General features: G+C 39.7%; 2 protein-coding genes across 2 annotated transcripts; both read right to left on the reverse strand.

The window, feature by feature from the left end:
- Positions 1-6,282: 6,282 nt before the first annotated feature.
- LOC134612048 (dehydrogenase/reductase SDR family member 4-like) lies at positions 6,283-35,800 on the reverse strand. The gene is made up of 6 exons (XM_063456428.1): positions 35,695-35,800; positions 35,335-35,357; positions 21,006-21,118; positions 17,633-17,810; positions 7,883-7,984; positions 6,283-6,357 (listed from the first exon to the last, which is right to left on the reverse strand). Exons 1-6 carry the CDS (start codon positions 35,798-35,800, stop codon positions 6,283-6,285), a joined length of 597 nt encoding a protein of 198 aa, XP_063312498.1.
- Positions 35,801-46,882: 11,082 nt separating this feature from the next.
- Positions 46,883-47,867, reverse strand: LOC134612049 (olfactory receptor 5V1-like). Its single transcript, XM_063456429.1, has one exon. The coding sequence runs from the start codon at positions 47,810-47,812 to the stop codon at positions 46,883-46,885; it is 930 nt and encodes a 309-aa protein (XP_063312499.1). The 5' UTR covers positions 47,813-47,867.
- Positions 47,868-72,089: the final 24,222 nt, after the last annotated feature.

Consider the following 72,089-nt stretch of genomic DNA (forward strand, 5'->3'; position numbering starts at 1 on the left):
TTTATGTTTATTTCTGTATTTAGTTATTTATTATATATTTTTTATAATTATTTTCCTTTTATATATTTAAGGTTTTTAGATTTAGTCATATGTTTCTTGTTTATATATGTATATATACTGTATTTTTATATTTATTATTTATATATTTTACAGTTTGTTTTTTAGTGGCTTTGGGCTTCTGCCCGTTTTTTTCCTCATTGCTCCCCCTGTTTTTGGGGATGTTTCCTTTAGGGGGGTTTCCTGGGGATCCTTTTGGTTTTGCCCCTCTTCCCTTCCCCCCCCCCCACTCCCTAGCGCCCTCCTATCAGCCCCCGCGGGCTACGGGCGCTCTGCCCGGGGAGGCAGGAGACTAGCCGTTTGGCTGCCTTTTCTGTCTCCCCGAGCTCCAGTGTGAGCATGCCGGCGCCCGGGGTTACTCGCGGTCAGATGCGAGTACCCGGCGGCCGGGTCAGCTCACACACGTGGCCGCCTCGCCGCGGCCGGCTTCTTTGGAGCCACGTGCAGCCGACCGGCGAGAGGGGGGTGCACCTACTCACATCCCCCCCTCCAGCCGGACCGCAGTGTTCTCCTCTCTGGCATTCTGGCTCTGTAACATTATGCATACAGAGCCAGTCTGCCAGTGAGCTCAAGGATAAGCAGAATTAGTTTTTCTGCTAACCAGTTGGTTTTTGTTTCTATTACAAATAGGGGATACCTGCTTATTGCCGAGTAACAAGTGTTATTTGGTGAATAGGCTTATAGTCAGTAGATAAGTGCCTATCCATCTCTGGAGTCAGAGAGGAGACTCCTCTAGCATGCTATGCTCTGTACATGGCATATCTACAAAGCTAAGCAGACCTGGCTATGGCTCAAACTGGTATGGGAGACCAGTCTATGCTGACACTGATTCAATTCCATCAGATTCTGTGACTTGTAGAATTGGACTATTATTTTTGCCCTATTCCTGATGTTATACCATGGGTAATATAACCTTCTGGCAGCATGCTGATGATGCATACTATGGATGTAGAAATCTGACTGGTCTGCATGCCCATGCGCATACCCTATTCCCAGTTACGTATTGCTCACTACGTCACGTTTCTATGGACGCAGTTTTCACTGGAACATTTTCAGTTTATACCTATTACAATTGTGATACCGCTATTGCCTGCTGGGCATTTAGGGACTACTAGTCCCAGTTATATGTTATTAACACAGTATTATGCTGTCTAAAGGGTTGGAGTCTGGGGGCCCTATGTCACAGGATGCTCTGAGGATCTACGATTTGTTGGGAACTCTACCCAACTCAGAGGTCCCCATTACTCATTCAATACCCATTGTAAAGCGCTGCGGAATTGGATTGCGCTATATAAATAACATATTAATAATAATGTCATAATAATAATACACAACCCAGGATTGGCCTGCTATGTCTGTGCCCCATTGATTGGCCTGCTATGTCTGTGCCCATTAGAACGGCCTGCTATGTCTGTGCCCATTAGAACGGCCTGCTGTGTCTGTGCCCATAAGAACGGCCTGCTATGTCTGTGCCCATAAGAACGGCCTGCTATGTCTGTGCCCATAAGAACGGCCTGCTATGTCTGTGCCCATAAGAATGGCCTGCTGTGTCTGTGCCCATAAGAACGGCCTGCTGTGTCTGTGCCCATAAGAACGGCCTGCTATGTCTGTGCCCATAAGAACGGCCTGCTATGTCTGTGCCCATAAGAACGGCCTGCTATGTCTGTGCCCATAAGAACGGCCTGCTATGTCTGTGCCCATAAGAACGGCCTGCTATGTCTGTGCCCATAAGAACGGCCTGCTATGTCTGTGCCCATAAGAAGGGCCTGCTATGTCTGTGCTCATAAGAACGGCCTGCTATGTCTGTGCCCACAAGAACGGCCTGCTATGTCTGTGCCCATTTAAAGGCCTGCTGTGTCTGTGCCCATTTAAACGGCTTGCTATGTCGGTGCCTATCTGCATGGCCTGCTATGTCGGTGCCTATCTGCATGGCCTGCTATGTCGGTGCCTATCTGCATGGCCTGGTATGTCGGTGCCTATCTGCATGGCCTGCTATGTCGGTGCCTATCCGTATGGCCTGCTATGTCGGTGCCTATCCGTATGGCCTGCTATGTCGGTGCCTACCCGTATGGCCTGCTATGTCGGTGCCTATCCGTATGGCCTGCTATGTCGGTGCCTATCTGTATGGCCTGCTATGTCGGTGCTTATCTGTATGGCCTGCTATGTCGGTGCCTATCTGTATGGCCTGCTATGTCCGTGCCAATTTGCTTGGCCAACTATCCCGTGTCCATTCGTTTGGCCTGCTGGGCCTGTGCCCTTCTGACGGGCCTACTCTATTGGTGCCGAACCCCTTTTAGGCCGCAGACCTGGGGGAATGTCACTGAGGAAATGCCAGTGCCCACCAGTGACAGGGATATTGGCAGGTGTCCAGACAAGCACCTTCGCCATACTACCCAAGAGGACACCTGTGTACGGCCATCTGAATATGGTGGGTAGGGTGAAGGCCCTAAACCTCATGCCTGAAGGACAGGGTTTCTTATCAGGACCCGGTCATACATCTCCAAGGAGGACTTCGCACAGGCAAGGATCGATGCTCAGACACCTACAGGAGAACGCAGTGTTTTCCTTGTCTTTTACATCTACCTCCGTATCTGCTTCCCGGTATCCTTAGAGGTATCGGTAGTTTTTTCCTGCGTTAGGTTAGCTCCTGGCTCTGTTCAGTGGGGCTTACCTGTCTTACCTTCCGGCCTGCTATTTGCCTTCTATCTGAGATAGAATTTACGTATTTTTCTCTTATCTACGTTATTTTTTCGTTTTTCGGGACTTCTTTTTCCTTTCGCTCGGGTCGTCGAGAGGCCTGACTTGACCTCTTCCGACCTCCCGGGCGCTTGTGGATTGCGGAGAACGTCTCCAGCTTTCCTCAGGCTACCAACGGTCATCCTGGACCCCGCGCGCGCGCACGGGATCCGGGCGGTCAGTTGGTAGTTTTCTTTCTCATTGTTGTTTTTCCCTAGATTGCCATCAGCCTTATGCTGATATTAGTATTTTGGTGTACCCTACAATTGGTCACCCTGAGTCTCTTGGGACTCTAGTTTGGACCACAGGAGGGTGCGGCCCTCCGTCATCTCGATCCAGGGATACTTTATTTTCAGGTACAGAGAGCGAACCACTCTCAGATACAGGACCGGACACTGATTTGTTATTAGAGGGCGCAGCCCTCCCTCAACCTCGGCCAGATATTGTGCTGGATACAGAGGACATGTTTGGAGGACACATTCTCATAGTGAGAACCGGTCACGGATGTAGACTGGACCGTTTGGTTATTAATGGGCGCGGCCCGCTCAGGCTATCAGCCGGACGCTATCACGTTAATCGATCACATATGTAGAGAGCGCGGCTCTCTCATACACTCGACACTCTACAGTGCCGACCATTTGCTCATTACACAAGACATCGATGACTACATAGAGGGGCGTCCCTCCTGCATTCAATTAGATCTGACGTAGGTGCTACTGATTTCGTTATGGAGGACGGCCTGGTCATGCAAGATATACATATTTAGACTGGATCCCTCTATTTTATCTCCGGTAATGGATCGACTAGATCCGGACCTCTGTACCACACGCGAGAAATACCCACAGAGGTATACAGGGGGAGACTCCCACTTATTTACACACACTCCTGGAGATGGTATGGCTAATGGATGAGCCTCAGGTAGTACGAGAGTACAGGGTTTGGTATATTCTGTACCACATAAGACTGAGAAGTGCTTTCAGTTTTGGATACCCAGACCATTACGAACAAACTGCGCAGACAGTTTCTCTCATATCAAGATGACAGATACGGACACCTTCATGGAGCAGACGGGCACTGCCTTGCTCGGGTAACAAGACTAGAGAAGGCCTACTACCCGGTCTGAAGGTAAACCGTATGCATGGTTCGCATGGCATGACCGGAAACCCCGGTTGTCTTGAGTTCCCCGGTCATTACGATCTTGGGATAAGATGGCAGTACTGCCCCATCTCCTCGGAGCACATACCTGGTGAACAGGGTTCGCAGATGGTGGGCCTTCCATCTATACTCTATATATTCCTCACGGGAGCCGTCTTGTTTTGGATTCGCACTAACCCACTTTTTCAACTACCGTCAAGGAGACCTACGAGTCTCTATGGAGGTACCTGGTGTGCCCCAACTCCTACACAGACACCAAAGTCGGGTCACGTCCTACCGCTGGAGTACGGCTCAGGATGGTAGCAGACTCAGACAGAGCTGCCGACATTCTCTAACAGGACGACACATGTTTCGGACGGCTGAAGCTGGACCCTTCTTCTTTTTTCACTATATCTGCTCTCTGGAGTCGCCTGTCATGAGCGAAGGGACTTTACGCCTTGCCTGCGCAGTGGAGAACGCGGGAATCCAAGCAAAGAAGAGAGGTACCCCTCTATAGGGAGACCTTGACTTCAATTTCAAACTCACATTCCTTGTCCTAGGGTCTACTCCATCCCTTTGAATATCTCTGGGATTCTCTATTCCCAGAATAGTCGACCACCGTTCATCCACACAAGTTCTGTTCGGAACCCTGAATGGACATCCTTTGGGAGTCTTTTCTCTACCGCAGCCGAGGATTACACAGTCCATTTGGAATATTGGAATCACTTAGGATACGGCTGGTTTGACCACACCCTTGCCTGCATACTAACTTATTCTCGGATGAAACATCTCACCGGGTAGGTCAGGAGGGAACGAAAGATCCTACTCGGTTCTATTGTGATATTGGTGGTGGACTTAGGCACATTCCTTGAGATTGGAGATCTACCTCCAAGGCCACATTGCCGGATGACCCTGGCACGATCGGAGGAGCCACCTTACAGATCAAGAGTTGAGACGTGGTGGCAGTTTTGCTTCTTGCGACCCTAAGTCCGCAAATGACCTTCGACTTTTTACAACTACAGGAAAATGGCTGATAGGTCAGATTGCCAGCCCTTGGACCGACTGCTAGGAAACAGGTCGCAACACCACTTACAATGGATCTATCGGCGTAGGGTGTTTTTTTCCGCGTTTGAGATACTTCGTCGGCTGGCATCTTCATTGATCCGTCTTCTGTCGTTTATCGCAGTTGTTAAGTCCAATTGGGATTGCTCTGATATCTCCTGGAATAGGTACCAGCGACACAAACAGCGTTGGATTGGTGAATTGAGCGTTGAAACAGCAAATACGAAGCCTCCTGTCATGTTATAAAATTGTAGATTATGCTAGCTTTAGTGTACCTATAATCTTAATTTTATTAATGACAGGAGGCGAGTATTTCCCACCCATTCTTATCCCTCCCTTGTTCAATGTTAATAGTTTAGATTATCAGGTACGTATGCAACTCTGCTTGTTGTCTCTGCTACCTGTCACTTGTTTCTTATGTCTGTTTTTCATATGTAGGGTTGGGATATCTCATATTAAGGTAAATTTGGTTGTTACACTGGGTGCCTACATGTTTGGTTCGGAGTACATTTCATTGGCTAACCAACCCTTTCGATTCTGTTTTTCTCTCGTTTCAGTTTACAGTCCATCAACACTATCTGGTTTGACAGCTCTTCTCGGATGGCGGACATTGTCATATTCATTGTATCTAGGACTTCGTTTCTTCCCCATTATTTTTTCTGTTTTTTGTTCTGTTTTATCGCAGCTTGAAAGAGGAAATGATGCATGGGGAGGGGAGTTTTATAGTACCTAACTTTTTTCTGATTGGTTGTTTTTCTGTGCTGCTGTGGAGTTCTAGTAAAGAGAGACTTAAGCAAATACTCGCCTCCTGTCATTAATAAAATTAAGATTATAGGTACACTAAAGCTAGCATAATCTACAATTATATTGCATTTTGTCACTTGTTTCACTTGCTAGAGCCTTCCATTTAACTCCATTCATTTTAATCTCATTTCTTCTTGTAGGAAGGGACAGTGACTAATTTATTTGAAAGTTGCTATAGTTCCCATTTACAATTTGGTAATAACAGTGCTAGCTTACATAGTTTACCCTTGTGACAGATCATCATCTTCTGATTTCTTATGTAGAGGAACATCAGCCAAGGTGGTGAATACATTTTGGTGATTTATAGGTATGTCACATTGTAATAAAAGTTGTCTTGAAAAGGTTCAGAAAAGAACTAAAGCATTGATTAACCAATGAGGTATACAATATATTTTTTATAAAGAAATGTATTTGTATAATTTTGTATTTTTATATAAAATCTATATATGAAACAGTGAAAACTTTCCAATGTTAAATATATTGAACTCCTCACCCTTCTTTTGGCATGTGAGGTACCAGTAGCTTTATCATAAGGAAGGTTGCAATCACATTAACGTGGAACACCTATTAATAACAAAAAGAGATAGGGTTATTTTTTTTCAATTCATTTGGAAAGTCTGACATATATAATATCAATATATAAAAACTTCTAAGGAATACATCAGGTAGTAGCAATTACAGACAGATGGATAAGAAACCTCCTTGCAGAGACTAACTCAACAATATGATGTAATATATTTCTCCAGTTAGGGTACCAGAGCATCACTCTCCAATATTCCAATATTGTTTAATGGGTTAGGCAGCGGCTGAGTAACAGGCAACAGAGGGTTGTAGTCAATGGAGTATATACGAAGCATGGACTTGTTACCAGTGGTGTACCTCAGAGATCTGTATTTGGACCCATTCTCTTTACCATTTTTATTGGTGATATTGCAGGTCTTGATGGTAAGGTATGTCTTTTTGCTGATGATACTAAGATATGTAACAGGGTTCGTGTTGCAGGAGGGATAAGCCAAATGGCAAAGGATTTAGGTAAACTAGAAAAATGGTCAGAGCTGTGGCAACTGACATTTAATGTGGAGAAGTGCAAAATAATGCATTTTGGATGTAAAAACCCAAAGAATATTTGATTGTGTCCTTACTTCAAAGAAGTACAGAACACTGGTGAAACCTCACTTGGAGTATTGTACGCAGTACTGGAGATCATATCTGCAGAAGTATATTGATACTTTGGAGAGAGTAGTTCAGAGAAGGGCTACTAAACTGGATCATGGATTACAGGATAAAACTTACAAGGAAATGTTAAAGGATCTTAACATGTATAGCTTGGAAGAATGAGGAGACATGGGGGATATGATAGAAACACTTAAATACATAAAGACATAAAGGGAATCAACACAGTAAAGGAGGAGACTAGATTTAAAAGAAGAAAAACTACCACAACAAGAGGACATATTCTTAAATTAGAGGGGTAAAGGTTTAAAAATAATATTAGGAAGTATTACTTTACTAAGAGGGCAGTGAGGGCATCACATTCTATGTTTCAATCTGTTACAAGGTAGCATATTAAAAAATAAATAAATATCCAGTTGTTGCAACTCACAAGCTATGTACCACTAACACATTCAGGCACCAGGAGAATCAGCCCTTTCAAAATCAGTAAACATTACTGATTTAAAAAAAAATCAGTGAAACATTAAAGCAGGAAATGGATGAACAGCCACGTTCCCAATAACAGCCTTTAGTGTAGTTAAAGGGACACTATGGACACGGAGACCACTTCAGCACATTGAAGTGGTTTTGTGATGGGATTCCAGCAGGTAACAACCTGTCCTGATGAAAGCTCCACGTTGGAGCTGAAACGTTGATATTTTATATGGAATAAATAAAAGCTAAATTGTATTACTTCAACCAAGTCCCAGGAGTGCGATTGTTTCTACACCCATATCTACCTTTGCCACAACCAGCACCGGGCACTACAAAAGTCTTCTTGGAGTGCAAGCTACTACGATATATATATATATATATATATATATATATATATATTTCTCATAGAACTTATTTGCTTATTAATTTTTTTTACACAAACCTTTTCCCACATCTCCTCCGTGGTTTCCATAAGTGGACCAACAAAAGGGTTGACGGCTGCATTGCAGATAAGGATGTCAACTTTTCCTTGATGTTCCAGAGCCTTTAACATAAACATTCATATGCATTTGCAAAATCATTATTTCAGGTTTTAATTATTGACAGGACTATTTATACATTGTTTTCCCCGTTGCATACAATTAAAGATCAACAGCCAAACTCATTGAGCATCTAAAGTTGTTTTATGAAATACATACATTCATATTGTTGCTATGGATGCTCCGATGTTCTAGCTCCTCTGCATTTCCTTACCGTTATTATATTCTTACTATTGTTGTTATTATTATTATTATTATTATTATTATTATAGATTGCTATAAATGAGAGATCTATTACTCTTTTTCCTATGACAGTTGACTTCAAAGTTAGTTCAAATGTAATCATTTTGTTTTTGAACAGAACACATCAGAATATAAAACTGTGTACACATTAGTCACTTCAACAAATACCCAGTATATAAACAAATTTACACAAATTAAGTATATAGCTAAGCTTTGTTAATTTATTTTCATGATTATAATAGGGAAGGGAACATTAATAAGTAGTTGTAGGAGAAAGCACGTGTGCAAAGACTTGGCCAAGGGCAATAAAAAAAAAAAGTCAAATTCATCAGAGTTTATTCTAATATTTCAACAATATAAACAGACAGACTTTGAAAAATATAATGCCATTGGAACTGCCAATACATGTTTCACAGAAATCTAGGCACACCTAGTTATTTCTTCAGAAAGGCAGTCTTCAATTTAGGAACAAAATACAGTGGAAATGTTTCAGTTCTTACATAAGCTTTTGTCAAGCAAATAAACAAAGTGAAAAGCCACAAAAATTTATACAAGTGAACAAATCGATAATAATTAGTTCGATTTTGTGCAAGTTCTGATCAATACAAAATCAAAAAATTGTAATTGTTGAAACACATTGAGGTTTATTCGCTAGGAACTGAATAGTAGTGAGTTGAAAGTTGAATTACAGAATTTAGGCAACCGATCGTTTGTAAAACATGTGCTGTTATCACAGTTTGACTTTTTTTAGACTCGATTTGTCAATTTGGGTTTTTGGTTTTCCGGAATTCAATGTTTAGTTTATTAACTTTATTCCCAGTGGTTACAGTATAAGTTATTCTGATTCATTAGAAAGAACTGCAATAGGATAAACAGATTAAGTTGTATACCTATAGTCCTTTAAACTGCAAAGGTGTATAGTGTCATCAGTATAATGGGTAATAACGTCTACAGTATCTATGTGCATTGCAATTATTAGTTTTTTTTCCAATATATGTATATTCATCAAAACAAACTACTATTCTACTTTTTGTGGTAAGATAGAATTACAATGTTATGCTTGCAGGGTTGCAAAACTCCATAGCATTGGGGTAAGCCTCAAAACAGATTAGTGCCATTACAGAAAAAAACAAAAACCCAAAAACTCTTGTAACTGCTCTCCACCCCCTCTTGCCCCCCCCCCCCAGTGAAGCCAATTTTCCATTCTGTAATTTAATTTATGTCTTGCACATATTGAGCCAACAAGATTGAATTGTTGCAGTATGAAGGAGACAGCATATGTTGGTTGTTTAAATACAGCTATACTAGTGACTTCTTCCTAGAAACCTAGAAACTGCGGAACTCCAGTGAAGGAGATGAAGTTATTTCCAGAATCATTAGCCTACGAGAAAAATAATTCAGGGATTCAGTTGTGTTTGAAGATGTTTTATGTGAGTGGTCAGTTTGCCGCTCAAAGAACCCATAGTGAAATGTTTTCCAGGCCTTTGTTGTAGCAAAAATATTACAAAAAATATTTTATGTCAGACCTCATTTAATTTTAGTTGTGCTTATGCATTAAACCGTTGATAATCTTGAGCTATAAAGGGGATAATCCCAGCTCCACTTCAAATGAATGAAATGGGTACCATACAAAATAAATACAATCTATAAAAATAAGAACAGACAAAAATCAAATGGTGTAGTATGTTAAAACACCACAAATGAATGTCCTAGTTAAAGTTGCACTTACAGAATAGAAGTACAATGCAGACATGTATAGGTCTTTAGGGTTCAGAGGAATTCAGATATTCTTCATTTTCAAACCTTAATTCAGAGGGAGAGACACAGGAAACATAGTACACCCAATAAAATGAATGACAACATTTTATTAAAATTGCACTCACAAGATATATGGTAAAATCCAGTGTATCAAACACTCAGGTATTCCAGTATCGATGTTGTTTATCCTGGGGACAAGTATATGAAGAAGCCAAAATTAAGCAAAATGGTAAAAATACACAAAAATAACAAAATAAACAAACAAAAGTCCAATAAAAGCCAGTAAAGGTGCTGTATTGGTCTCTCCACCCTCCGAGTTTCGTCGTGAACAGGACTTCATCAGGGCAAAAATCAAGCTGTGTAGTGAAGTCTCCTCTGTCTGCTTTTAAATGTGAGGGTAGAATCTCCCGCCGTCGGAACGCCAATCGCGATGAGTCTTCGGGATACAAATCACCTGTGTTCATCTTCCGGAATCCAAGCCTCTTTCCGGGTTGCGTTTCAAAGTAGCTATATCCAGTATCACGTGGAATGCACCTTGCCAAAGGGAGATGCAATGGATTTTTAACCTGAATACCATGCAGCCTAATGGTCTCAATGATGATTTTGAGTTATGTAATTTTTTAACTTAAATTATTTTTTATTAGTATGTTTCATACATTTTAAATATTTATTCTATGGCCATACCAGTCTGAAAATGCCTGATCTTGTCAGATCTCAGAAGCCATCCAGGCTCAAGCCTGGTTAGTACTTGTATGGGAGACCAACTAGGAACCTACTATATATTTATATATTTTTTCTATATATATTTTAATATTGACATCATCATTGAACATAAGCTGCTGATACAATAGAGATCTATTCAATAATAATCAGCATTTCTCCCAAAAGAGCACACTCCTATTCACCACCTGTCTTTATGCATGTACTGTCACTTTAAATGAAAAACACTAGATGTTTTTAATTACTAACACAGTACAGCTGTTCATGAAAAAGGACGCCAGCGGATTGGAGGGAGGGAAGTTTGAAGGACCACACAGGAGGAAGTACAAAGTATTTAAACAAGCAACAGCAGCAACTCTATTACCGATTGAAAAAGCTGTCTGGGTACAGTGAAACATGTTTTGGCTGGAGGATTGAAGATTCCACATTTTAAAATTTCTCACAATTTTGTTCATACTTTATTTGTAAGTTTTTACTACTTTATTTAATAAATTTTGTTTTATAATTGGAATCCATCTTCCATTGTTGCTGCTTAAAGAAGGGTAGTTGCCCCCTTAACCCCATAACCCCTTAAGGACACATGACATGTGTGACATGTCATGATTCCTTTTTATTCCAGAAGTTTGGTCCTTAAGGGGTTAAAGGCACAGACACCTACACACCAGGAGCCAGGTATAGAGCTCCACATTAGGTGAGAAGCCATTTTTTTCTGCACTATTTGACATTGTACATTGGGATTGACCGCACTAGGGGTTCTCCTCTTCCCCTTGTTTTCTCTCTCTCATGTATGCATAAGGATCTCCAGACGCCTAGAGGACCGATTGGGTACTGTGTCACCATAAGCACACGCAGGCCATTGAGATCTGAGCCTATCCTATAGGGCTCTGCTACATGTGAGTGAGACCATATAGAATATTCCCTCACTGCACTTATTGAAAACGTTATCTGCACTATTTCTTGCATTTACATTTGTTTCAGATATATCGCTATGAGTCACGTTTTCCATACATATGTGTGTTAACCCATATGGGTGAGTCAACAAATTTGTAAGCGCTCCACATGCACACCAGTGGTGGTTTTTATTATTAATTTCCAATACTGAGTGAGCACTTCATCTTTTTTTAGCTCCCAGTACCTTTTGGATTGAAAATCCAATAACCCTCCCTTTTCCAAACCCTTGCATAAAAAGTTTCAAACTTAAAATCAGGACAATTGTTGCAGTTAATCGGTACAGAGTGGGTGGTTAGTTTTTTCTTTATATTGTTACAATGTTCCATGAAACTAATTTCAATGGTCTACTAGTTCTTCCCACATACTGAATACCACATGTTAAAAGATAAACTACATTAGTAGTGTTGCAGCTAATACGTTCCTTAATTCTAAATAATTATCCTGTTTTATAGCTATTAAAATATTGGGTTTTCTTAGCTAAAGATCTATATCCTTTATCCTTTATTATGTTGCATTTGAGAGCGTATGGTAGCCCATGAATGAGAAACTTGCAAACTAAATTCTCTGTACTTTCTGTCTGGGCTGTAAGGCAGGTCCTTCATATTGTAATTAATACAATTACTTAATTAGGTAAAAATATTACCTAAGTATATATAGATAATTTATATATAGGTGCCTTAACCCAGGGCCCTATTTAGCCTTGTACTGCAGAGAGCCCCAGATGGATTTTTTCCCCCCAAGTAAGTGGGTTAGTCTAATAAGAGCAGACATTATATGTATGTATATGTATTGTATGATCATATAATGTAATTAAACCCACATTATTTTTGTCTAGATTAGGTGTGTGTGTATATATATATATATATATATATATATATATATATATATATATATACACACACACACACACACCTAATCTAGACCAAAATAATATATATATATATATATACACACACATATCTATATCTATATCTATATTATACACTGAACAAAATTATAAACGCAACACTTTTGTTTTTGCCCCCATTTTTCATGAGTTGAATGTATGCAAAAGGCCTAATTTCTCTCAAATATTGTTCACAAATCTGTCTAAATCTGTGTTCGTGAGCATTTCTCCTTTGCAGAGATAATCCATCCACTTCACATATCAAGATGCTGATTAGACAGCATGGTTATTGCACAGGTGTGCCTTAGGCTGGATATAAAAAAAGGCCACTCTAAAATGTGCAGTTATATCACACAGCACAATGCCACAGATATTGCAAGTTTTGAGGGAGTGTGCAATTGGCATGCTGTCTGCAGGAATGCCCATCAGAGCTGTTGCCCATGAATTGAATGTTCATTTCTCTACCATAAGCCATCTCCAAAGCCGTTTCAGAGAATTTGGCAGTACATCCAACCAGCCTTGCAACCGCAGACCGCGTGTAACCACATCGGGCTAGGACCTCCACATCCAGCCTCTTCACCTCCAAGATCGTCTGAGACCAGCCACCCGGAGGATGCGGCAACAATCTGTTTACATAACAAAAGAATTTCTTCACAAATTGTCAGAAACCATCTCAAGGAAGCTCATCTGGGTCTCGACTTGACTGCAGTTCGTTGTCGTAACCGACTTGAGTGGGCAAATGCCCACATTTGATGGCGTCTGGCACTTTGGAGAGGTATTCTCTTCACGGATGAATCACGTTTTTTACTGTACAGTGCAGATGGCAGACAGCATGTATGAGGTCATGTGGGTGTGCGGTTTGCTGATGTCAACATTGTGGATTGATTGGCCCAAGGTGGCGGTGGGGTATTGGTATGGACAGGCGTATGTTATTGACACTGAACATAGGTGTATTTTATTGATGGTATTTTGAATGCACAGAGATACCGTGATGAGATCCTGAGGCCTATTGTTGTGCCATTCATCCGCGACGATCACCTCATGTTACAGCATGATAATGCACGGCCCCATGTTGCAAGGATCTGTACACAATTCCTAGAGGCTGAAAACATCCCAGTTTTTGTTTGGTCAACATACTCACCAGGCTTGACACCCCTTAAGCATGTTTGGGATGCTCTGAATCAGCATATACCATAGTGTGTTCCAGGTCCTTCCAATATCCAGCAACTTCGCACAGCCATTGAAGCACACTATGTGAAGGAGATGTGTTGCACTGCATGAGGCAAATGGTGGTCACACCAGATACTGACTGGTTTTCAGACCCCACTGGACCAACACAATAAAGTAAAACTGCACATTTTAGAGTGGCCTTTTATTCTATTCATTTGAGTCATACAAATGCTAGGTTACTGCTGGTTATTTGGGCTTCTTTCCAGCCTAAATGTTTGTTCGCATATGGTTCAGTCCTTGGTCCCCTACTGTTCTCCATCTATACTGCTTCCCTTGGTAAACTCATTAGCTCCTTTTCCAATATCATTTCTATGTGGATGACATGCAAATCTACCTGTCCTCTCCTGATCTCTCCCCGTCCCTCTTGACTAGTGTCTCTGACTGCCTCTCTGCTATTTCTATCTGGATGGGTGCCCACTTCCTTAACCCCTTAAGGACACATGACATGTCATGATTCCCTTTTAGTCCAGAAGTTTGGTCCTTAAAGGGTTAAACTAAACTTGACCAAAACTGAAATTCTGGTCTTTCCTCCCTCAAGTGTTGCTACTCCTGTGTCGGTCTCCCTCCAAGCCAACGGTGCCATCATCAGCTCCACCATGCAGGCTTGCTGCCTAGGTGTTCTTTTGACTCAGTCCTCTCCTTCACACCTCATGTTCAGTCGATTGCCAAATCCTGCCGCTTCCATCTCAAAAACATTGCGTGCATTCGATCCTACATAACGCTAGATGCAACTAAGGTGCTGGTCCATTCCACTGTCCTTTCTCTCCTTGACTACTGTAATCCGCTTCTCAGTGGTCTTACGTGCTCTCAACTTGTAACGTTGGTCAATAATGAAAGCGTCAGCGAGGCTCATCTTCCTGTCCGCCTGCACCTTCCACGCCTCACCCTTCTGTCAGTCCCTACAATTAAAATTCTGGTTCTTGCTTTAAAATATCTACATAATGCTGCTCCCACATATCTATACACCCTAATACAAGTATGTCCCATCTAGGCACTTACGCTCTGCTGAAGACTTGCATCTATCTTCTGTCTGTACTCCCACCTCTGATGCTCGCCTTCAAGACTTCTCGAGCGTGCCACCATTCCTGTGGAACTCACTTCCCTCCTCCATTAGATGCTCACCCAGTTTCCACTCCTTCAAAAAATCATTAAAAATACACTTCTTCATAAAAGCGTATCAATTAAACTGTTAATAGCTCCTGACTGATTCCTCTCTTGCAACTGTCATTAGTCTAATTCTATCCTTACCTTTTGTGTAACTTTACCCCACTCCCTCTAGCATGTAAGCTCATTGATCAGGGCCCTCAACCCCTCGGTTCCTGTGTGTCCAACTCGTCTGGTTACAACTACATGTTTGTTCATCCACCCACTGTAAAGTGCTGCAGAATTTGTTGGCATTATATAAAAAATAAAATATGTTTAGGTAACATTCAGGAGCATGCACATGTGCGTATCTTGTTTGGCTACAGTACTCACAAACATGTTAAATGAAGTTGTTCGTACACTTAGATTTTGAAGATGTTTTAGTTATGTAACGTTCGGTTCATACACTAGTCTTGCTCCACATGTTTATATTAAGTTTCCTTTTCATGTAAGTTCTCAAATTAGTTTTGTTTGACTGGATTTATCAAGCTTATTGTTTGATCGTTTACATGTCACCTCTTTACACGTATCGTATGACACAACACTGTTTTTTAGGTTGCTTAGACTACAGAATTATTGCTCTTTCGTCCGTCTGTGGTCCAGGTCTCAACTTGTCTAGAGACTCATAGGCGAGGTTTCTCTTTCATGGGATAAGCTTATGATTATAAATAAAGGCCATTGGCTCGCTTGTCATCTCTCGTGGTTAAATTACTCTTTATACGGTCCTATAGACACTTTATATTCATGATTCTTTCTCAGTTCTCCTGTGATCCACTTCCAAGTAAGTGGGTCTATATGTAACAGGCTAGTACTGGGTATATTGATTAGTCTCTGGATTCTGAATTATCATGTGTTGTATTTCAGCATTTGAGCAGCAATTACTGCACTCCTGATACTCTATTGTTCATTTTGGTTTGTGGTTATATAGTTATCTGGGTCCACGGTCTGGCTCTCACAATCAAATAAAAACCTAATACGTTCACTTTTCTATGTTATTAGGTGCCAGGCCCCTGCTAGTTAAACGACTGCTTATACTTTAGTACCGGTTCATAGGCCAAGTCATAGACTAGTAGGTATCTCAATTGTTATTTTACTCTAGTAAAAGTACGCTTTTTGTTACTACGACTACTATTACTCTCATAGGTTCGCTACCTGTGACCTACTCCATATCTAGAGCAAAAAACGGGGTGCAAGAGAATACTGAGAACAGGCAGCAGCTGAAATAGCCTGCCCTTCGGTGGGTCCCCGCTCAGTTCTCAAGCTGGTTTTAGCTCATCTTGTGCCATTACAAAGAGAACATCTCTGAAACATATCAGACTATTCCCACCCATACGGGCAGTCCACGTCCGAAATGACAGCAAGTTTCCTCTGCACGAGAGACACAGAAACCCCAAACAATAGTTTCAGCCTTGTTAGGCATAGAGGATATCTCTATAGGCATCGTGAGCAAGGGGTCCACGTCTGGATTGCCCTTTAAACTTATGGAGAGCAAAATACATTGTTCATTGTTCCCCTGATCATCCTCTACTAGCTTTACACGGCAATACTCTAACGACAAGTAAATTCATGCTTTATGTCAGTATATTACTGGTAAGATTAGGTCTTAATCCAGCTAATTACTCAGGTCACTCCTTCTACATTTGTGCCACTACCAGTGCCTCCAGCTAAAATATACCGGTACCTATTAAAACCTTAGGACAGTGGAAGTCCTCTGTTTACTCCAGATACATACCTTAACCTGTTCTGGAAATGCTCCAAGCCTTCCGTAATATGAATATGTAATATATTACAATATGCTTATTTTGTATATTGAATAAATCCTGTATAGTATACTCATTTTTACCTTCTTTTATTACAGGCCTACTGCATCGTCGGTTCCGGCACACCACAACCAACTTTTCTTTATAAATTACTGTATGTCTAATATAGGGACCTAATGTACCTACTTATAATATGCTCTCATTACAGCTTTTAAGCCCCAAACACAAATGTAAGGCTGGGCCTGTAGTTGTGGAAGGGCTTGGTTCCATTCTTAAGGGACACCAGACCTCTCCCCATACTGTTTATGGTCTTTCAATTTGCCCCTCCCACCGCTCCCTTTTCTCATATCATTATCTAGGGTGGGCCTTCTTTTATTACATGCCTACCACATAGTCTGTTCTGGCACAGCACAACCTACTTTTTCATATTAGAGTATGTCTGGACCTCAAATATCTACTTCTAATATGCTCTCATTATGGCTTTTAGGCCCAAACACAAATAAATAAATATATATATATATATATATATATATATATATATCAAAATACAGTTAGAATGAAATTACACACGATGCTTCACTCGGGGGTGTGGTCACAACACCTTTAATATCCTTCCAAATGAGAGAGTTTAATCATATATTATTGATTTATTCACTTATGTTATTTAGTGGTGAATACCACTATGTGTGCCTGGATTTCTGTGAAACTTACCTGTGGAATTTAGTGAATTTGCCCTTCCTCACTGGAGCACCCGGTTGGAATTTCTACCTTGTTATAGTGTGCATTAACCACTTTATGTTAATAATGTATGTTTGTATGGCTGATATGCATTCATTTTTTGGGATTAAGCTTTGTCCAAACATGTTTTGATCTTGTTATGTTATCAGACTATTATGACATAATTTCATCCAAAGAAACACAGCATATATTATATTATATTAGTCTCCTTCATCTTTTGTCACCTTTGTCAGTAGTCTTTTTCTGTCTTCTCTATTACCCACATGGCAAACTATTCCAGTAACACTCAGGCCCTCCTCTTGAAGTTGCTTTACAGCTACGTCCACATTCTTCTGAAGGCGACTAGATAATAGCACGTGTGCCCCATCCTCTGCAAAGCGGCGTGCTATAGCTAGCCCAATTCTAAAAAAACAAACAAAAAAAAAAAAAATATATATATATATATATATATATATATATATATATATACTGTGATAATGAAACTAAGAAGTATATGGAACACCCCTTCAATTTTCCTTTAACTATTTCATACATGTCTGAAAACAAAAAAGAAAATATATTCACAGCTGCTTCAAAATGTAAAATAATTTTCCTAATTTTTGCAAACAATAAAAATTTAACATTTTGACGTATTCATAAATACAATATTTCAAAAGAACCAGAGAATATAATTGATCATAAATACATAAATATATGCAATTATAAGATAATCTATAAATAATAAAATATGAATTAATAGCATTTATTCAACATGTAGAGAAAAAGTATACAGAATAGATCCATAAATGTAGTAAGAATAAAAAAAGGCAAAAATAATAAAATTTTAAAAGTAAAATATTGTATTAAAATATGTGAAAAATAAAATGTTGTTAGCATGACAATTCTCTCAGCTTAATTTATATGTAGGCAAAATACATAAAGGAAGTGGAGCAGCGCTGAACAACTAAACAAAAAAATGGGAGGCAGTACTCCTGAAAAGTAGAAAATTCCCTTTTTACCCCTAAGAACAACTGATAAAAGCAGATCAGAAGACCAGCATGCACCATATATTACAATACAAATTAAGTACAGGGGAAGAAATAACCATCTAAAAAATTCAACATAAAGGTCTAAAAATGACAACTCACATATATTAGAGCTATAACCAGCTCTGGATAAATAGCTTGCAGTGGTATTCAATCCCCACTTGCAGGATATCCCTTTGTGTTGGTACATTGAAACATAGAAACATAGAATGGGATGGCAGATAAGAACTGTTTGACCAATTTTACAAATGCTTTCATTAGTCACTGGCCTTATCTTAAGTCTAGGATAGCCTTATGTTTCTCACACGCATGCTTAAACTACCTCACTGTGTTGAACTCTACCACTTCAGCTGCAAGGCTATTCCATGGGTCGACTACCCTCTCTGTAAAGTAATACTTCCTGATATTATTTTTAAACCTTTAACCCTCTAATTTAAGACTATGTCCTCCTGTTGTGGTAGTTTTTAAATATAGTCTCCTCCATTACTGTGTTGATTAACTTTATGTAACTAACGGTTTCTATCATTTCCCCCTTGTCTCGTCTTTACTCCAAGCAAAGTTTTTTTTTGTTTTTTTTAAGGTTTATGTTTCCATCTTTAATTAAATATGAAGATCTAAAAAGTTTATTTTAATACATTTCCCATAATGCTGTGCATTATTTACTAAATGACACAAAAGCTGCTCCCCCAAATCCTTTTTCTCTTTATATTAATACTATGCACCTATAGACAATATTTAAAGTTAGTCTTGGGAGTGTTTTTAAAGTGTTTTGTGTTGCTAACTAGAGTCATTTTGGCACCAAATTTTCATAATTCATTCAATTCATTTTCATTTTCTTCTGTATTTTGTGCCTGACCAGCACCGGGCATTGATATTCTAATCCAGGAGTGCAAGCATCACACATTCTGTAGATATAGATATAGATATATATCTATATCTCCATATCCATCCAATGTGCTTGTTATAGGTAAATTCAATCTACCTCCACTCGCTGTGAGCAACATAGTAACTGTAATTCACATTCCTAATGCCCACTTACATAGAAAGTGATGGCAAATAGGACCCATTCGGCCCATCTAGTCTACCCAATTCTGACATACTTTAGTTAGTCCTTGGCCCTATCTTAAGTCTAGGATAGCCTTATGCCTATCCCACGCATGCCTAAACTCCCTCACTGTGTTAACCTCTACCACTTCAGCTGGAAGGCTATTCCATGCATCCACTACCCTTTCTGTATAGTAATACTTCCTGAAATTATTTTTAAACTTTTGCCCCTCTAATTTAAGAATATGTCCTCTTGTTGTGGTAGTTTTTCATCTTTTAAATATAGTCTCCTCCTTTACTGTGTTGATTCCCTTTATGTCTTTATGTATTTAAATGTTTCTATCATATCCTCCATGTCTCATCTTTCTTCTAATAGAGATCTACTTCCACTTCAGAGCAGTATGTCTTTTTTACCTCTTGTCTCTTAATATTTTGTGTTTCAACTGCTTGGTATAAATTATTCCCCTTATATAATTGTAAAGCACTGTGGAGTATGGTAGCACTCTATAAATAATAATAATAATAATAATAATATTAATAATAATTAATAATAATAATAATTTGGTACTGCATAGCAAAAATAATGCAGACTTAGAATGTAGATTCTGCATGTTACAACAAAAAGAAAAACAATGTTAATGCCACAAGATGATGGCACTCATGTGACTCTCAGTGATACTACACACTACTTGTGAAATAATAGAATGTTCTAAAAGTGCCTTCATTACCCTCATCATTACTGTTTAAAAATTGAAAAGATGTTATGTAATTCCATGTTGCATCTTAATAGGCAGTTTTTTTACAATTAGCTTTTATATTATATACTATTATACTATTATGTACTCCAGTGGTTCCCAAACTTTTTAGGATCAAGGCACCCATAATATTTTAATACATTTCCAAGGCACCCCAAACCAAAACAAATTTCCAGGTTGAATATATGTACAGTGCTGGGGCATATACTGTGCCACTGTTCAGCAGAAATGTTTCCATGTTTGGGGAAGACCCAGAACCAAAGCTTAGGAGGGGCACTGGTAGATTATTTAAAGAAACAATCCAGGCACAATAACTACTACAACACTCTGTAGTGGTTATGGTACCAGGAGTGCCGTGGTGCCCTCCCAGGATAAGTATTCAAACTGTTTAAGAACTGCTGGGATAGGGGCTGTTGTTGAGATAGGTGAAGTAGTGTGTGTGTGTGTGTGGGGGTTAGTGTTTGTGTATTGAGGGGTACAATCTGTGCATGAAGGGTGCAGTGTGTGTAAGGGGGGAGGAGTGTGGGGGCAGGGAAACATATGGCAGTACGGTATGAAAAAAAGCCAAAGGGTCAGGGATACCAGAAATATGGAAAGTCAAGCCAAGCCAAGATCAAAAACCAAATAACAGTAAACAGGAATCCGCTGTGTGACTGTCTGGGGTGCCGTGGCACACAGTTTGGGAACCGTTGATGTAGTCAAACGTTTGATTGTCATTATATATTCACGTAATTAAAAAAAAATCCCCAATTAGAAATATATGTTAGACTTACCCATATGTAGATCCAGTCACAACAACAACTTTTCCACTGTGGATTTTCTTACGATCTAGTACATTTGCAGAGGATGTTAACTTAATAGCAAGCTCTCTTCTATTGAGTGTTTTCTTGAAAAACATTTTTAATGTGGGACAAAATTCTTGAAAATATCGATTTTAATGCTGTAATTAATAAAAAAAAAGTGAAATATTGCAAAAATAGAACATAAATATTGTGTACAAATATATATATATATTTTTAATTAAAACCTTGACACATATGGAAGTTTATACTTTAAAGAATACAAATTTTAAGTGTGCTTTTATATAAACAACAAAACTGTGCAAAGACATTTATACTTAATTGGAAAATATAAAACCTTTTCAGGATGTGAACATATTAAATTAAAAACCATTATATTGTAATTCAAAATGGATAATATTTCACTTATTAATGATATTATTTGTGTGCATATTCGGAGAAAGTAAAATTACCAGGAGATAGGTAAAATAGACTTGAAAGATCATGTATGTGTGCGCGCAACAGCATATTGCTATAGACAGAAGACTTTGCTGGTGATGATCGTCTGGTGTGCTTATAATGGCATTGCTTTTAATGTGCTCCAGATTTATATATACTTGTTTTGCAATATTTACAAGTATAGAAATATAAACTTAGTACCTTTTCAAAATATACTAATTTAAAAATGAATTACTCATATAAAAATAAGTGGTTGGCTAATGTGTTTCCAGTGTAAATATATATATTTAATGGAAGTTAACTTTTTTTTTTTTCATACAATTTAAACAAATGTAGAAATGTAAATCACCAGAAAGATAGCATTATGCACCAATATATAACTAACAAATGTCAGCAAGCAAAGTATGATTTGCTTAAATGGCTGCTTGCGATTAGACATAAAATACTTATTCGTAGACATTAAAACACTTTATTTTGTTATTCCTTTCTCAATCATGCCTTTGACTGACTGTTAAAAGAAATACATATAGAAAATTTAGATTAAGGAAAACAAAATGCATGTAAATTATTTGGGAGAAAAAGTGTTTTAAAACTTTAAGAATTTATTTGCTAAATAGTGAATTGCGTTGACTTGCAAACAGACTTGTAGGCACAAATAACCAAACTGGTTATATTATCCAACTCAGCCAAGTTGAATATTTGCTTCTAAGTCTTTAATTTAGTCAAAATATTTCAAGTTGGTCATCAACAAACTATTTAAATACACCTCCTAGTTGTATCTCAACATACTTTTGCACTAAAGTTTAAGCCAATACATTTTATCGTAATATGGAGTGTACTAACGTGGTCATTATTTTAAATCAATTAACATAGTTCTTCTCAAAACTATTGCATTATAATGTTGTTGTAATGTAAAACATGAAAAATAAAAAAAATAATTTAGTAGATTGTAGACAAAGATAACTGTTGATTAAATGTGAAATAATTAAGAAGTATCTTACTTACCTTAGACTTAATTCACAGATAAAGAATGCTATTAGTAGTTCTAAACATTCAGCAACAATAATACCTTAGTATATATTCAAAGTATCTGTCACAATTTATAACCACCCTATCAATACTGACATAAGCAAACTAGTGCTGACAAGTTGTACACAGTAAAGAATATGCCAAATAAAAGGATCACTATTAATTGTGCCTAAAGGTCTCATTACCTGTCTGTATTCTACATAAGGAAATCATTAAAGGACCACTCTAGTGCCAGGAAAACATACTCGTTTTCCTGGCACTAGAGTGCCCTGAGGGTGCCCCCACCCTCAGGGACCCCCTCCCGCCCGGCTCTGGAAAGGGGAAAGGGGTAAAAACTTACCTTTTTCCAGCGCTGGGCGGAGAGATCTCCTCCTGCTCTCCTCCTCCGATCCTCCTCTTCTCCTCCCCGTCGGCTGAATGCGCACGCGCGGCAAGAGCTGCGCGCGCATTCAGCCGGTCACATAGGAAAGCATTCATAATGCTTTCCTATGGACGCTTGCGTGCTCTCACTGTGATTTTCACAGTGAGAATCACGCAAGCGCCTCTAGCGGCTGTCAATGAGACAGCCACTAGAGGACATAGGGGGAAGGCTTAACCCATTAATAAACATAGCAGTTTCTCTGAAACTGCTATGTTTATGAAAAAATGGGTTAACCCTAGAAGGACCTGGCACCCAGACCACCTCATTAAGCTGAAGTGGTCTGGGTGCCTAGAGTGGTCCTTTAATACTATAATTTTAAAATTGCACAAAATACCTAATGTTACTATTTACCTGTGTTAATCTACCTAATAAGTAATTATTAATTATGACTCATACTTTTCTGAATATATCAAGACTGCAGTGACAGTAAATACAGAAATGAACAAATACGGTATGAAAAAAGCCAAAGGGTCAGGGATACCAGAAATACGGAAAGTGTTCTCAGATAACCAACACAGGATGGAAACCACGACAGGGCACTGAACAGCTGCAGGTTAGGGTTTAAATAACCCTGTAAAACCTGCTATTTGCTAAATTGGGTCCCATGACTCCAGACGGAAATGCACAGTGAAACTGTAATGCCGCACCATGTTCACGTCACTAGTGACGTTTTTGCAGGTGGCGCAATTATAGAGTGCTGCCTTACAGCAGACGGCATCCTTCCTAATGCTGGACCTGGCATCTGTCATACGAGCTGCGTGGAGGGAGACCATATAGAAACATAAAAAGGACTAAGCTTGGAAGAGTCATGTATAGCGTTGTTCCAGGCAAATTCTGCCCAGTGCAAGAGTTCAAACCAATTATCCTGGACATCGTCAATGAAGCATCTTCGAAAATTGCACCGTTGGTTTATGGATAAGATGAAGAAAGGACAGTTCGCTACCCAATTCTTTACAAAAAGATTTACAGAATCGAGAAATGAACTGTGAATCCCTTTCAGAAACTGTTTTATGGAACCCAATGTAACCTTACGATTTCCTTATTGAAAATCCGAGCAAGGTCTTGTGAGGAAGGTAATTTTTTCAGTGGGACGAAATGGGCCAATTTAGAAAAAAAAAAATCCATCTATGACCATACGAATAGTGTTATATCCCTTGGATACCGGCAACTCCACTATGAAGTACATGGCCATATGAGACCACAGAATAAGAGGCACAGGCAGTGTTTTTTACAACCCACATTTCAATTTGTGTGGAACCTTTGACACCACGCAAGTCTGGCAAGTATTGACATAAGCGATAACCTCTTCCTTCAGAGAGGGCCACCAGAACTGTCTGGTTACCGTTAAAATAGTTTTGGGTGTACCTGAATACCCAGCTGTAATGTTATTAAAGTGGAAATCAAATTGGTTATTTCCAATTTGATTATGGTGCATGCATGCTTTCCAAAGTAAATCACACCAGACACATGTTTCCCGGTTGATGAAATACTCTGGAATGTTTATTCAGGGATGACGACATGTCCCTTATTAAGCACAATTACATCATAAGCATTGTCAGAGATAACATGAAATAATACATTAATAATTGGTTAAGTGTTAAGTGTTTTATTCAAAGCACATCCTACTGGGTGTGCCATCTTATGTCATTATTGTCATCATGAAGTTCGCCCCCGGATTCCAGCGCCATCTTGAAAATGAGAGTGTTTAGTCGATGGGTGGGGTACTCCTGAGTGACATCTAGTGGTCATTTTAGTAATTTAGTAATTTATTGAATAATAGACATGTGCAATTCGTTTCGGTCCGAATATGTGGGTCATCCTGATAGCCTGGGGCTAAACAATTAACCCCCTTTTTGAGGATCCCTCTGGGACTGGATGTCATAATTTACTTTTCGTGCTAAGTATTTGCGCATGCGCGGATACTTCGCGTGGACATGCGCATTGATCGCTTCCCCAGAAGACAATCAGAGAGAGAGGGGGTTCGCGAGAAGGTTATGTTTTCTTGCGCATGCGCTGATATTCTTGCGCATGCGCACTGACCCCATCCCCTCCCCGCGAGATGGGTAGATTCCACTTTGGACCAATGATGGCGTCAAGCTGGTGGATGGGCGGCGCATATGAGGTATTTAATTGGTGAGGGGGGACCTTTTGACTTGGTTTGTTTGGCCCTTGAGAAAGGCGGTTAGACCGCTGAAACGCGCATCTGGCTTTTACCGATGTTGCTATTATTGTTTTTAGTACTTTAGCAAACTTATTTTGCAGTTTTTATTGTGCTCTAATGAGACTTTTGGTTCACCAGTTTCTGAGACAGGAGGGGTATTGGGCTTCATACGAAGGGCAGTTGGAAGTTTCTCTTTCTCCCTTTATCTTTTCCACTATAAACTCTTCCCTGTCCTTTCGATTTCTGGTACATTTTCTGGAGCACAATATACTGTTTATGTTGGTTTCTAGTGATTATCTGCATGGCTTAATATACACTGTAACATGTGTCTCCTTTACTAACACTGTGTTATGAGTTGTATTGCTACATTTTTTGGATACAAACTATTACAGTCATATGCCTGCTGTAACCAAGGACCTATCTATTTATGAGTTTCTAGCTTTTTAATTTACTATCTTTTCAATAAAGTTTATTCATTATTTTGGTTTAATTTTTAGACGCTCCTATTGGGGTGGTTTTTGAGGGGGATCAGCCCGGTTGATTACGGGGTGATCCTGCCTCATTTTTTGCTCTTTATGTGTACTATATATAGGGTTATGCCCTTTTTGCCACCCCTATAACCCCCCTTTTTCTGTACTCCCTACTAGGTTTCTCCCTTAGGGAGTACTTGTTTCTATAATATTGTAAATAGTTCAGATTATGCCAAACAGTATAATCAAATTTATTAGAGACTGTTGTGCAACATAAGTAAGAGATATGTAATAGGCAAGATAATTATGAGAAGGTGGTAACCAGAAGCACATGATACCTTGTGGCAACAGACACCTAATAAGCAGGACAGTGGAAGATATTTAGTTACCCTTATGCGAACAAACAAAAGCATACTTACTTTTACCTTATCTTCAGATAATGATGAAGTACTTATGACAGAGCCTATGGTGTTAATAAGCAGTTTGTTTTATCTGCAAGATATCAACACCAATCCAAGCATATCATTCATTAGTATTAAATCAATGCAATGTTAGGAGTGACCATAACTTATACCGATCTAGGTACAGAGACCCTGTAAAACATATCAGTCAAATGTTTGTCATCATGCAGGATGAATCAACCACTTAAAGCCACACATTGGTTACAAATTACAGATATAAGGACACCTAGAAGAATCCCCATGAATATCAGAAGAGAGGTCCGTAATGGAACTACCTGTTCAGGGATTTCCTCTATTGTGCTGGTAGCAGGTGAATTTTACCTGAAATAGTAAACCTGGTAGAATGGTCTGGGCACTGGAAAGACCTTAAAATACTTGCAATACACAGCATCAAAATTACCTGGAGTATATGAGCTTAAAAGAATACCTTTATTATATATAGAACATATAGTGGATACACATACTGAGGCTGTGTCCCCATGGTAACTCATATATAGAGCATATAGTGGATACACATACTGAGGCTGTGTCCCCATAGTAACGCATATATAGAGCATATAGTGGATACACCTACTGAGGCTGTGTCCCCATAGTAACGCATATAGAGAGCATATAGTGGATACACATACTGAGGGTGTGTCCCCATAGTAACTCATATATAGAGCATATAGTGGATACATATACTGAGGGTGTGTCCCCATAGTAACTCATATATAGAGCATATAGTGGATACATATACTGAGGCTGTGTCCCCATAGTAACTCATATATAGAGCATATAGTGGATACATATACTGAGGTGATGTCCTCATAGAAACTCATACATATATCATATAGTGGATACTTATACTGAGGCGGTGTCCTCATAACAACTCTTACATAGAGCATATAGTGGATATATATACTGAGGCCATGTCCTCATAGTAACTCACTGAGACTTCATACCAATTCATACATTAGAGCATATAGTGGAAACAAACCGATGCTGTACCGCCACCAGTTCAAGTACAGATACTGAGGCCCAGTGATCTCATATGCAGTATATTCTTCCACTGTCTGAAAAAAGCCTGCTTATTTGCGATAATGCACAGATAACAGCAATGAATGCCACGTATCTTGATAGAAACAAGTGTGTGTGTGGACATAGAGTTAGGTTTTTAGAACCTCTCATATACATGTGTGTACTTCAATCAGTCATCCAGGAAAGTTCTCTTACCTTGGATATTTCTCAGTCTTTAGGACTGTGGAATTCCAGCAGACTTTATACAGCCAGGATATCCATTATTAGCAATCTTTTTTTACAATGCCTCATTGCATCATCAGCACTCTTCTGCACAATGCCTCCTTGCATTATCAGCACTCTTTTGCTCCAAGCATCATTTCATGTATAAACTTACCAAAATGCTCACCACACAAATCTCCTAAATGTGACCTATTTGTTAGAAGGAAGCCTAATGTAAGCAGCTGGGAGGGACTGAAAGAACAGAGACCCAGGTGCCTATACTAGTTTTAATCTAAATTACTAATGCGCTTACCTAAACAGCTGCAGGCTAGTGATGTCCCGAACTGTTCGCCAGGAACCATTCACAGGCGAACATAGCTTGTTCGTGGCGAATGCGGCGGGTGAACATGTGCGATGGTCGGTCCGCCCCCTATTCGTCATGGAGATGGGAGGGTCTGGGAGGGAGGGTCTGCTGCTGATTGGCTGGAATGTGTCTGCTGACTGAGGTACAGGGTCAAAGTTTACTCAATGATGACGAATAGGGGGTGGACCGACCATCGCATATGTTTGCCCGCCGCATTCGCCACGAACAAGCTATGTTCACCAGCGAACGGTTCCTGGCGAACAGTTCGGGACATCACTACTGCAGGCCTGTGTTTCAGTGGCAAAAATGGGGATTTGAACAACTGACAGCCTAAACAGTTTAACTCCTTAAGGACACATGACATGTGTGACATGTCATGAGTCCCTTTTATTCCAGAAGTTTGGTCCTTAAGGGGTTAAACTATAGGCTTCCATCTGTACCCCATATGCCATTCATCATCACCAGTGGGAAAAGATTTCACCAAACTCCATACAAGGTGGAATACATAGAATAGGTATACCCAGGTAGTCACCTTATGGAAGTGCTGTTTACTGGGTCTTCAAGGATAAAGGCTTAGACTCAGCTGGGCCTCATGTATGCAGTGGACCGCTGTCATCCACTCAGGGAGAGAGATAGGTTAGACTCCTGATTGCTGAAGGATGAAACCAGGCTGGCAACTCAAACAGATGTGCTGTTTGCTGGGTCTTCAGGGATAAAGGCTTAGACTCAGCTGGGTCTCATGTATGCAGTGGACTACTGTCATCACTTCCGAGAGAGAAATAAGTCAGACCCCTGTTTGCTGACGTAGGTACCCAGGCTGGCAACTCTTACTGATATGCTATTGCTGGGTCTTCAGGAATAAGAGGCTGAACCTTGGCCCGGCTTCATGTATGCACACATACATCCCCTGAGGGGGTACCCAAGCTGGCCTGTTGCTGTGTCTTCAGGGATAAGAGGCAGAACCCTGGCATGCAGTGGACCATTTTCATCCCTTCAGGGAGAGGTTGGGTTTGACCCTCAGTCACTAAAGGGGTTACCCAGGCTAGCCACTTCACACTCGTGCGTTGCTGGGTCTTCAGGGCTTAGAGGCTGACCCCTGGCAAGGCTACAAAAATATTGCCTGGTGATCATAAAAGAAAAATCTAGGCCTGCATAAGCAGACTCCTTCCAAACTGCTGTGAAGGACAGGAAAAAAAAACTGCCTGATGGGAAGGGGGAGGATCTGTTTATACCAGTTTCAGAGTTCTATTTCCTGTCCTTTCTGTTGTAAGGGGAGGAGCTAAGCCATGAATAAATGCTGCCATGAATAATGATCTGGAAAGTGAAATAATGGAACTTAACTTTTAATTGAGCAATTAGTTAAAGGGTTATAGTATAACCACTAGGTGGCAGTAGAGTATGGCCACACAAGAAATAATGTAATCATTAAACACAATGATACTAAGGGATCTATTAACAATATATACAGTGCTAGAAAAACAAAAATATACATATATACCAATATATATATATATATATATATATATATATATATAAACAAAAATTGGGTATAAGGTGCACTCACAGGTCATGATGAAAAGATTATTTTATTTAGTGATGCAAATTACATGTGCAAACAAAGTTTTTTGATCTACGTTTCGACCCTTATAGAGTCTTTTTCAAAATCTTGAAAAAGACTCTATAAGTTTCAAAATGTCGATCAAACAACTTTGTTTGCACATGTAATTTGAATCACTAAATAAAATAATTTTTTAATCATGACCTGTGAGTGCATCTTATACCCAATTTTTGTTTATATATCAATGCTGAGGTTGCACCCAGGCAAGAAAATGTATTATAGCAACAGGGTGAGTGCCAAGATTATCTCTCTTTCTATATATCTATATATATATATATATATATATATATACACACACACACACACATCATATACATATATGCCAGTGGTAGCCAGTGGTCTAAATGAAGCTGCAATTTTACATGATTTACAATTATTCCACAAAGAAAAGGGAAACAGTTTACAGAAGGCCTGGATTGATGGCCAAGGTTTATGGGTTATGGATTTTTTTTTCAGCTGTCAAATTATATCCACCCAAATGGTTTGGAAAATAAAATGAAACAACTTGAAGACTATGGTCTCTAGAAGATTTTGAAAGAGATCACAAAGGAATAATTTAAGATTATGCTCAGAGTGTGGCATCATTCCACTTTATTTTATTAATTAAGATAATCAGGGAACCTTCATAACAACAATTAAATGTATTTAACCTATATATACCTTGTCTTGATATACAAATGGTATATAATATTAGGTATTCCAGTTGATTTTGTGGTTGGAAAAGCTAGAAGCACTTGTGATATGTAATAAAATAATTTACGAAAAACAATACTTCTAAGCAATATAATCACTATATTGTAGATATATGAGTAAAAATTGTAAAGTACTTTCCTTTAGGCACAGTTATACCTTAATGTACATAGATTATTGGTACACTTTTACAGATGTATATAAAATACAAGTTAATTTAAATACTGCACTCTTTATTAAAACACTTTATTGACTGTTAAGGAAACCAGAAATTCTAATACGGTTAGAACAACTTTTTTGTTAGAATCCATGGATGAAGTATTGGCCAGTAGGTCAATAGTACAGTTTTGTATCAAATAATGTTCTAGTCTGATAAAATATTTTACATCCAAGATTTTGTTCAGCTTTATTTCAAATAATCTTGAAGGATGTCCAGGAGGACAGAATTCCTTTGGACCGCTGCCAAGGGATTTAAAGCATGTCAATGCAGTAAGATGATGGACCTAGAGACATTATGCCAAGATTAAACTTTGCAATGAAGACCTGGGTGACAATAAGGTGGTAATAAGGTATATCCAAATTACCTGGGTGGTTATAAGTTACATCCAAAATTTAAGGTGATACAAAGCTATTTGCTAGAGTTTTGAGTGGCCATTTGAGTGCTGTGTGTTTCACTTCTCAAATCTCAGTTGAAAACCAACTTGCGCAAGCCTGAACAAGTTGGGTTTAGTTTTTGATTCAAAGTGCCTTTCCTGGCACCAGAAAAAAAGAGGGATGTAATGCAGAAGAGGTTGTTTGTTTTTGGGTCGGGACAGATAAGCAGCTTCGAGTCCTATGATTGACAAATAGTCTACCCAAGGACGTGGTGAATCCAATGGATATTCTATTTCCCATACCACTGCAGACATAGCACTTCCAGTCAGTGCTTGGTTATTTTGCTTGTCTCTATGTACCTGCCTGTGGCCCTGATTTTCAGCCTATGTTCTTGGTTCCTGATCCTTGATTCTCCGGTTACTTAATCCTGCCTGCTTCCTGACCTGACTCCGGATTGATCGACTACTTCTGTCTGCTGCCTGACTGCGGTTTTCTTTCTCAGATTGATCGTCTACTTCCTGACTGCGGTTTTCTTTCTACGTCCCCTGCTCCTGTTTCCTTGGATTCTTCATTTGGCTTCTTCCCATTAAAGGCCTCCATGCCACCACAGACCCTTTGGGACCCTGTCTCCTCTTCCAGGTGCTCCTGAGGGTCATGATAGTAAGGGAGTGCTATTCCGCTGCAACCCTGTTCCATCATCTCTGCAAATTCCCCAGGTGGGTGTGACAATCAGCTACACATCTGTGAGTATGATGAGCCAGATGAATTAGAAGAGGAGAGTTTGGAGAGGAAAAACAGCAGGTCAGATATTTCTGACAACCCACTCATCCCTTTTGCTCTGAGAGTAACACACCGTTCCCACGTATTTAGTATGTAGCTTTATTGACTGTCTTTCAATATGGAAGAAGAACAGTGGCTTTTCATCACCTTCTACCAACTATATCTCCAGAGTTAGCAGGCACCGCAAGATTCAACCTAGCAAGGCAAACCACTACAATGAAAGATATTTAAAAGAAGTGGGCAGTAGTAATTTAATTTTAAAACAGTGGATTTCTGAAAAAGATTAAAGGACAAAGTGAGTTATTTATTTATTTATTTATTTATTTACATCCATTTTTTAGATACAATTAATCTTTCTGCTTCTAGCTCATTTTTGTGTGTTTGTTTTTTAAACTGAAGATAGGACACTGATTCTACAGATTGGATGTGTGGAAATGATTTGTTCTTGTCAATGTTGCATAGTCAATTGGCCACTGATTTTTTTCCTTCCATTTTTGTATAGATCACTTAACTTAAAATGACCCCTGCTCCCAATTTTTCATAAATACAAGATAGTAAAAAGAATAAGACTACAATAAATCATTATTTTCTCACTTGGCCAGGCAATTTTATAATTTCTGTGGCTTGAACTAAAATTTTCCAACAATACCCCCAAAAAATATTCTGCTGAAGTGGTTCAGAAGAACCAAAATTGTTTGCCGTGGGCCAGTCTAATGCTTACATTGGAGTACATGAGTGTGTGTATCTATGGATTTTTCTGTTTCTGTGTGTATGTACACAAGAGTACGTGAGTGTGCTAAAAGAACCCTATAGAGTCAGGAACACAAACATTTATTCCTGCCCCTAAAGTGTTAAAACCACCATTTAGTGGCTTGCCCCGCTTAGCCCCTTTAGAAGGGCTAAAAACATACCTTATTTCCAGTGCCACTCGGGTCCACTGGGGCTGGCCCGGTCCTCAATCTGCCTCCTTTGTGACATTATCAGAATTTACAATTTCTAGCCAATCCAATGCTTTCCCATAGGGGAAGGGCCAAACACTGTTTTGACCAATCAGCACCTCCTCCTCATAGAGATGCATTAAATCAATGCATCTCTATGAGGAAAATTTGCATTAATCATCTCCATGCAGATCATGGAGATGCTTAATGGCAGTGTTGCTTACTGGGCAGCACTGCCCCAGGAAGTACCTATAGTGGACACAGTAGGTATCCTTAGGGGGCAATTAAAAAAACTGCCTTTTCTCTGAAAAGGCAGTGTTCGCAATGAAAATGCCTGAAGGGAATGATTAAATTCATGAGAACAAATACATTAAGCTGTAGTTGTTCTGGTGACTATATTGTCCCTTTAACTTATGTGTATAGGAGTCAGTTTGTGTCTGCATTTAGGTGTTAGTGAGTATGAAGGTGTATATTTTCTAAAGGTTAAAAAAAGCTAAACTTAAAAAAATATATGTTTTAAAAAAAATATGACTTATAATGTGCACTGATCTACTAGAAATTTTAGAGTGAAAATTCCAACTTGGCAAATAGAAATTCACCCCTAGTGAGTGTGCTGTGAATCCTTTTGGCTTGCAGTGTCAAGTAACTTTTAGGCTTATTTAGTAGTGTAGGACTTACAATTTTGAGCCCTATGTATAATAATATACAGTTCATCAAACCAATGTCATTTTCTGATTAATGGTTTCCTGATATCAGATATATGAGTTAATTTGATACATAGTGTATTATTTACAGTTCATTTATTTTCCTGGAAACAAAATTTGGTTTATTTCCCATGAACACATTGTTCTATGAAGTGTACCACACCTGTTAGTTTCATAAGAAAAGATATTCACAGTGAAATAAAAATATGCAATACTGGCTTGGCACGTTGACTACATATCAATTTCACATTTGGCGCTGTATCATAGCGTTTATTTTTAATCAAATTATATATTGGGTGTATACACATTCAGAATAATGTTTTAATTACTTTATTGCATTAATTTTGAAATATCTCTACTATCTAATCTTATGAAACAAAAAAATATATTTGCTTTACAAGAATTATTTAATTACATTATGTAAATATCAAATTAAACAGCAGTTGTACATTGCAACCCAGTCTTCAACATTTTAACACATGTACAGATTATTTTTTTCAATCCATAATGAAAAGCTGCTGAATGATTTATCCTCTATACAAGCCTCTCTTCTCACACCTCGCCCATTGTCAATCTTTATGCTGGCCTCCTTTATGCATTAGGATATGGTTTTAAAGCCTAGTACCAGCCTGAAAAGCTCTTCATTACTGGGATTTAGTAGAGTATCCAGTATCTATTGGGGCAGTTATAGCAGTTTCCCACCAGTTACTGTTAATAAAGTCAAATATGTTCAGGGTATATTGCATAAGTATAGAGAATCATTTTTCATTTGCTGTTTGTTTACTCTTTAGTTGATTTTGTACACCATGACATATTTTAAGTTTTTAACGAGTGGGTCTGTGCACAATAATTAAAAGCAAAACCATATAACTTATCTTAATTTACATAGCATTTAACTCTTTAAAAAAAAAAAAAAAGCAAACTTATACCTATGAGCAGGGCCAGTGCAAGGAGTTTTAGCTACACAGGCAAAGATGCATTTTGCCGCCCCCTCCCCAACCCACTGCAAAAGAAAAAATGCCAGTGTGTCTTGTAACCACCATTTTAAATTTATTAGCCCCTTTAGTGTTTTATATCCCCTCTTTTGACTACTATACTCCCATTTTGCTCTTTAGTATGTCTTACAACTCCCTTTGTGTGTCTCTTCCTTCCCGCAACCCCTTTGTGTGTCTCTTCCTTAACCCCAGCCCCTTTGTGTCTCTTTCTTACCCCAGCCACTTACTGTATCTCTTTCTCCCCCCAGCCAATTTATTTGTCTCCTTCTGCACCACAACTCCTTCTGAGTAGCTCTTTCTTCCCTCAGTCAGTTTTGTGTGTCTCCCCCCTACAGATCCCTTTGTGTGTCTTTCCTCACAAATTATATAGACATAAATTTACAGGCAAAAATGCATACATGCACAAAGACACAAAGATTTACAGACACAGTCATAAAAGGCACACAATCAAGAGCAGTAATACAGGTACACTGTCAAACGCCAACATAGTCGACAGAGACATTCAGACAGAGACATACAGAGACATATGGACACAGACATAAAGTCATATAGATACACAAATACATGGTCATACATTTATACAGAAACACAGACACAGTCATACAGAGATATACAGGCAGAGACATACAGACACACATAGGCATACATACAGAGATTCACAGGCATAGAGACATACATACAGATACATACAATTCTCATGGCCATTGGAGCAACTAAATAACCTCCATTTGTTTAAATATGCATAGGGGTTTGGGAAGAGCGCAGGTAACTTTTTTCTTGGGTTTTTACTGTATATTTTGGGGCTGATGTGTACTGTGATCGTTGCTGCCACCCAAGAGTAGTGGGACATACAAACATACATACATACATACAGAGACATACATATTGAGACATGCAGGCATACAGAGACATACATACATACCTATATACTGAGACATACATACACTGATATATAGGCATACAGAGACATACATATGGAGACAAACATACATTCATATACACACACAGTCACAATTGCAAATTCACAATTATATATCTACTGTACAGACAGGTCCCTGAGGAGCATGCTGTACAGCTCTGTAGAGTCTTGTCCTACAGCCAAGCCCCATCACTGGGTGCCAACCGCACTGTGTGGTACACAGGGAAAAGGGATATGTTGTAATTCATATCCCCGCCCCACCACACAGCCTGTGGCATACACCAGGATAGGAGCCTGTACTGAATGGGGTGGTAAGAGGCTGTGTGAAGGTAGCTCTTAACGGATCAGTACAGTGGTTTTATAGTTTACCCTACCCCCTTTTATTCATCTGTGCTGCTGTGAAGTGATGTGGGGAATTAAATAGAGTATTAGAAACCCAATATAGTGAAAAATAAAATTGTGGTGAGAGCACTCAATCCATGCAAATACAATATTTTACCAGACTTTGTTCAATGGGAATATCTAAAATAGTAAAACATAAAACACAGAAACATAGGGTAATATTGTTAAAAAAGGTATTCAAGTATAACGTGTAACTGGTTAAACTCACATATTGCTGAGTCACTATAACAAGTTGACTCAGACTTAGGGCTTGTATGGAGATGAGATTTTTCAACTTTGGATGTCCTGTATCGATTATGGTGGGTCTGCACTGGAAATACTTCTTCAAATTACTCCAGAAGGCAAGATCCAATATAATATATCTTTATTGTAAAATAACTTTGTTAAAATAAATCCTAGTCAAATACAGGTAAAATGTCCTTAAAAGAAATGTACCACGACGCGTTTCGGCACTCACAGCCTTTCTCAAGTGGTCTAATCTTCTCATCTCCAACTTCTTCTTTAAATACTCTGGAATTTGGCGCCCTTTCGCCGGCGTCCCCTGTGTTTTCCGCTTTCGTCATCTTTGGGCGTCTGCCGATTACGTTGCGTCATGACGTCTGGCGCGTGCGTCATCATTCATCGTCCAGACGTTTACTTGCGTCATGACGGCTTATGGGCGCCGGACCCGGAAGTAATACCAGCGCCATTTTTCAAAGTCCAATTTCATACAGTTTTGCCAGTCCCTTATACTTTTCATTACAAGACAATAATATGTATTAATTAAAAGAGAAAAACCGTTAAATAAATACTTGTTTTACATATAAAACAATGATTATACAGAGAGGTACTTCACACCTATTTAGAAAGGAAGGAAATCAAAATATTAAATATTAAAAATATATATAATAAAAAAGGCTTTTATAGCTCATAAAAATCCTTTTAAAATGATCTAAAAAACATATAAAATTATATACATGAGTTAATCTCAAAATCAATATTGAGGCCACGGGGGGACAGTGATTCCAAATTAAAAATCCATTTCATCTCACTTCTGCTAAGGAGACTATCTATATCTCCTCCTCTCCAATGAGTTTTTACGGCCTCTATTCCTATAAATTCAAATCCATTGGTGTTTCCTCCATGTACTTCTAAAAAATGTTTAGAGACATTGTGCAGGGTAAATTTTCTATTTATATTATACATGTGTTCCCTAATTCTTATCTTCAGTAATCTAGATGTCTTCCCAATATACTGTACACCGCAGGGACATATTATCATGTATATCACATTTTTTGAATTACATGTTATGAATGATTTAATCTCATGTGTTTTTTTTGTTCTGAAAAGAGGTAAAATGGGTGACTTTTTTATTCTTATTTTTTCTCAGGGTACAACCCCTACATGTTCCACAATAGTAGAAGCCTTTTTCTTTTTTAAACATGGATACACTTTGAGGGTTTTTTTCTTTATCTAAAAAACTTGAGGTTAGAGTTTGTTTAATATTTTTTGCTCCTCTAAATATCACTTTGGGTTGTGTTCCTAGATATTGCTGTAAATTATCGTCTTGTTCTAGAATATGCCAGTTTGTCTTCATAATTTTTTGTAACTTTTTGCTATGAGAACTAAAATTAAAAATGACCGGTACAATCTTATTGTTTTCCTTTTGTTCTTTTTTCTTATATTTTAAAATATTTTCTCTTATTTCTTGTCCTACTTCATTTTTAATATTAGTTACAGAGTCTTGATTGTATCCTTTCTCTACTAGTTGGTTAATAAGTATCTTTGTTTGTTCTTCATATTGTTCATCTTCTGTGCAGTTACGTCTTAATCTTAAAAATTGTCCCTTTGGTATATTGGTTAACCAAGGTTTAAAATGACAACTTTTAAGATTCTTTTATATCTTCTAGCGGGTTATTTTGTAGTAGTAGATATGTCTCTTGATCTTGTAGTTGTTCAAAGATTACTTTAAGGTATTGTTCTTTTTTCCATATCACAACCCCCCCTGCCCTTATCTGCGGGTTTGATCACAATGGAGGAATTTTTCTTCAAGTCCTGTAACGCCTTTCTTTCACTCTTAGTTAAATCAAAAAATGATAAATAATGAGGAAAAAAAAGAAGATAATAAATTTAAACATACTACCCTTAAAAATAAATCAACATTTTTCCCAAGTCACTTAAAGTCAGACGCTATGAGAGAAAAGGCCTGTACTAGTGAGTTGAGAAAAATTAAACCCATTAAAGGACAACAGAATAATTTAACTAAGAGTGAAAGAAAGGCGTTACAGGACTTGAAGAAAAGTTCCTCCATTGTGATCAAACTCGCAGATAAGGGCGGGGGGGTTGTGATATGGAAAAAAGAACAATACCTTAAAGTAATCTTTGAACAACTACAAGATCAAGAGACATATCTACTACTACAAAATAACCCGCTAGAAGATATAAAAGAAAAGTTGAGTATATTTATAAATCAAGGGCTAGAGTCAGGACTATTAAATAAAAAAAGAGCATGACTTTTTAGATGTGAAATTTCCAAGAATCCCGGTTTTATATGTTTTACCAAAGGTACAAAAAAACACAGAAAATCCCCCGAGAAGACCTATTATTTCGGGGATTGGTTCCCTGTTATCACCCCTATCACAGTTTTTAGACCAATTTTTACAAGATCCAGTAAAGAGATGTCCTTCATACCTCAAAGACACTATGTCACTTTTACAGATTTTAAATAGTTTTAATTGGGAAGAGGGTTTATGTATGGTTACTCGTGATGTCAGCAGCCTCTACACCATTATTGAACATGAAAAGGGTTGTGAGGCTGCTAGACATTTTTTAAGGAATGATACAGATATGAACCTTGAACGGATTGATTTTATTATAGAGGCATCCAATTGATTCTTTTAAACAACTTTTTCTGGTTTGAAAATAATTTTTATTTGCAAACCAAGGGTACGGCCATGGGGACCAGATTTGCCCCGAGCTATGCTAACTTATTTATGGCATATTGGGAGGAATCTGACATTTTCTCAAGGCCAGAGCTCGGGACAAATCTGGTCCTCTACAAGAGATACATTGATGATATCTTTTTAATATGGAGAGGCACACAAGAATCCCTAAATGATTTTTTAAATAATTTAAATATTAACAATTGGAATATTAACTTAACATGGGAAATCAGCTCCGAGACTGTCAATTTTTTAGATTTAAGCATCTACATAGAAGATAATAGGATCAAAAGTAAAACCTTTTTAAAGACTGTAGATGTTAATAGTTTTATCAATCTTAAAAGTTGTCATTTTAAACCTTGGTTAACCAATATACCAACGGGACAATTTTTAAGATTAAGACGTAACTGCACAGAAGATGAACAATATGAAGAACAAACAAAGATACTTATTAACCAACTAGTAGAGAAAGGATACAATCAAGACTCTGTAACTAATATTAAAAATGAAGTAGGACAAGAAATAAGAGAAAATATTTTAAAATATAAGAAAAAAGAACAAAAGGAAAACAATAAGATTGTACCGGTCATTTTTAATTTTAGTTTTCATAGCAAAAAGTTACAAAAAATTATGAAGACAAACTGGCATATTCTAGAACAAGATGCTAATTTACAGCAATATCTAGGAACACAACCCAAAGTGATATTTAGAGGAGCAAAAAATATTAAACAAACTCTAACCTCAAGTTTTTTAGATAAAGAAAAAAACCCTCAAAGTGTATCCATGTTTAAAAAAGAAAAAGGCTTCTACTATTGTGGAACATGTAGGGGTTGTACCCTGAGAAAAAATAAGAATAATAAAGTCACCCATTTTACCTCTTTTCAGAACAAAAAAACACATGAGATTAAATCATTCATAACATGTAATTCAAAAAATGTGATATACATGATAATATGTCCCTGCGGTGTACAGTATATTGGGAAGACATCTAGATTACTGAAGATAAGAATTAGGGAACACATGTATAATATAAATAGAAAATTTACCCTGCACAATGTCTCTAAACATTTTTTAGAAGTACATGGAGGAAACACCAATGGATTTGAATTTAAAGGAATAGAGGCCGTAAAAACTCATTGGAGAGGGGGAGATATAGATAGTCTACTTAGCAGAAGTTAGATGAAATGTATTTTTAATTTGGAATCACTGTCCCCCCGTGGCCTCAATATTGATTTTGAGATTAACTCATGTATATAATTTTATATGTTTTTTAGATCATTTTAAAAGGATTTTTATGAGCTATAAAAGCCTTTTTTATTATATATATTTTTAATATTTAATATTTTGATTTCCTTCCTTTCTAAATAGGTGTGAAGTACCTCTCTGTATAATCATTGTTTTATATGTAAAACAAGTATTTATTTAACGTTTTTTCTCTTTTAATTAATACATATTATTGTCTTGTAATGAAAAGTATAAGGGACTGGCAAAACTGTATGAAATTGGACTTTGAAAAATGGCGCCGGTATTACTTCCGGGTCCGGCACCCATAAGCCGTCATGACGCAAGTAAACGTCTGGACGATGAATGATGACGCACGCGCCAGACGTCATGACGCAACGTAATCGGCAGATGCCCAAAGATGACGAAAGCGGAAAACATAGGGGACGCCGGCGAAAGGGCGCCAAATTCCAGAATATTTAAAGAAGAAGTTTGAGATGAGAAGATTAGACCACTTGAGAAAGGCTGTGAGTGCCGAAACGCGTTGTGGTACATTTCTTTTAAGGACATTTTACCTGTATTTGACTAGGATTTATTTTAACAAAGTTATTTTACAATAAAGATATATTATATTGGATCTTGCCTTCTGGAGTAATTTGAAGAAGTATTTCCAGTGCAGACCCACCATAATCGATACAGGACGTCCAAAGTTGAAAAATCTCATCTCCATACAAGCCCTAAGTCTGAGTCAGCTTGTTAAAGTGACTCAGCAATATGTGAGTTTAACCAGTTACACGTTATACTTGAATACCTTTTTTTTAACAATATTACCCTATGTTTCTGTGTTTTATGTTTTACTACTTTAGATATTCCCATTGAACCAAGTCTGGTAAAATATTGTATTTGCATGGATTGAGTGCTCTCACCACAATTTTATTTTTCACTATATTGAGTTTTTGTGTGCTGGAGTGGTTCACACTAGGTGATAGTAGCACCAAACTATACCTTGTTTCCCAAATAACTTTTACTTGTATAGAGTATTAGAAACCATCTGTGTTACTTGCTCCCATTTTATATAATATGTGTTTGGTTCATCTAGTGATGGCTGTGTCTTGCCAAGGTTGGTGTGGGAAAGGTGTTTGTTTACCAGTGTCCCGGAAGCTAAGGTTCTCCTCCTCTCCTTTCAGAATTTAGTTGAGTCCCTGAGGCACAACTCTGAACATCTATAGGGTTCTTTAAAAAACAAAATCAGGTGAAAATTACCTAATTCCAACCACTTTGGCAATCCTAATATGTACTAAAGGCAAATACAGCCACAATTAGGTTGGGCCAAGTCAATCTGCAGCAAGTTCACAGATGCATTTGGTGTTCAGATTTAGATAATTGCTTTTGCATCTGAATCCAATACAAAGTATACGATTTAAAATATTCACAAAGCAAGGATAAAAACAAAAAAACAAAAAATCTAAATGTTCATCTAGTAGAATCAACTTTTGCAAATCATCTTTCATTTGCTTTTTTTGCCCACTGGCAACATTATCAGCCTGTTTGCTAATAGTGAAATAACCTCAAGCACAGAAAGGGTTATATTTTTATGTGGCAGCTGACTAGGGCTTGCCAGCCAGTTAAAAATGTAAGAAGAGTGCCTATGGGTATCACAACTACTCCCAGATAATTGCATGGGGGTTTAAAATCTCCACATGCCCCCGCCCTCCCCATCCCCCACCATGCAGATTACTGCCCTCTAACCCCACCTGAGGCTAATCCTAATTTCTCCCCTAATATAATATGAGGAAACTTAGTGTACCCCCAATTCTAACCCGTTGATGGTGTAACAGAGCTTCCTGTACCCCGGTTGGGTACCTCAATTTATACACACATTTAAATCCCCAACAGCCTCATTTACATACAATATGTTACATAGAGCACTATAGTACAAGGAAGGTTGGTGGCTGATGAGGGCTGATGAGAGATTGAGGAGGGACAAAGCAGCTAGTTTAAACTGGTCTGGCAGTGTCCCTGGGACAACACCCTGCTGAGGAAACAATAGGACAGGAAAAAGGCACATTTTACCATGGAAGTAACTTTTTAACATGTCTTTTTGCAGGTCCCATTGTCTTTGGGCAGGAGGCTGGCAAACAGCCTCCTCCAAAATCCAGTGGCGAGGTCATTTTCGCCACAGATGATATGAGGGGGCCTTAATAATATTCAGCACAGAGATTTCATGTAAGGTTTTTTTTTTTTTTACAGTAAGAACAATGATGTAAAATGCTCTACTTGAAGAGGCAGTTTTATCAGATTCTTTATAAATTTTTACAGAACAACTGGATAAATACTTGTAAGAACATAATATTCAGGGATATAACGTTTAATTAGTATGGTTTTCAAAGGAGAGATCTGACTGCCATTCTAAGGTCAAGAAGGATTTTTTTCTAGTTTGTTACAAAAGTGAAAGTGCTTCAAACTGTTTTTTTTTTGCCTTTTTGAGCATCAGCAGCAAAAACAGATCTGAGAAAGGCTGAACTTGATGGACACATGTCTTTTTTCAGTTATGGAACTATGGGCGGTAGACTGAGTTATGCAATGTAGCGTGGACATGCCATAGTCCATTAACCTCTCAAGTAATGGCATTGCCAGCCTTGCTACCCCCAGGATGGTTATGGGTCCCCAATTCCCTAGCCTCTCCCAAATAGAAAAGAGATTTGCAAAAATAAAAAAAATTAAATTGTGTTTTGTCTCTATTTTGGCATATACACATATAACAACGTTTTTGTAATGTGTATTTCATAAAGCTGGTGTGTGCTATTCCTGCCCAGAACCCCATATTGTGTTCCGCTACATCTGCTGAGTATAACGATACCCCCATTGTATGCCTTTGGCACTATTCTGTGAAGCTACAATGCCATATAAGAGACAAGGCTATTTCAGTTTTCTATAGTTGGAATTTTCTAAGATGGATATGATGGGCATGTGTCTCATTTTGGGGTATTATAGCAGTTTCACTATTCAAATAACCTCACAAAGTGCTTCCATTTGATAAAGCAGACACCCCAGGGTATCTTATATTGCATATATTGTGCATTAACATGTCACCATTTTTTTTTTTTATTCTTTATTTTTGAGTGCAGTTATTGACATAACAATTTGCTTAGCCACAACAGCCATAGCAAAAATATTTTGTGATGCAAACATGTGGCAACGGAAAAAATGCAAAATTTTTACAATTATAATACAAGTATAATGTTACAAACTTATGTACGGTCAGATTGTCTAGGGGTATGTGTGGTGACTTTGAAGTTACTTCAATGAGAGACCGTTGACTATGAGTCGTAGTGCAGCTTCCTCACAGGTCGAGCACTAGTGGTCTGTTGCTTAGTCAAGAATGATGGGTGTGGGTGTCTAGTCTGGGTTTATCTCTGAGTTGTCCACAATGGGGTCTACCATATGAGTGTTCTCAGTTTAGTCGCTCTAGTCACCCGTTCCCGTTAATTATAGCGTGCTTATAGTGATCGTGCTTACGTCAAGCTGAATGTGTGGATGCATATAGTGCGGAGTTTGGGCCTAACGGCCGGAGAAGCAGGTGTGCTGATTAGTATGTGCATGCGTGTTTATAGCCCCTGACCAAGGGGGTTGCGGGGGTGGGGGGTGTAGTAGTCGCCACTCCTGTGGTCTCGTTGTCTGAAGTTATGGTCAGCATGAGTATGTTAGGTTTGTCCCTAACTAAGTCGAGGTTGAGCAATAAATGATAAAACAGCTACATAAAAATCAAACCAGAACATTAACGTTAATATATAGAACCAAAGTTCGTGCTTGTTAATCGTGGTCGTCTGTGCTTTGCGGGTCAGCCGTTCTCGGTACAAATGGTTTTATAGATGCGGGATCCCAAGCCGCCGCTGGTGCTCCCGATGTGGGGGGGATGCTCGGGCGTGGTAGCCCCAGGGTCTCCAGAAAGTTCGTTGCTTCAGCCACGGAGGGCAAATTATGTGTAGTCCCGCCATGAGATACAGTGAGGGAGCCGTTCGCCCCCCATCGGTAGGCCAGTCCTGTTGCCCGGAGCTGTGTTGTGACTGGGGTGAAGGACTTGCGGAGGAGCAGTGTGGGCCTTGTCAGGTCCTGGTAAAAGGTTAAGATCGAGGTTTCGAAAGTGAGAGGTGTCCTACCTCTTAGCGCTGACATGATCTGGAGCTTGTCAGGTAGGGAGATGCATCGAAGAATGACATCTCGGGCCATATTGTGTTGAAGGGGAGAGTGGCCTGGAAGACGGTAAACACTGTCTATTGCAAACTTCTTAGCCACGGCATGTGGTAGGATTGTAGCCAGCAGTCTCCTAATATAGTGGGGAAGCTCCTCCGCCGTAGTCGTTGCGGGGATGCCCCTTATTTTAATATGATTCCGTCTCTGGCGGTCTTCCAGTGTGGTGATTTTATGTGCTAGTGTTTGTTGTTGCGTTTGGAGCATTGTGATAGAATCTGTCACTGAAGATAGGTGGGATTGCACCTGTGTTATGGCAGATTCGGTGGTCTTGACTCTCTCCGACACTGCTCGTACCTCTCTTTTTAGGATGGCCGAGTCTGCTGCGAGCAAGTTGTGGATTTCTGTATAATAATTAATATGTTGCTCAGCTATGTCATCTGAGTACAACAATACTCCCATATGTACCTTTGCCAGCTACATGTGAATTTTAAAGGGGCACATTTGAGACGCAGTGATTCAGTTTTTTTTGTAACTTTGAAGTTTTACACTGTGTCCATGTTCCATTTTGGAGTAGTTTAGCTGGTTGATTATTCAAACCTCCTCACAAACACATACTATTTATTAAAGAATACACCCCAGGGTAATTCAAAAGGCATATTTTGAATCTTAGTGTGGGATCATTTTTTGCTAGTTTGTCCCAGGTGTAGTGGTAATGAGCATTCTTGAATATATTTTTGTATCTCTTTTAAACTTTTTTTACTTTTTAAAACTTGTTTTTAAACTTTTTTTTTTACTTATTCGATTTTTATACTCTTTTAAAATTCATATAAAAAAATCATATAAACCGTTAACCCCTAAGTAGCAGTAAGCAGCACTAAGAATTAATTCCCCAATTTCCCATAACTCCCACCCACCCCAGCTAGCAAAATATATAATTTTAAAATATTTAAATTAATTAAATAAATTGAACGCCTAAGGGTTAAAAAATAAAAATAAAAGTTTACCCTCACGGGTTTAAAAACAAATATGAGATCACAGTAGAATACTGTGATCTGTATTTTGATCCCTATAGGCAGTGATCAACTGACAGCATGGGGTTAATTTGTATTATGACTGGATAAAGGGGGTTGGTATTTTTAAACTTTTTTTAAACGTTATTAAATCATTTTTTTTTACTTTATTTAAATTTTTTAAAGCTTTTTGTAAAACTTTAACGTTAACCCATAGCTAGCCTAACACCAAATTCCCCAATTCCCCACTAACTTCCCCAGCTAGCTAAATATATAATTTTAAAATATTTAAAATTAATTAATAACATAAATTTAACCCGTAAGGGATAAAAAAAAAAAAAAATGTTAACCCTCAGGAATTATATATAAAAAAAAAAAAAAAAAATAATATCAGATCACAGAAAAATACCCAGACCTGTATTTTGATCAATTGGGAAGGGGTTAATTTTAATAAAGATGGGTAAAAGGGGGGTGGGATTTAACTTTAATTGTATTTATTTTTTTACAGGGAGAAGATAATCCCTCTCCTTGCACTTCACACTTATTGCAGAAGAGCAGGTAGGCAGATCAGATGTCCCTGCAGCACATATTCTCGCTCTGTCCGCCTGTCAAGGATAGCGCGATCGGTGCTCCCGGTGTCACGATTCTGGGAACCAAACACGCTAACACACACACACAGAAAAGGTGCAGTACTGGACCTTAGAGTGGCCGGGCTAAGCACACAAAGAATAGTCAGGAGACAAGCCGAGTAGGGGAACCAGAAGACAGAATAACGAGAAACAAGCCGAGGTCAAAGGGTAGGAGAAAGTCACAAAGTCAGATTAACAAGCCAGAGAGTACGTAACCAGAAGCACAAGTTCAGTAGCAATACTAGCAAGCAAAGACCACAACAGGGCAGGGAGGAACAGGAAAGGTAAGTATTTAAACGATAAGGTTAATTCTGATTGGATAATTTCCAATAAGAATTAACAATCACACGTGGGAGATATCTAGACCTCCCACTGTGATTGAGGCACTGTGCCTTTAATGCCGGGTCAGGTGGCTGACCCCGGCATGTAATAAATTGGGCGATCTCCCAGCGTGCAGCGTCATGCATTCTGTAGCTGGGGGACGTGGAGGAAGGCGCGGGCGGCATCCGTGGCTGGGAGGATGCCGCCCGCTAAGCGCATGGCAGGAAGGGGACCGCGGCCGGCTGGAGGGTGAGTGCCGCGAGCGGACTGCAGCCTCCCCTCGCAGCCGCCCGTGGGATCCTGACACCCGGTCTGTCTCGAATACGATCGCGGTGATCTGGGGTTAACTTAATAAATGGCAGAACTATTACGTTATGTGTCCTTAATGCAAGGACAAGCTTGACAAAAAAATTCCGTCTAGCATTGGGAAGGGGTTAATGTAACAGGGCAAAGTGTGACAGGATTAATGTAAGAAAGAAGAAAGGACCACAGGCACTCCAAATTGAAACCGTATGCAGATTTATTAGGAAAAAATGCAACGCCAAGCAACGTTTCGACCAACAAAGGTCTTTTTCAGGATTAATGTAAGAGGCATTATTGTAAGAGGGTGAGTGTGGCAGGGTTGGGGGTAAATGTGGAACAGTTGGAGGAGGGAGTGTGACAGGGAGAGGGGAGCTGAGTGTGACAGGATTAGGGGAAGGGATATGTGACAGGGTGAGTGTGGCATTGTTGGGTGGATGATTGACAGGACTGAAGCAGTTACTGAGACAGGGTGAGTGGCAAGGTGAAAAGGATGAGTGTGACAGCGTGATAGAGTACGAGTGTGACAAGGTTGGGGGTGATTGTGACAATGTGAGAGAAGGTTAGTGTGGTATGGTTGGACAGGCAGAGAGTTGAGGAGTTAATGTAAGTCTGGCTAGGGGGTGTGTCAGGGGGCTGACAGTGTGTGTGTGGGAGTGTTACAGTGAGTGGGGGAGTGGCAGTGTGTGTGTTGGAGGGTGACAGTGTGTGGGGGAGACGGTGTGTGTAGAAGGGTGAAAGTGTGTGTGTGTGTGTGTGTGTGTGGTGGTGGTGTGACATTAATATGACAACAGCCACCAGGTTATCTAACACCCACTAGTCTCGGGAATAAAGGGACATGTATTTAACATCATCAAACCTTGCATTACAGGGAATATTACATTGATGAGTTCACATTTAATGTAGTACAAGATTTTTGTAAACCTGGTTTGCACGTTGGACTATATATGAAAGTTATATTTAAGCAAAAAGATATTGTTTTTGCTTCAGATCATAATACTGTCAGTGATAATATCACATTCATATTTATATTTGTAAAAATATAAAAATTAGATAAGCATTTTTCTCATAACGATTTTTTCAATAGATCCTTTCACCTCCTTGTTCCTCAAACTGTACAGGATAGGGTTTAGCATTGGTATAACAATGGTATAGATAACAGCAATTTCTTTGTCTATGTCTGATGCACTGAGGGTTGAGGGTCTGAAATAGGCAAAGATTAATGTTCCATAGAATAAAACAACAACTGTGATGTGAGATGCACACGTAGAAAATGCCTTCTTTTTTCCTTCAGATGAGCGTATACATAATATGGCAACGACCATTAAAACATATGAAATACAAATACAAATAATGCATATTAATCCCAGTATAAGATCTGTAAATATTAGTACCAACTGGTTTAAACTTGTGTCACTACATGACAGTGCAAGAACTTGTGGGACCTCACAGAAAAAGTGGTTAATTATATTGGGGCCACAGAATGACAACCATGAAGTACTTGATGCATGAAATGTAGAACTGGATAAACCAAAAGACCAAACTATAGCAGACATACAAATGCAAGAATTTTTGCTCATAATATTTTTATACCTTAAGGGATTACAGATGGCCAAGTAGCGGTCAAGGGACATAACGGTCAGAAGAAGAAATTCAGTATCCATGCCAACAGTGAACACAAACATTTGAATAACACATCCATGAAAAGATATAGATTTTTTTGGCACAAAAAAATTAGCCAACATGTTGGGGACAGTAGATGTAGTACAAATGACATCCAAGAGGGATAAATTACCAAGAAAAAAGTACATAGGTGTGTTTAGCGTTGGGTCTGTATTTGTGATAATGATTATAATTATATTTCCAATTAAAGTTATTATGTACATAACAAGAAAGACCAAGAACAAAATGAAATCCACTTCTGGAGGATTGCATAGTCCAAGGAGAATGAATTCAGATATACTTGTCCCATTGTTCATCTTAGGAAATATTCAAAATTAAAAAACAGTGCTTAGAAAAGATAAATATCCTTTACATACTATACATTTTAAAATATGCATATAAATTAATGATATTAGTGATCTACAGCATTGCACATCAGCCGTGTCATTGACAATCATTAATGAGATCAATACAGTCATATTTTTAGGTGTGAATTGGAATATATACTTATTTTATATATTTCATTGGGTTTGTCTTGTTTGGTGCTCACAATATCTGTCAGATGAAGACTAAGGAAATTATTCCATAATTATGTTGGTGTCCTAAATTAAAAATCAACCACTATGTACTTGAAAGCTCAGATACATTAAAAACTAATTATGACTCTGTTGATCATAAAGTATAATGTCATTCCTTTTGAATAGCATCTTTAATTGCCATATATCATCAATGTGCTTGACAGATTGAATACTAAGTAGAGTTGAAGTAACTTGTTCTAGAATTGAGTGTACTTTATCTTTGTTTCCTGTTCTCTGTATGATTTCCATTTGGAAATCTGAGTCACATAATCAAGCAACAAGGTCATCAACATTCAGTGGCAACAACCATAATTGATATAATGATTGATGAGCGCTAATGAAGAATTGCTATAAAAGGCAAGCCAAAATAGTCTAATGCGGTGTTGATAATTACCATAACTCGAAGCAAATAAGAGGGATACATCACTTACAATAGAAATTACATAACTGAATGAAACATTGGAAATCTATCCTATATTATGCTTCATTTTCTCTCTTAAGAATGCCTTTTGTATGTTTACTGCCAGATGCAAAGAACAAAGCTTATAACAGCAATTGACAGTAGTTTTGCATTTCTTTTTGGCAAAATTGCAAATTGTCTGAATGTAGACAATCATCTTGTCATCTGAATTCTGTAACTTCAAAGTGTCAAATGGATGTATAATTGAACAAATATCACCAGCAACAAAGTTAACTAGAAAGTGATCAACATTTACAATCCACAGAGGGAAGTACAACTTGCACTTATACTTGTATGTCTACATTGTATTAAACACCAATACCTCTTTGTTACACATCTTAACAAAAATGAGAAGAAGAAATTAAGAAATTGATCCTGTACATGCTGTCAGATACAAACATTAAGTACTGTCGATGAGCTATTATGATAGCTACCTAAACTGCTGCCATTAGACATTCTTGGACTCCTTACACAGCTCAAAGACTGGGCCCACAACGCTTGCTCCCGAAGTCAGCCCACAGTGGCCTACCCCTTAGTCTGCCTACAAGGATGCAGTGTATAAGTGTGTAAGGGATACAGTGTGTGTATAGTGATTGCATTATGTGTGTAGTAGATGCAGAGTATGTGTGTGTGTAGTAAATGCAGTATGTGTGGATATAGTGGATGCAGAGTGTATCTATAATGGATGCAGTGTGTGTGTGTGTGTGTGTGTGTGTAAAGTTCATGTAGTTTATACAGTGTATGTGTAAATATGTGGGGTTGGACAGTAACAGTATGTGAGCTGTGACCCTTTTTTTTCCCATTCATATCCACAGATCTATCTATCTATCTATCTATCTATCTATCTATCTATCGAGAGTACATATATATGCACTTTGGGAATATAAAAGGTCCAGGCTCCATACTACTATACTGGCTCTACCTCTCTGATGGTAGCCCTGTCTACTTACCAACAAGGCAAGCTGCCATCAAAGGCTATCCACATAACTCTTTAAAATGTAAGAAAAGCCCAGTAGAGAGCATATCCACATAACTTTTTAAAATGTAAGAAAAGCCCATTTAAACACAGCGTTTAACCCCATTATAATGGGCTTTAAAGCTGTTGCGGCGGCATAGAACTCCGTAATGGCTTTCTGCTCCAGGAGCTCCACGGTAATTACCTTCACAGCGATCCTCTTTGGGAGGACTGCCTGACAGTCCAGACAGCCCTCCCCTGGCAAAACAGGATGTGTAAATATTATAGAACTATTTACACCCAGAATTTTTGAAGGCTGTGTAAGTCAGACGCAGGCAGGTGTTCCTAGGGCCGGAAAACAAAAGTGATCTAACTCCTAAATGACAGAGAGCTTAGCAGTAAGGCTGAATTGGCTTGATCTGTACACCAAAACTGCTGGCTGCAGGATTCTATAGTAAAAAAAAAGTAACTATAGCTTATGAACATTTGTTCAATGGTTCTGTGCTCTAACCTGGGATGTTTTTTTGTTTTGTTTTATTTGGAATGTAAACATAACCTTTGCACTTAACCCCTTCAGGACAGAGTCAATAGTATACATTCTGATTAGTGATGCACCGAACTGTTCGCTGGCGAATAGTTCCCGGCGAACATAGCGTGTTCGCATTCGCCACGGCGGGCAAACACATGCGCGGTTCGATCCGCCCCCTATTCGTGATCAAACTGTGACTAAACTTTGACCCTGTGCCTCACAGTCAGCAGACACATTCCAGCCAATCAGCAGCAGACCCTCCCTTCCAGACCCTCCCACCTCCTCTACAGCATCCATTTTAGATTCATTCTGAAGCTGCATTCTTAGTGAGAGGAGGGAAAGTGTAGCTGCTGCTCATTTGATAGGGAAATGTATAGCTAGGCTAGGGTATTCAGTGTCCACTACAATGCTGAAGGACTCATCTGATCTCTGCAGTAAGAACAGCACCCCAAAAAGCCCTTTTTTAGGGCTAGAACATCAGTCTGCTTTTTTTTTTGTGTAATCTAATTGCAGTTGCCTGCCTGCCAGCTTCTGTGTCAGGCTCACAGTGGATACTGTGCCCACTTGCCCAGTGCCACCACTCATATCTGGTGTCACAATAGCTTGCATTTAAAAACAAAAAAAAAATGTTTCACTGTAATAGATTAATTAGCAGTTAGTTGTCTGCAAGCGTCTGTGTGTCAGGCCAACAGTGTGTACTCTGCCAGTGTGCAAACTTTTTTTCACTGTAATAGATTGAATAGCAGTTAGTTGTCTGCAAGCATCTGTGTGTCAGGCTCACAGTGGATACTGTGCCCACTTGCCCAGTACCACCACTCATATCTGGTGTCACAATAGCTTGCAAGCGGGTGTGTCAGGCCTACAGCATGTACTCTGCCAACCTCTGCCACTGCACAGTGCCACTCATATCTGGTGTCACAATAGTGTGCATTTAAAAACATAAAACTTTTTTCACTGTTATAGATTGAATAGCAGTTAGTTGTCTTCAAGCGGGTGTGTCAGGCCTACAGCGTGTACTCTGCCAACCTCTGCCACTGCACAGTGCCACTCATATCTGGTCTCACAGTAGCTTGCACGCATAGTACCACTAATCCAAAAAAAAAATGACAGGCAGAGGCAGGCTACCCTGCAGGGGCCATCGTGGTCGTGGTGCTGTGATTCCCTTTTGCCCTAGAATAATGCCCAGTTTTCAGAGGCCATGTACCCTGAACTTGAAAAGTTCTGAGGACATAGTTGACTGGCTAACACAGGACACCCAATCTTCTACAGCTTACGCTCGGAACCTTGACGCACCATCCTCCTCCAGCTTAGCTTCGGGCACCTCTCAAGATACCACTCACCCGCCTGCTGCCACCACCAACACTAGCACCACAGCCGCTTCACTTGGTATGTCAGAGGAGTTATTTACACATCCGTTTGAAGAAATGAGTGATGCGCAACCATTATTGCCAGAGGATGTAGATAACAGGGATATGTCTCAGGCAGGCAGCATTACACACATGGACGTACGGTGTGATGATGATGATGATGATGATGATGTTGTACCCACTGCTGCTTCCTTTGCTGAGTTGTCAGATACAAGTGAAGCGGTTGATGATGACGATGCGTCCATGGATGTCATGTGGGTGCCCGCTCGGCAAAAAGAAGAACAGGGCAAAAGTTCAGATGGGGAGACAGAGAGGAGGAGGAGGAGACAAGTTGGAAGCAGAGGGAGGTCGTCGCAAGGAGCTAGTGGCACAGTCAGACAGCATGCATCGGCACCCGGGGTCAGCCCGACAGCACGCCAATCAACGCATGCTGTGTCCACCACCAGAATGCCGTCATTGCAGAGCTCAGTAGTGTGGCATTTTTTTATGTGACTGCCTCTGACAACAGCGATGCCATTTGCAACCTGTGCCAAAAGAAACTGAGTCATGGGAAGTCCAACACCCACCTAGGTACAACTGCTTTGCGTAGGCACATGATCGCACATCACAAACGCCTATGGGATCAACACATGAGTACAAGCAGCACACAAACTCAAAGCCGCCATCCTCCTCCTGGTCCAGCATCTTCAGCCACGTCAACCACTGCTGTCCTCCTTGCCCCCTCTCAACCATCCGCCACTCCGTCTCTCGCCTTGAGCAGTTCCCGCTCATCTGCCCACAGTCAGGTGTCTGTCAAGGACATGTTTGAGCGTAAGAAGCCAATGTCAGGAAGTCACCCCCTTTCCCAGCGTCTGACAGCTGGCTTGTCTGAACTATTAGCCCACCAGCTTTTACCATACAAGCTGGTGGAGTCTGAGGCGTTCAAAAAATTTGTGGCTATTGGGATACCGCAGTGGAAGGTACCCGGACGAAATTTCTTTGCACAAAAGGCAATCCCCAACCTGTACTCGATTGTGCAAAAGGAAGTAATGGCATGTCTGGCACACAGTGTTGGGGCAAGAGTCCATCTGACTACTGATACCTAGTCTGCAAAGCATGGTCAGGGCAGGTATATCACCTACACTGCGCATTGGGTAAACCTGCTGACGGCTGCCAAGCATGGAATGCGTGGCTCTGCAGAGGAGTTGGTGACACCGCCACGACTTGCAGGCAGGCCTGCTGCCACCTCCTCTACTCCTCCTACTCCATCCTCTTCCATAACCTCCTCGTCTGAGTCCTCTTCTGCTGCTGCATCTTGCTCCACATCAACAGCACCCCCCCAGCTCCCCAGGTACTATTCCACATCCCGGATATGGCAGTGTCACGCCGTCTTGGGTTTGACTTGCTTGAAAGCAGAGATTCACACCGGACAAGCACTCCTGTCCACCCTGAACACACAGGTGGATCAGTGGCTGACTCCACAGCAACTGGATATCGGCAAAGTGGTTTGTGACAAAGGAACAAATTTGTTGGCGGCATTGAAGTTGGGCAAGTTGACACATGTGCTGTGCATGGCACATGTGTGTAATCTGATCGTACAATGCTTTGTGCATAAGTACACAGGCTTACAGGACGTCCTGAAGCAGACCAGGAAGTTGTGTGGCCATTTCAGGCGTTCCTACACCGCCAGGGCGCACTTTGCCGATATCCAGTGGCGAAACAACATGCCAGTGAGGCACTTGATTTGCGACAGCCCAACACGTTGGAATTCAACACTCCTAATGTTCGACTGCCTGCTTCAACAAGAAAAAGCCGTTAATGAATATTTGTATGACAGGGGTGCTAGGACAGCCTCTGGGGAGCTGGGAATTTTTTTGCCACGTTAATGGACGCTCATGCGCAATGCCTGTAGGCTCATGCGTCCTTTTGAGGAGGTGACAAACCTAGTCAGTCGCAACGAAGGCACCATCAGCAGCATCATACCATTTGTTTTCTTCCTGGAGTGTGCCCTGCGAAGAGTGCTGGATCAGGCCGTAGATGAGCGTGAAGAGGAAGAGCAAGAGTTGTGGTCACCATCACCACCAGAAACAGCCTTATCAGCTGGACCTGCAGCAACGCTGGAAGAGGATTGTGAGGAAGAGGAGTCAGAGGAGGAATGTGGCTTTGAGGAGGAGGAGGAAGACCAACCACAACTGGCATCCCAGGGTGCTCGTTGTCATCTATCTGGTACCCGTGGTGTTGTACGTGGCTGGGGGTAAGAACATACCTTCATTGAGATCACTGAGGAGGAGTAATGGGAAATGAAAAGCTCGGCATCCAACCTTGTGCAAATGGGGTCTTTCATGCTGTCGTGCCTGTTGAGGCACCCTCGTATAAAAAGGCTGAAGGAGAATGACCTGTACTGGGTGTCCACGCTACTAGACCCCCCGGTATAAGCAGAAAGTGGCTGAAATGTTACCAAATTACAACAAGTCGGAAAGGATGCAGCATTTGCAAAATAAATTAAAAAGTATGCTTTACACAGCGTATAAGGGTGATGTCACAGCACAACGGGAAGAAGTGAAAGTAATCCTCCTCCTCCCACGACCACACCGGCAAGGACAGGACGCTTTAAAGACGTGTTGTTGATGGAGGACATGCAGAGCTTTTTAAGTCCTACGCATCGCCACAGCCCTTCGGGATCCACCCTCAGAGAACGACTTGACCGACAGGTAGCAGACTACCTCGCCTTTACTGCAGATATCGACACTCTGAGGAGCGATGAACCCCTTGACTACTGGGTGTGCAGGGTTGACCTGTGGCCTGAGCTATCCCAATTTGTGATAGAACTTCTGGCCTGCCCCGCTTCAAGTGTTCTGTCAGAAAGGACCTTCAGTGCAGCAGGAGGTATTGTCACTGAGAAGAGAAGTCGCCTAGGTCAAAAAAGTCTAGATTACCTCACCTTTATTAAGATAAATGAGGGATGGATCCTGAAGGGACTGACAGTGGGCGATACATTCGACTAAAAAAGGCCTGATGAGATGAGCTGCCTTGGGCTAAAAATGGTGACCCTATGTAGGAGGAACATTCCCTATTCTGCTCTGTGTCAGTGTGTATCAGGGTCCCTGAGGACAGGTGTCAATCCATATCTGCCAAGTGACCCTATGTAGGGGGAACAGTCCCTATTCTGCTCTGTGTCAGTGTGTATCAGGGATCCTTAGGATAAGTGTCAATCCATATCTGCCAAGTGACCCTATGTAGGGGGAACAGTCCCTATTATGCTCTGTGTCAGTGTGTATCAGGGTCCCTGAGGACAGGTGTCAATACATATCTGCCAAGTGACCCTATGTAGGGGGAACAGTCCCTATTCTGCTCTGTGTCAGTGTGTATCAGGGTCCCTGAGGACAGGTGTCAATACATATCGTGTCAATCCATATCTGCCAAGTGACCCTATGTAGGGGGAACAGTCCCTATTCTGCTCTGTGTCAGTGTGTATCAGGGTCCCTGTGGATAGGTGTCAATCCATATCTGCCAAGTGACCCTATGTAGGGGGAACAGTCCCTATTCTGCTCTGTGTCAGTGTGTATCAGGGTCTCTGAGGACAGGTGTCAATCCATATGTTAAGGTGTCAATATGTCATATGGCAGGTGTCAATCCATATCCATTGTGATTTAGGAATGTTAGGTGATTTATTCCCTTTCTGGATTAAAACCAGACTCTGCATCAACTGTGTAATTTTCCATGGGAGTTTTGCCATGGATCCCCCTCCGGCATGCCACAGTCCAGGTGTTAGTCCCCTTGAAACAACTTTTCCATCACTATTGTGGCAGAAAGAGTCCCTGTGGGTTTTAAAATTCGCCTGCCCATTGAAGTCAACGGCGGTTCACCCGGTTCGCCGGATCGCGAACATTTGAGGAAGTTTGCGTTCGCTGTTCGCGAACCGAATATGTTATGTTCACGACATCACTAGTTCTGATCAAAACAAAATGTAAACAAAAACTGGAATTTGCGCTATATGTCTGTTCAACCGTAATTCACCTCTTTCATATAAAGCGCACCAACACATATATAATTTTATTCAGGAGAAACAGATCTTTAATTTCTCATGAACTGTTCATATATGAAACATAACTTATTATAAATAAAATTTAAAAAATCTGTGAGAAATAAAGATTTTGAAAATAAAAATTTTAGTTCTGCCTGACATTTTAGCTGTAAATGTCATAATACTGTTTGCTTTTACTGCAATAAAATGCACAGATTTGTATTCAGCAAAGTCTCACGAGTACAGCAGTACCCCCCATTAATCCCTTCAGGATGGGTGACAGTCCGTCATCCTGGGGTTACCCTTAATGACGGGTGACGGACCTCTTCCATCACGCGGTAAAATTAACCCCAGATCGCCGCGATCGCGGGGTTAATGGGTCTCCGGTCTGCCTCTGTATTAGAGGCAGACTGGGAGCACTGGATCGGGCGGTCCCAGCACATGTGCTCGCTCTGACAGCATGTCAGAGCGAGCACATGTGCTTAGTATACTCACCTTCCGCCTGCCTGCACTTCCGGGTTCACTGTGAAGTTTAGGGAGACGGATCTTCACTGATCTTGTCCCTGTTAGAAAAAAAAATTAAGTTAGTTTAAAATCCCAACCCCTTTGCCCCTTTTAATAAAAAAATAACCCCTTCCCTGCCAATTGATCACTGACTACAGTGATCAATTGGCAGGGATTACATTTTACTGACATATGATTTTTTTTTTTTTTTTTTTTTTTTATAATTTTTTTGAACCCTCAGGGGTTAAATTTATTGTATTAATTAATTTAAAATTATATATTTAGCTAACTGGGGTTGGTGGAAGTTAGTGGGGAATTTGGGGATTTAAAGTTAGGTTAACTAGGGGTTAACGTTAAAAAAAGTTTTAAAATAAGCTTTAAAAAGTTAAAAATTATGTTTAAAAAAAGTTTTAATAAAACGTTTAAGTAAAAAATAAAAAAGACGCCCCCCTTTACCCAGTCCAAATAAAAATTAACCCCTTCCCTGCCAGTCGATCACTGCCTACAGTGATCAAAATACAGCTCACAGTATTATACTGTGATCTAATTTGTTTTAACCCCCGAGGATTAACTTTTATTTATTTATTAACCCTCAGGGGTTCAATTTATTTAATTCATTAATTTAAATAATTTATAATTATATATTTTGCTAGCTGGGGTGGGTGGGAGTTATGTGAAAATGGGGAATTTACGGTTAGTGCTGCTTATTGCTAGTTAGGGGTTAACTGTAAAAAAAAGCTTCGAAAAATTTTAAATCTGTAAAAAAAAAAGTTTTAGAAAGTTTAGGAAAGTTTAAAAAAAAAATAATAAGCAAAACAAAAGTAAATAAATACATAAAAAAATGCTCATTACCACTACACCTGGAACAAACTAGAAAAAAAATGATCTCACGCTAAGGTTCAAAATATGCCTTTTGAATTACCCCAGGGTGTATTCTTTAATAAATAGTATGTGTTTGTGGGGAAGTTTCAATAACCAACCATCTAAACTACTCCAAAATGGAACATGGACACAGCGTAAAACTTCAAAGTTAGAAAAAAACTGAATGGCTGCGTCTCAAATGTGCCCCTTCAACATCCACATATACCTGGCAAAGGTACATACGGGGGTATTGCTGTACTAAGACGACATAGCTGAGCAACATATTAAGTATTATATGGTCATAGCACACATAAGGTTTGCAAAATATACTGTGCAAACTCACTTTGTGTGTCAAAAAGGCAGAAAAAACACTTATTACCACTACACTTGGTACAAGCTAGCGGAAAAATTATCCCACGCTAAGGTTCAAAATATGCCTTTTGAAATACCCTGGGATGTCTTCTTTAAGAAATGGTATGGCTTTATGGTGTATTTGGATTATATAGCCTGGTAAAATACTCTAAAAGGGGACATGGGCACAGCGCAAAAATGTAAAGTTTGAAAAAAAGCTGAATGGCTGCATCCCAAATGTGCCCCTCCAATGTCCACATATACCTGGCAAAGGTGCATACGGGGGTATTGCTTTACTCAGCCAACATAGCTGAGCAACATATGAAGTATTATACAGTCGTAGCACACATAAGGTTTGCAAAACATACATACTTTGTGTGTAAAAAGGCAGAAAAGATGCTTATTACCACTACACTTGGTAGCTAGCGGAAAAATGATCCCACGTTAAGGTTTAAAATATGCCTTTTGAAATACCCTGGGATGTGTTCTTTAAGAAATGGTATGCCTTTATGGTGTAGTTGTAATATGTAGCCTGCTCAAGTGCTCCAAAGTGGAACACGGACGCATCAAAACCCTCCTTGAAAATTCACACTTAAAAACGTAAACTTGTCACGTCTCTTTTACAGCACTGTAACTTCACAAAATATTGCCAAAGACATACATTGGGGCTGTCATTTTACTCAGAAGACTTAGCTGAGCATAATTTTTGCGGGTTTTGAACTGGCACATATGATATATACAAAATGCCCATCAAAAATGTAATCCGTATATAAAAAATGCCCAAAATATTTTTTTACCACATACTTTGGCATATATTGGTGAAAAAATGGGAGCAAGTTAAGGCACAAAAATTTAAAAAAGTAAAATTTAAAAAAAAGTTTTAAAAAAATGACAATAGTAGAGATGTCGCGAACATAAAATTTTCCGTTCGCAAATGGCGAACGCAAATTTCCGCAAATGTCCGCGAACGGGCGAACCAGGCGAAACGCCATAGACTTCAATAGGCAGGCGAATTTTAAAACCCACAGGGACTCTTTCTGGCCACAATAGTGATGGAAAAGTTGTTTCAAGGGGACTAACGCCTGGACTGTGGCATGCCGGAGGGGGATCCATGGCAAACCTCCCATGGAAAATTACATAGTTGATGCAGAGTCTGGTTTTAATCCATAAAGGGCATAAATCACCTAACATTCCTAAATTGTTTGGAATAACGTGCTTTAAAACATCAGGTATGATGTTGTATCGATCAGGTAGTGTAAGGGTTACGCCCGCTTCACAGTGACAGACCAAACTCCCCGTTTAACGCACCGCAAACAACCGCAAACAGTCCATTTGCACAACCGCAAACTCCCCTTTTGCACAAGGTTGGATACCAAGCTAGCCATGTCCCGTTCCTTGTCCTCACTGATGTCATTGAAGGTCTCTTCCTCCACCCAGCCACGTGCAACACCAAGGGTCCCCGTAAGGTGACAACAAGCCCCCTGGGACGCCTGCTGTGTTTGGTCTTCAAAGTCACCTTCCTCCTCTGACTCCTCTTCTTCAGACTCCTCTCTCTGCATTGCCTCTCTCTGCATTATTATAAGGTGTGTTAAGTAGTACTATTCCTATCAGTGTAATCCATGTTACGTCCCCTATCAGGTGACGTGTATATGGCATCGATTTTAGGAAACGGGAGATGGAAAAAGATGCTTGGTCGGTCCTCCTACTTCAAATTTGGGGCACTGCGCGTGCAATCTAATGTGCCACCAGATAGGAATAGTACTACTTAACACACCACTCCTATCTGGTGGCACATTAGATTGCACGCGCAGTGCCCCAAATTTGAAGTAGGAGAACCGACCCAGCATCTTTTCCCATCTCCCGGTTCCTAAAATCGATGTCATATACACGTCCCCTGATAGGGGACGTAACAGGGATTAAACTGATGGAATAGTACTACTTAACACACCACTCCTATCAGTTTAATCCCTGTTACGTCCCCTATCAGGGGACGTGTATATGGCATCGATTTTAGGAACCGGGAGATGGAAAAAGATGCTTGGTTGGTCCTCCTACTTCAAATTTGGGGCACTGCGCGTGTAATCTAATGTGCCACCAGATAGGAGTGGTGTGTTAAGTAGTACTATTCTTATCAGTTTAATCCCTGTTACGTCCCTTATCAGGGGACGTGTATATGGCATCGATTTTAGGAACCGGGAGATGGAAAAATATGCTTGGTCGGTCCTCCTACTTCAAATTTGGGGCACTGCGCGTGCAATCTAATTTGCCACCAGATAGGAGTGGTGTGTTAAGTAGTACTATTGTTATCAGTTTAATCCCTGTTACGTCCCCCTCATCAGGCCTTTTTTAGTCGAATGTATCGCCCACTGTCAGTCCCTTCAGGATCCATCCCTCATTCATCTTAATAAAGGTGAGGTAATCTAGACTTTTGTGACCTAGGTGACTACTCTTCTCAGTGACAATACCTCCTGCTGCACTGAAGGTCCTTTCTGACAGGACCCTTGAAGCGGGGCAGGCCAGAAGTTCTATCACAAATTGGGATAGCTCAGGCCACAGGTCAAGCCTGCACACCCAGTAGTCAAGGGGTTCATCGCTCCTCAGAGTGTCAATATCTGCAGTTAAGGCGAGGTAGTCTGCTACCTGTCGGTCGAGTCGTTCTCTGAGGGTGGACCCCGAAGGGCTGTGGCTATGCGTAAGACTTAAAAAGCTCTGCATGTCCTCCATCAACAACACGTCTGTAAAGCATCCTGTCCTTGCCGGTGTGGTCGTGGGAGGAGGAGGATTACTTTCACCTCTTCCCCTGTTAGATTCCCGTTGTGCTGTGACATCACCCTTATACGCTGTGTAAAGCATACTTTTTAATTTATTTTGCAAATGCTGCATCCTTTCCGACTTGCGGTAATTCGGTAACATGTCAGGCACTTTCTGCTTATACCGGGGGTCTAGTAGCGTGGACACCCAGTACAGGTCGTTCTCCTTCAGCTTTTTTATACGAGGGTCCCTCAACAGGCACGACAGCATGAAAGACCCCATTTGCACAAGGTTGGATGCCGAGCTACTCATGTCCCGTTCATCGTCCTCAGTGATCTCACTGAAGGTATGTTCTTCCCCCCAGCCACAGACAACACCACGGGTACCAGATAGGTGACAACGAGCACCCTGGGATGCCTGTTGTGGTTGGTCTTCCTCCTCCTCCTCAAAGCCACATTCCTCCTCTGACTCCTCTTCCTCACAGTCCTCTTCCAGCGTTGCCGCAGGTCCAGCAAGGGATGCTGATTAGGCTGTTTCTGGTGGTGATGGTGACCACAACTCTTCCTCTTCACGCTCATCTATGGCCTGATCCAGCACTCTTCGCAGGGCACGCTCCAGGAAGAAAACAAATGGTATGATGTCGCTGATGGTGCCTTCGGTGCGACTGACTAGGTTTGTCACCTCCTCAAAAGGACGCATGAGCCTACAGGCATTGCGCATTAGCGTCCAGTAAAGTGGCAAAAAAATTCCCAGCTCCGCAGAGGCTGTCCTAGCACCACGGTCATACAAATAGTCGTTAATGGCTTTTTCATGTTTGAGCAGGCGGTCGAACATTAGGAGTGTTGAATTCCAACGTGTCGGGCTGTCGCAAATCAAGCGCCTCACTGGCATGTTGTTTCACCGCAGGACGTCCTGTAAGCCTGGGTACTTATGCACAAAGCGTTGTACGATCAGATAACACACATGTGCCATGCACAGCACATGTGTCAACTTGCCCAACTTCAATGCCGCCAACAAATTTGTTCCATTGTCACAAACCACTTTGCCGATCTCCAGTTGGTGCAGAGTCAGCCACTGATCCACCTGTGTGTTCAGGGTGGACAGGAGTGCTGGTCCGGTGTGACTCTCTGCTTTCAGGCAAGTCAACCCCAAGACAGCGTGACACTGCCGTATCCGGGATGTGGAATAGTACCTGGGGAGCTGGGGGGGTGCCGTTGATGTGGAGCAAGACGCAGCAGCAGAAGAGGACTCAGCCGAGGTGGTTATGGAAGAGAATGGAGTAGGAGGAGTAGAGGAGGTGGCAGCAGGCCTGCCTGCAAGTCATGGCGGTGTCACCAACTCCTCGGCAGAGCCACGCATTCCATGCTTGGCAGCCGTCAGCAGGTTTACCCAATACACAGTGTAGGTGATATACCTACCCTGACCATGCTTTGCAGACCTGGTATCAGTGGTCAGATGGACCCTTGCCCCAACACTGTGTGCCAGACATGCCATTACTTCCTTTTGCACAATCGAGTACAGGTTGGGGATTGCCTTTTGTGCAAAGAAATTTCGGCTGGGTACCTTCCACTGCGTTGTCCCAATAGCTAAAAATTTTTGGAATGCCTCAGACTCCACCAGCTTGTATGGTAAAAGCTGGTGAGCTAAGAGTTCAGACAAGCCAGCTGTCAGATGCCGGGCAAGGGGGTGACTTTGTGACATTGGCTTCTTACGCTCAAACATGTCCTTGACAGACACCTGACTGTGGGCAGATGAGCAGGAACTGCTCAAGGCGAGAGACGGAGTGGCGGATGGTTAAGAGGGGGCAAGGAGGACAGCAGAGGTTGTCATGGCTGAAGATGCTGGATCAGGAGGAGGATGGCGGCTTTGAGTTTGTGTGCTGCCTGTACTCATGTGTTGATCCCATAGTTGTTTGTGATGTGCGATCATGTGCCTTTGCAAAGCAGTTGTACCTAGGTGGTTGTTGGATTTCCCACGACTCAGTTTCTTTTGGCACAGGTTGCAAATGGCATCGCTGTTGTCAGAGGCAGACACACAAAAAAATGCCACACTGCTGAGCTCTGCAATGACAGCATTCTGGTGGTGGCAACAGCATGTGTTGACTGGTGTGCTGTCTGGCTGACCCTGGGTGCATGCTGTCTGACTGTGCCACTAGCTCCTTGCGACGACCACCCCCTGCTTCCAACTCGTCTCCTCCTCCTCTCTGTCTCCCCATCTGAACTTTCCCCCTGTTCTTCTTCTCTTCTAGCGGGCACCCACGTGACATCCACGGACGCATCATCATCATCAACCGCTTCACTTGTATCTGACAACTCAGCAAAGGAAGCAGCAGTGGGTACATCATCATCATCATCATCATAATCACACCGTACGTCCTTGTGTGTAATTCTGCCTGACTTAGACATATCCCTGTTATCTACATCCTCTGGCAATAATGGTTGCGCATCACTCATTTCTTCCAACTGATGTGTAAATAACTCCTGACAGATCAAGTGAAGCGGCTGTGGTGCTAGTGTTGGTGGTGGCGGCAGCCGGGCGAGTGGTAACTTGAGAGGTGCCCGAAGCTAAGCTGGAGGAGGATGGTGCGTCAAGGTTCCGAGCGGAAGCTCTAGAAGATTGGGTGTCCTGTGTTAGCCAGTCAACTATGTCCTCAGAACTTTTCGAGTTCAGTTTACGTGGCCTCTGAACACTGGGCATTATTCTAGGGCCAAAGGAAATCACAGCACCACGACCACGATGGCCCCTGCAGGGTGGCCTGCCTCTGCCTGTCATTTTTTTTCCGATTAGTGGTACTATGCGTGCAAGCTTCTGTGACAACAGATATGAGTGGCACTGTGCACTGGCAGAAGTTGGCAGAGTACACGCTGTAGGCCTGACACACACGCTTGAAGACAACTAACTGCTATTCAATCTATTACAGTCAAATTTCTAGTTTTTTTTTTTAATTTACACTACTGTTACACCAGATATGAGTTGCACTGGTGTGACACTGTGCCCTGGCAGGCCCTGAAATGCACACGTGTGAAGGAAACTGACTGCTATTATATTAAAGTCAAAAAAGTGTTGTTGTTTTTTTTTAAATGCAAGCTATTGTGACACCAGATATGAGTGGTGGCACTGGGCAAGGGGGCACAGTATATGCTGTGAGCCTGACACACATGCTGACAGGCAGGCAACTGCAATTAGAATACACAGAAAAAAAAAAAGCAGACTTATGTTCTAGCCCTAAAAAGGGCTTTTGGGGGTGCTGTCCTTACAGCAGAGATCAGATGAGTCCTTCAGGACTGTAGTGGACACTGAATACACTAGCCTAGCTATCGATTTCCCTATTAAATCAGCAGCAGCTACACTGTCCCTCCTCTCACTAAGAATGCAGCTTCCGAATGAATCTAAAATGGATGCTGTCCAGGAGGTGGGAGGGTCTGGGAGGGAGGGTCTGCTGCTGATTGGCTGGAATGTGTCTGCTGACTGTGAGGTACAGGGTCAACATTTACTCAATGATGACGAATAGGGGGCGGACCAAACATCGCATATGTTCACCCGCCGTGGCGAACGCGAACAAGCTATGTTCGCCGGCGAACTATTCGGGACATCTCTAGACAATAGTCAACCTTTAAAACAGTTCTGTAATGCACAATGTCTCTAGAGTCACAAATGTTCATTACAGGGACACTCCACTGCCCAAATACAAAAAAGAAAAAATATTGTATGGAAGTTTTTTTATCAATACATTTTTTCATTTGGAGTATATATAAACACAGTTTGCAAAACTTGCAGATCTCTTGTCTGAAGCCTTTGCAAGCCCACTTGTACTAATGCAGCCTAGACCTTCTGTGGCTGTCCAATCACAGACTTCACAATGTGGATAAATGAGAAGTATTTGCAAGGCAGGTGCACTGAGAAATTACCTGCCATTTGCTCCACTGAGATAAACAACCTAGAAGTAGTAGAACCATTTGTATGATTGAGAGCCGGGGGTCTAACAAGGTAAATTTATAAATGTGCCAATTGCTACTGAAATCTGTACTTTTTGTAAAATGAAAAAAAGAGGATACACTTCACAAATAAAACATTTCATCAAGCTGAAGAGCTTTAAGGGTCTGAAGTCTCTCTTTATTCAAACATAGAAACATGAAGTATATACACTACCACCATAATGTCTCAGTACTTGTTGAAGTGCCTTGAAGAGTTTAACCAACAATACTTTCATATACCTATAGTGAAAATATGGTTCTTGTGCTTCTCCTCTGATGCAGTTGTGTCACAAACTCACTCCCAATCTTTAGAGGAAAAGCTTCTCACATGCAGCCGTGGTATCGCCATCCGATTCCCGGATAGAGGTGCACTTTTACTCCTAGTTATTGCTCCCCCACTTAATGTGCTCAGATTCTACATGATAAGGGCAAAACTGGGAAATCAACACATACAGGAAGCTTAGAACTAAGGAATTATATTTAATTATATTTAATTCCACAATAATTATGCTTACAGTATTGCATGTATTTCCCAGCATATCACCATTAAATTGAGGATTTTCTTATTATGTGTGAGTAGAAAAGAGGTTAATTTTGAATGGTATAAAACATTGTAATTTCAAAAGTAGGGAGATCCCATTGAAAAACACCAGCATGGGATAAGATGAGTTTGCTCACCCCTGACAATGGAACATAGAGGAGTTACATGGGAGTTACATTGAATTGCTTTGAGCAAATAGTGTCCAAGATGTGAAGTCTAAAGAACACAATAATTAGTGGTCATATTCCTGGAAATGTGTGCACTATTGTAGACATAATTATTGTGAAATAAAGTATAAATTCTCAGCCTCCTTCACATGTCATTGTCACAATGTTGTACTTAATTTATTGGATCTGAACACGGTAAATATAGTATCAAGAACAGGGAGTAAAATTGTACCACTATTTGGGAATCAGAGGGAGATACCATCTATGCACGTGAGAATGTCTTCCTTTAAGAATTGGGCATGACTTTGTGACACACAACAGCAATTTATCAGTACAAAGGTCTGAGATCTAAGACATCATATTTGGAGGTATATATGAGCATCTTTATGTAAATCATGCACAAAATGTCAACATGTAGTGATATATTGTAGTGGCTATGCATATGCTTCATGTTTCTATGTTTGGGACATGATTAATAAACTCTTGGGACTCTATAGACATTGTATTGTGCATTACAGTAATGTTTTAAAGGTTGACTATAGTTTTTTTAACTTTATTATGTATTTAGTTTTGTTATTTATCTTTACTTGCAGCATAGTTTGCATTATGATGATAATGTGATACGTTGATATATATTGTGGTTTGTGGGGTATCAATGGATGTTTCACATTTTTTACTTTGTGGCAATTCTAAAGCAGTTAGCATTTTTGGAGAAATTGTGAATTTTACAATGGATTACTATTGACAAGCTTTGTTTCATTCTTACAAGGATTACTTTAAAGCCTTTGATTGTTTTGGTTTAGTTTCTGATTCCAGCTTTTAGTGTGTAGTTATTAAATGTTTTTAAGTCATAAGATTTGTAAATATTGATCTTAAATCAGTTTATATGTAGGTATTGGAAGGCTGCTGGAGGATATGACCAGAAATGTATGCATTTTATATGTCGCAAGTATGTGTGTTCATAAATAGCAAACATATTTTCCTGTAAACATATCAGATTTTTTTATTTATTTTTCTATTTTACTTCTATTTAACAAAACAAAACATAAAACATTAAACCTAGATAGCTTAATCATTGAATAATGTGAGCTGAAATGAGCTTACAGTTGTGTTGAAAATTTAGTTTATTTTAGGTTGAAATCAAATTATTTGTATTATCCATTAAAAAAAAAAAAACTGTTTGTTGAATAAAACCAGATGAGTAATAAAAGGTAGACTAGAAAACGCATTAATAAAAATATAAAAAAATAGCAAACCCCAAAAAAGGGAAAAAAGGCAGAAACAAAAAAAAAAGTCTCTTTCTTCACACCAAACCCATCAGGCAACAAATTAAACCAGGAGGAACCCAGTCTTTCAAACCCATCAGAGGGAGTTACCAGCAAAGGACAAACTGAGGAGGATCAGGAATTAAGAGATGGAAAAAAATAATATGACCACCTACTAACACACCTCGATATACAATTTGAAAAATTGAAAGAAGAAATCCAAGTTAATACACAGGACATTAAGAAGGAATTACTATCCCTTAACCAACGAATTGAGGAAAAGATAGATTGGCTAGAGGACCAGTCCAGATAGAACAACCTAAGAATTGGAGGAGTATCCAAACAAATAAATCTCAAAAATCTGAAACCATACATTGAAGAATTTATTAAGCATCTGAAAGTGGAATTGGACCCCAGAAATCCCATGTTGGAAAGATGTCATAGAGTGAATAAACCTAAGGGAGTCCCAGAACACCTCCCAATACAGGATGTATTGATATGCTGTGCCTCCTCCAAAATCAAGACGCAAATCTTAAGAGCCACAAAAAGTAATGACTGCGCAGAGGAATACAAAACACTGAAAATATTCCAGGATTTGTCATGGCAAACTAGACAAAAGAGGAAGACTTTCTCTGATGGCACACTAATTCTAAGACAGAATAATATCAATTACCGATGGGGTTTCCCTACAAAAATTACCATATCACACGAAGGCAAGATCACTTCAATTAATTGCGCATAGGATTTAAAAAGCTGGCTACTTCAGAACAAAATTGGAAGCAGCTCCAATCACTAGCTAACACATAACGAGGCCCCAAAAATATGCAAATTGGATAAAGAAAAGGACATTAGAGTCACTATTTTTTTTTTAATATGCTAATAGGGTTTTAAGGGGAAAGTTAAGAAAATTTCCCACAAATATAAAGAAAATAGAGAGAAACCAAAGAGAAATGTAAATTATATTAGAAAATTCAAAGTAGAAGATTTAGCAAGAAAGTCAGGCACAAACAAAAGAAAATTACCCATATAGACACAGAGGCCCACATTAATTAAAAGGAAATAAAATAATGCACAATGTAACTTAATATTAAAACGAAATGAAGTAGTAAACACATTGTAAAAGTACACTAATACAGAGAGAGGAGAAGAAAAAAAGGTTGGGATACAAGGGTTAGGATTAACACTAGCAAGATTTTTAGCATAAAGAAGAAAAATAACAAAGTGAGTTAATACACGTACACAATGACGGATTTAACAAAATCAAACAGGTGCACTATATACATAAACAATATGCAACAGTGCCAGTGCGTAGCGCTTTATAATAGTCACTTACTCCCCAGCTGTTTTCTTTTAGGGGTATGTAAGGTATTCGGGTATTCTTTACTTTGAATGCAGTATGCTCCTCAAAAAAAGCAAAGAGAAAACAGGGAAAACTCGCCCTGGTGTTGAAATCCTTATGATAATTGTGTATAAAATCAAATAAAGGTGAAGATTGCTTCTCACCTGGATCAGAGCCTGTAACCTGGCTCTGAGTGTAATAGCCTGTGAGTCCTTTTAATGGGATGACTCCTTCCCTCTTTAGCAGGATAGAAGATGTACCAGGTGTATGTTAAACATTAAAACTTTTATTCTACAAATTGTTAAAATCTTAAAATACATACATAACACTGGTATCAGTCCAAAACGCGTTTCGCCGATTCCTCTCGGCTTTATCAATTGGTAACCTCTTCCTGCTTCCCTCTTGTTTAAATTGCCCACCTTTTGTCCGGATTGGAGGAAACCAACTCTATTCCAACCAATCCCGGACGTTTCTGTGGGGGAGTGTAGGGACCTCCGGCTGAAATAGTTTATCCCTTATCAGTGACGTCAGCGCGCATGTGCGTGCGTTCATGCGTGTGACGTCACTTCCGGGAATCTGAAAGTTCCGTATTCACCTCACTATTCAATGATATCTTTCTTCCGGGTCACGTGGGATTCGATGTCGTTTCCTGTGATGCGCAGTCTTTGTCCGATTTTCTTAATCCTTCAAACTTCAAGCCCCCATTTTATTAAAGGGCATAGTATTGGCAATGTTCATGTCCATATTATTGTCCATATTCTTTTCTATTATTGACACAATGTGCTCACATTTGAGCATTATAAACAAAAAGAGAGCAAACTATTAGTAACTGATAAATACATATAAAAAGAGATCGTTGGTATTAGCCCCATTCAAGAACAGACCATAGAACATATATTAAATGGTTCTTATCATGATGATTTCTCACCACTAAGTATATTATGTCTATAATATTGGAAATAACATCAATATTAGACATATCTAAAAAAGGCAGAAAGTATACCTATTCTTTTCAAAGGATAAAATCCGTAAATCTATACAAAATATTTATTTTAAAATTATATTGAAAGATATTCTACAAAAAATTTTTTTTCATCGATGACATATTTTTTATCTGGGAGGGAGACGAGACATCACTGACATCATTTTTAGGACATTTGAATACAAACGAATGGGGCATTAAACTTACAAGCAATTTTAGCAACAATAGTGTAGAATTTTTAGACTTGAATATTTATGTGGAACAGAATGTACTAAAGACTTGCACCCATTTCAAGAAGGTTGATGTCAACAGTTATATAGGGGAGAATAGTTGTCACTTCTCCCCTTGGCTACTAAACGCTCCCAAGGCACAATTGCTTAGAGTCAAAAGGAACTGTACAGACCAACACAAATTTTACGAACAATCAGAGAAAATAATTAACGATTTTAAAGAAAAGGGGTACGCAGATGACCTGTTGAATAAAGCCCTCGACGAAGTAGAAAATAAGGATAGATTAAAATTAATAGAGTATAAGGGCACTAAAGACAACATAAAACCACAGGAATTAAAATTTATCTGTGATTTTAACCATAACAGCAGACGCCTCAAAAAGATCATACATAAATATTGGCCAATTTTAAAGAACGATCCAGCTCTAAATCAAATACTCCCTGACACACCAGATATAGTATATAGAGGTGTACCGAATCTTAAAAGCACTTTAGTCAAAAACCACATACTGTCAAGAAAACTGACAAATCATTTTTTTAAAGAAAAGTCTGGTTTTTATGGATGTGGCATGTGTGGAGCCTGTAAGAATTCTAAAAATGGCAGAAGAGTAGTGAGAAATTTTTGCCATCCACAAGAGAAGAACACTAAGTTTAAAATTAAAGAGGTCATCACTTGTCACTCAACTAAGGTAATCTATATGATTACATGCCCCTGCGGGCTAGCATATATAGGAAGGACGACCAGAAGCCTCAATACTAGAATTCAGGAACATGTTAGGAACATCCGAAATGGGTTTCTACAACATAGTGTATCTTTACATTTTAAAAATTATCATAATAGTAATCCACATCTAATGGAATTCATGGGAATTCAAAAAGTAATCGGAAATTGGAGAGGCGGTGATCCCATTAAATTAATTGGACAAGCAGAGATGAAGTGGATTTTTAATTTAAACACTATGTTACCTTATGGTCTTAATGATGATTTCGAGATATGCCACTTTTTATAAGATTTTTTTGAGACATTTTTTAGAGCATTTTTTTAAAGAAGGTACTTTTGAAAATTTTTTGTAAAAAAATTTTTTGTAGAATATCTTTCAATATAATTTTAAAATAAATATTTTGTATAGATTTACGGATTTTATCCTTTGAAAAGAATAGGTATACTTTCTGCCTTTTTTAGATATGTCTAATATTGATGTTATTTCCAATATTATAGACATAATATACTTAGTGGTGAGAAATCATCATGATAAGAACCATTTAATATATGTTCTATGGTCTGTTCTTGAATGGGGCTAATACCAACGATCTCTTTTTATATGTATTTATCAGTTACTAATAGTTTGCTCTCTTTTTGTTTATAATGCTCAAATGTGAGCACATTGTGTCAATAATAGAAAAGAATATGGACAATAATATGGACATGAACATTGCCAATACTATGCCCTTTAATAAAATGGGGGCTTGAAGTTTGAAGGATTAAGAAAATCGGACAAAGACTGCGCATCACAGGAAACGACATCGAATCCCACGTGACCCGGAAGAAAGATATCATTGAATAGTGAGGTGAATACGGAACTTTCAGATTCCCGGAAGTGACGTCACACGCATGAACGCACGCACATGCGCGCTGACGTCACTGATAAGGGATAAACTATTTCAGCCGGAGGTCCCTACACTCCCCCACAGAAACGTCCGGGATTGGTTGGAATAGAGTTGGTTTCCTCCAATCCGGACAAAAGGTGGGCAATTTAAACAAGAGGGAAGCAGGAAGAGGTTACCAATTGATAAAGCCGAGAGGAATCGGCGAAACGCGTTTTGGACTGATACCAGTGTTATGTATGTATTTTAAGATTTTAACAATTTGTAGAATAAAAGTTTTAATGTTTAACATACACCTGGTACATCTTCTATCCTGCTAAAGAGGGAAGGAGTCATCCCATTAAAAGGACTCACAGGCTATTACACTCAGAGCCAGGTTACAGGCTCTGATCCAGGTGAGAAGCAATCTTCACCTTTATTTGATTTTATACACAATTATCATAAGGATTTCAACACCAGGGCGAGTTTTCCCTGTTTTCTCTTTGCTTTTTTTGAGGAGCATACTGCATTCAAAGTAAAGAATACCCGAATACCTTACATACCCCTAAAAGAAAACAGCTGGGGAGTAAGTGACTATTATAAAGCGCTACGCACTGGCACTGTTGCATATTGTTTATGTATATAGTGCACCTGTTTGATTATGTTTCAATAGGATTGGAGGGTTCCTATTTGTGTGTGTGAGCTGCTACACTAAGAGCACTTTTTTGGAAATTGTTTTAAGCGCCTATTTAGCACAGATCACTTTGTGAATGGATTTAACAAAATGCTGAAATGGTGGGGGCTTTTAGAATATAAGGTTGGGATTCATCTACCCCTACTATTGTCACTATATTTAGGTTGTGTTTTTTTTTTCTCTGATGATCTAAGCTAGGCTGTCCCAGATCGACCACCCTCAGCAGGCTTATCCCACATGATACGTGGGACTCATATCTCAGTAATGTTTCATATTACTCGAGATACTGTTAGGCTGGGCTTATATGCCATACATTATGTTTGTCTCAGGTTGATACCTTTATTTGGGATCAACCCGTCTTACATTTACGTAATTACAATAAAGTTGTTTTTAACATTTTTTACAAAACTTTGGAAACTTTTGGAGAGAGACAGCCACAAAAACAGATTAGAACATATGATTTAATTTGATTTCAATAAATGCCTGGGGGATTAGTTCACAATGTAAATGGTCTATAATCATGGATTTCCTGACAAAAAAAATCAAGCACAAATATATGCCCTACAAGAAACCCACTGGACAAGGTTAAATAAAAACACAATTAATTCATCAAGATATCCCATTATTATAAGTGCTGCTCTAGAAAACAAAACAAAGAGGCGTAGCATTTATGTTTGTAAAAAATATCTCCCTAATTATTAAATATTAGGAATTAGACCCCGAAGGGCGTTATATCAATTTAATCTTCAAAATAAATAATAAATTGTTCACATTAGATAACATATAAGGGTACACCAGAAATCACGGTCTGGTGTGCTTATAAAAGTGTAGCCAGAGGCCACCTAAAAAAAATGGTAGCCACGGCAAATAAGAAAGGATTGTCGCCTCTCCATAATTTGAATATAACACTAAGCGAATGTAAGAGACAGCATAAAATAACACCTTCTACACAAATAGCAAGGAAGATCATAGAAATAGAAAAACAGATTAATATCCAACTAGTGAACAAAGCAATTAATCAGTTAGAAGCACTACATTCTAAATGGTATCTAAAGGGCGATAAGCCAGAAACTCTAATGTCTAACAAATTTAAAAAAGAGCAACACAAAAAAGTGATTGTTAAAATAAAAGATAAAGTAACATTTCTAATGGCCCCAGAAAAATAGGTAAAGCAATTCAGAGCTTTTATCAGAGCCTATATAATTTACCAGAAGAAACATTATGGGAGGGAAAGGAGTTTTAAAAAAAAAAAAAAAAAAAATTCCCATGCCAACAATCCTACCCAACCAACTAAAGTGGATAAATCAGCCTATAACAGAAGCAGAGTTCAGTAAATCCATAGATAAGCTCAAAATTAAGACTGCCCCTGGCCCAGACAGTTTCACAAATACATTTGATAAAATAATGAAAGATCATCTAAAAGGGGGACTCACCAACATCTTCAATTACATAATGAAAA

Source organism: Pelobates fuscus, chromosome 5 (assembly GCF_036172605.1).
Source record: "Pelobates fuscus isolate aPelFus1 chromosome 5, aPelFus1.pri, whole genome shotgun sequence".
NCBI classification, from domain to species: Eukaryota; Metazoa; Chordata; class Amphibia; order Anura; family Pelobatidae; genus Pelobates; species Pelobates fuscus.

Coding starts and splice junctions, on each gene's coding strand:
- LOC134612048 (XM_063456428.1), bottom strand. CDS start 35,800: ATGACGAAAGCGGAAAACACAGGGGACGCCGGCGAAAGGGCGCCAAAT. Junction 35,358..35,694: donor TAGACCACTTGAGAAAGGCT/GTGAGTGCCGAA, acceptor TTACTATTTTAG/ATATTCCCATTGAACAAAGT. Junction 21,119..35,334: donor TTCCCATTGAACAAAGTCTG/GTAAAATATTGT, acceptor ATGTTTTTCAAG/AAAACACTCAATAGAAGAGA.
- LOC134612049 (XM_063456429.1), bottom strand. CDS start 47,812: ATGAACAATGGGACAAGTATATCTGAATTCATTCTCCTTGGACTATGC.